The 72,089-nt window shown below is 33.9% G+C and overlaps 4 protein-coding genes across 5 annotated transcripts; 1 reads left to right on the top strand and 3 right to left on the bottom strand.

The window, feature by feature from the left end:
- Positions 1-20,928: 20,928 nt before the first annotated feature.
- On the bottom strand, positions 20,929-23,689 carry LOC114390235. The gene is made up of 4 exons (XM_028350944.1): positions 23,123-23,689; positions 21,945-22,386; positions 21,695-21,772; positions 20,929-21,254 (listed from the first exon to the last, which is right to left on the bottom strand). The coding sequence occupies exons 1-4, from the start codon at positions 23,392-23,394 to the stop codon at positions 21,198-21,200; spliced, it is 849 nt and encodes a 282-aa protein (XP_028206745.1). The 5' UTR covers positions 23,395-23,689; the 3' UTR covers positions 20,929-21,197.
- Positions 23,690-31,666: 7,977 nt separating this feature from the next.
- LOC114389798 (serine/threonine-protein phosphatase 7 long form homolog) lies at positions 31,667-33,029 on the bottom strand. Its single transcript, XM_028350528.1, has 3 exons — positions 32,419-33,029; positions 32,028-32,052; positions 31,667-31,942 (listed from the first exon to the last, which is right to left on the bottom strand). Exons 1-3 carry the CDS (start codon positions 33,027-33,029, stop codon positions 31,667-31,669), a joined length of 912 nt encoding a protein of 303 aa, XP_028206329.1.
- Positions 33,030-47,004: 13,975 nt separating this feature from the next.
- Positions 47,005-49,288, bottom strand: LOC114389797 (protein MAIN-LIKE 1-like). Its single transcript, XM_028350527.1, has 3 exons — positions 49,167-49,288; positions 47,456-47,993; positions 47,005-47,274 (listed from the first exon to the last, which is right to left on the bottom strand). Exons 1-3 carry the CDS (start codon positions 49,286-49,288, stop codon positions 47,005-47,007), a joined length of 930 nt encoding a protein of 309 aa, XP_028206328.1.
- Positions 49,289-54,761: 5,473 nt separating this feature from the next.
- On the top strand, positions 54,762-69,467 carry LOC114389082 (ycf3-interacting protein 1, chloroplastic-like). 2 transcript variants are annotated; one of them, XM_028349673.1, is made up of 7 exons: positions 54,762-55,125; positions 55,219-55,263; positions 57,194-57,307; positions 58,900-58,980; positions 68,502-68,666; positions 69,012-69,074; positions 69,240-69,467. In XM_028349673.1, the coding sequence occupies exons 1-6, from the start codon at positions 54,835-54,837 to the stop codon at positions 69,024-69,026; spliced, it is 711 nt and encodes a 236-aa protein (XP_028205474.1). In that variant the 5' UTR covers positions 54,762-54,834; the 3' UTR covers positions 69,027-69,074; positions 69,240-69,467. The 2 variants fall into 2 exon arrangements, with proteins under 2 accessions (XP_028205474.1, XP_028205473.1); XM_028349672.1 differs by lacking the exon at positions 69,012-69,074 and having other exon boundaries at positions 69,240-69,459.
- Positions 69,468-72,089: the final 2,622 nt, after the last annotated feature.

Genomic DNA, 72,089 nt, shown 5'->3' with positions numbered 1-72,089 from the left:
ACCTTGCATTATTGGGAACAACAAATTTGAGAATGCCATGCTAGATTTGGGAGCATCAGTTAGTGTCATGCCTTTGTCCATTTTCAATTCTTTATCTCTTGGAACTTTGCAATCTACAGATGTGGTGATTCATTAGGCAAATGGAAGTGTTGCTTACCCCACAGGTTTCATAGAGGATGTGTTGGTTCGGGTTGGTGAACTTATTTTTCCTGTTGATTTTTATGTTCTTAATATGGAAGAGGGATTTTCCCATGGTTCAGTTCCAATTATTTTAGGCAGACCATTTATGAAAACAACCCGAACCAAGATAAATGTTTATTCTGGCACATTGTCTATGGAATTTGGTGATATTGTTGTTCATTTTAACATTCTTGATGCCATGAAACATCCATCTTAGGATCATTCTGTTTTTCGTGCTGAGATAATTGATCAGATTGTTGATGATTATATGTTTGATTTTGATTCTCTTCATGGTAGGAAACATCCATTTTTATCTGATCTGCATACTTGTCATTCCTTATGCATTGAATCTGAATCTGAGTTTGAATTTGATCCTATATCTGATTTTTATGCTGAGAGTAAATTTGAATTTGAGTCTGGTTCTGATTTTCTGGGTGTTGTACCTCTTGATGTTGATTTTTTTGAGTCAGAATACACTACCATGTTGCAGGAAGTACATATACTTCTGACGTGCTTTATGAGGTACAGGCTGAGAAACCTTCTTCTTCTTCTCCTACCCTGGTTCCTCCCACTGTTCAGCCACCACCCACACCAGTGTTGAAGCCCTTACCATCAACTCTCAAATATGCTTACTTGGAGGACAAGGAAAAATTTCCTGTGATCATCTTTGCCTCCCTTGCTGCTGAGCAAGAGGAGAAGTTGTTGCTAGTGCTCAAGAAGCACAAGAAAGCCATTGGATGGACTGTAGCTGACATTCCTGGTATTAGCCCATCTACCTACATGCATAGGATACTTTTAGAGGATGGAGCTAAGCCAGTGAGGCAGCCACAACGGCGACTCAACCCCGTCATTCTAGATGTGGTGAGAAAGGAGGTGACCAAGCTCTTACAAGCTGGAATCATCTACCCCATTTCTGGCATCCAATAGGTGAGTCCAGTCCAAGTGGTTCCTAAGAAGACAGGCCTCACAGTAATTAAGAATGAAAGGGATGAGTTTATCCCCACAAGAGTGCAGAACAGCTGGCGAGTCTGCATTGATTATAGGAGGCTGAACCAGGTAACCAGAAAAGATCATTTTCCCCTGCCATTCATTGATCAAATGCTTGAGCACTTAGCAGGTAAGTCTCATTACTGTTTTCTTGATGGTTTTTCTGGTTATTTACAAATTCATATTGCTCCTGAGGATCAAGAAAAGACCACATTCAACTATCCCTTTGGCACTTTTGCCTATAAGAAGATGCCCTTTGGCCTATGCAACACCCCTGGTACCTTCCAGCGGTGTATGCTTAGCATTTTCAGTGACTTTTTAGAGAGTTGCATAGAGGTGTTTATGGATGATTTTACTGTTTATGGATCCTCTTTTGATGCATGTTTGGATAGTCTGGATAGAGTTCTTAATAGATGCATTGAAACTAACCTTGTTCTGAATTTTGAAAAATGTCACTTCATGGTAGAACAAGGTATAGTTTTAGGGCATATCATTTCCAGTAGGGGCATAGAGGTAGACCCTGCAAAAATAGCTGTTATTTCACAATTGCCTTACCCCTCTTGATGAAATCCTACCCCACAAGGGCATTGGCTAGAAGACTCCAAGTAGATTGGGCTAGAGATCCAAGGAAAGGCCCTAGGGTTCTCATGAGCCTTAGGGTAGATTTCGAGCCCATGGGCTAAGTATGAGCCCGCTTATCTTTGTAAATATTAGAATAGGTTTTTCCTTCGTCTAGGCCTTGTATTTTGGCCATTCTAGTAGTATAGGGTTTTAGCCTTGTATTTCGGGGCATTTTGAGTTGTCTTTGTAATAAGGACTTTTTTTGTTATTTTCATGTTTTTTGTCATGGGGGTGAGCTTAGCTATTATAGGGGGTGTGTAGCTAAGCTCTAGCTTCTCATCTCAAGGAGGTGAGCTTAGCTATTAGAGAGGTATGTGTAGCTAAGCTCTAGCTTCTTTAGGAATCTTCTTAAGGAAGCTTCTCAAGGAGGTGAGCTTAGTTATGAGAGGGGTGTGTGTAGCTAAGCTCTAGCTTCTCAAGGAAGTTTTCTCAAAGAAGCTTCTCAAGGAAGTTTTCTCAAGAAAGCTTCTCAAGGAAGCTACCTAGTCTATAAATAGAAGCATGTGTAACACTTGTTGTAACTTTGATGAATGAAAGTCTTATGAGATACACTTCAAAGTTCCACTTCTTTCCTTCTTTTATTCCTTCAATTTCGTGCTCCCCCCTTCTCTCTTTCTTTTCCTCCATTAAAGCATCCTCTTCAAGCTTCTTATCCAAGGCAATTCTTGGTGGTGAAGCTCCTTCTTCCTTGGCTTATTCCCTAGTGGATGGTGCCTCCCCTATCCTCTTCTCCTTTGCCTTCCGCTGCATCTCCATGGTGAAAAATCACCATTGAAGGACCTCATTGAAGCTCAAAGATCCAGCCTCCATAGAAGCTCCACAAGCAAGCTTCCATCAAGTGGTAATCAGAGCATAAGAGCTTCAAGTAGGTGCTCCTTAAACCTCCATTAATTTTTTTTCTTTACCTTCTCTTCCATTGTTGTTTCTTCATTTTTCTCCATGTATCTCCTCACATGTCTTGTTCTAAATGTTGTTAACATGATTCTTTAGAGTTTCCAACGATTAAACTTGCTATAGAAGTTAGATTTGATTTTCTATGGTTCAAATTTCTTGTTCTTGTTCTTGAACCATGAATTGTGTTGAGTTTAGGTTCCTTTGAGTTTTGTCTTGTTATTTTTTGTGGCTGAAACCTAAACCATAAAATTCTTACAAAAATATTAAAGTAGAAGAAAACCTCATAAATCTAGAGTGACTTGTTCACCTATTGTAGTTTTGTCATAGAAGTCATGTCTAGTCATGAAACTTGTCACATAAGATTTCTTATGTTGTGCTGAATTTTATTTTCTTGTTTCTTTGTCTAACTCATTTGTTCATGAGTGTATGAAGTTCTTTTAGCCTATTATTTGATTTGAGTCAAATCTTTCATGTTAATTAGTCCTTAACATGTTCATGCAAAATTCTTAGAGAGTCTTTGATTGTGAACCTTTTCTTGAACTTTTAGGTTTCTTTATGATTGTGTCTATTGTGAATTTGAGTTTTGGTGATTGAATTGCTGGCTGAAATGTTGATCCTAAGTGAATATTGAACTCCGAAAACTGTGGTAAACAATCCTAGTGAGTTCAACATACATAGGAAGGTTGAAAGTAAGCCCAAGGCAATCAATATACCATGCTTAAAGAAACAAATCGCTGGTGCTGGCAGCTTGGACATACAAACTTGTAAAAATTACTGAGAATTGGTTACTTCGAATTTTGAGCTAAAATTTTTACTGAATTTTATAGACATCTGGAAAAAAGTTATAAAAAAAGAAAAAAGTGATTTGGATAAAAGGAAAAAATACAAAAAAACGCACAAGTTGGCAGGAAAATCAGTATCCAGAAAAAAAAGATGAAAGGGAAGGGTGCTTGTTGTTTTGGCTCAAAATTTATCCTATAATTGGAAATTTCAATTCAAAATTAGTGTGAAGACAAGTGCCAAAGCTAGAGTTTTGTTGAGCCTTTTTTTTTCAGTTTTTTTACTCTACTCTAGAGCCATTCTAAGTTTCTCTTTGAGTCCTAGCTTGCTTCTATGTCCTTTTCATTGCTTTAATTGTTGAATAATCCTTGAAAAATTGTCTTGTTAAAACTCCATTGGTTTAGCTTTCATTTCATCTTTTTTTTGTCTTTGGTTATTGCTTGTCTCTTTGTTTCCTTGTTTGTGGGTTGCCATATAGGGAATTGGAAGGAGGATTGGTGCCATCCCTTGAAGAATTTGAGTCCAGAAGCAAGGGGCCAACCACCTTAAGAGCTATTGGACGAAGAAGCACTCCAAATTGAGTGAATCACCAAAGAGAGAACAACCACCAAAATTGAGGACCGTTTTGTAATTTTGTAATTTGCAATTTACTTACCTTCATTGCTTTCAAGTTTTTGTAACAAAAAGGCCTTTCATTGGAAGTGTGTTGGGAGCCTCCAATAGGTTACCAAACTTCTATTTGTGTGTAATAATTTTAGGCAATTTTTACTTAGGATAGTGAGTGTTTTGTTGGGAACCTTGAATGTGGTCATCCAAACACTCTTAGGATTCACCTAGTTTACATTTCTTGCTTACTTTCATAGCTTATTTCTTTTACCTTCCATTGTCAAACCGCCTAGATAGCTTGCATTTTACCAATTAGTTTTTTTACCTTATCTTTCACACCTCTTTTAGTGTTTATTTTGCTAGTTTCAACCATAGTTTCTTTTACCTTTTCTTTTCAAACCTCCAACAAGAAAGAACCACAAATTAGGAACCAACATGAGTCATCATTCATCTAGTGTTAATGGCGAGGGTACTAGTCATAAAGACCCTTTATCTAGAATCTTAGATGAGTTGAGTTCCCTCAAGTTATGGAAAGAAAAACAAGAGAGAAAAGAAAAATGAAAAAAAAGAGTGGAAGAAATAAGTCAAGATGAAAGAAAGAAAATAAGAGAGGAAGAAAGAAGAAAAATAATGAAAGAAATGAAAAGAGAAAAACATGCCTCCTATAGTAGTCATAACTCTTGCAAGAGCCTAAGTGAAGAACTTCGTGACTATTACGAAGGAAGGCATAGGTCACATCTTAGACCTCACTCCCATAGAAGAGAAAAGGAAAGAAAGCCTCAAGAGGCTAACATTAACCTCTCATACTTCCATGGGAAGGACAATGTAGAGGCTAACTTAGATTGGGAAATAAGGGTAGAGCAACAACTTAAAAAGAAGTCTACTTCAAAATCTTATGGCTCTCACTCTTATCCAAAGAAAGACCAAGGTCAAGGCATCTTAGGGGTGACACCTTCTAAGCCCAAAGATGATAAGGGGAAGGCAATAGAAAAGCAAGCCCCTAAGGCTAGTATGCAAGAGAAAACTAGCTCTATAAAGTGCTTTAAATGTCTTGGAAAAGGACACATTACTTCTCAATGCCCCACCACAAAAACCATGATTATGAGGGGCCAAGACATTTATAGTAGCCAAGATGAGGCTACTACTTCACCTTCCTCTAGTGAAAGTGAAGAAGCAAAAGGGGAAGAATCTAGTGAAGAAATCTACCCCCAAGAAGATGGACAACCATTAGTGGTTAAAAAGAAGTGTAAGGAGGTAAGTGTCTCCTCCAAGAGGTTAGCTAAGAAGGAAACTCATTTTATAATAAAGACAAACATTAAAGAAACTTTCCCTCTTAGAAAACCTCTACATTTTCTCTTTTGTAAAAAGACACTTGCTAGCATTGCAACACCTCTTGGGCTTGAGTTTATTCCTCAAGTAAAGAAGTTGTTGGATGAGGGTTTGGTTCGCAAGAGCTTAAATCCTTGTGCTTTTTTGGTGCCCAAAATAGGTATTATTAGGCACCAAGTCCCTAAAATAGGTGGTATGATGAATGTTTTGAGTGGTGCAACCCTCTTTTGTAAAATCACTCGTACACCTAACATCTTCATGGTGTGTGTACATAGGGACCCATTAGGTAGGTTTGTTCTTATTTTTAGTTTCAATACAAACTTAGGTACTCATATGGGACACCTTAGGTTTGTCATACTTTTTGGTAGGAATAATCAATATGAAAATACAGAAAAAGGTATGTTTTATTGCGTTACTTTTCTTAATTTTTCAAATAGTGATCAACGGGTTCCCATGAACCCTAAGAGAATAAAGGTCATTCCTGAGTGGCTCACTCCACCAAGTATAAGAAAAATTTGGGGCATCCATGACTTAACAAACTTTTACAAAAGGTTTGTCCCATATTTTTCTATACTTGTAGCACCACTCATTGAGTTGGTGATAAACCATGTTCCTTCATGGGAAGATGCCCAGGAAATGGGTTTTCAGACCTTACCTTACTTCAACATACCAAACACCACTAATACATGTGTGTCGCAACCTACCCTTCGGCGGGAGGGCGACGCGTGACTCGCGGGATGCGTGTTCCACGAAAGGAATACACGCGGAGTCGCCACCAACGTTTATTTGAGGAAAACGTCGGAAAAACCGGAAAAGACGCGATCTACGAACTTTTAAGTGAAAGGTTCGGGAGTTGTATTTACGCACGGGGAAGGTATTAGCACCCCACACGTCCGTCCCAAGGGACGGCAGCCTTTAATCGAATGTGCAAACGTGACTTTGATTTTTACGTTCCCTTTTATGTCCTTATATCCTTTTTATATTTTTCCTTTTTTGTGGTCGACAAGGGTGTTTCCCTTTGCTCCTACGTATTCCTCAATTTGAGATGAGAAAATCATACCTACGTAGTTCTTTCTTATCAAATGATTCTTTTTTACTTAAGTGGTGATCATTTTAAGGCGTTGGACTTTAAAAATGATCCATTTTACTTAGTGAGAAATTGAAATGACAAACTTCAAAATCCTATTTTTTATGGACGAGCTTGACTAGGCGAGTTGATTTTAGCCTTAGTTTCACTTTAGTTATTAATCAATTCGATTAAGAATGAGAAATCCCAAAGAGAAAATGTCCGATTGATTTTCCGCTTTATTTTACTAAAAGATGTTTTTTTATTATTATATTATTTTTTACCTCTTTTTTTTATTTCCAACGTGGTTACGGCACGACCGAACGGTCGAAATTCATTTTAACCAAAATTAACGGATGATACAATTCAAACGATCGGTGGAAATTTATTTTATTTTTAGATTAAGCGAGAAATGACTTAAATAAATGGCTTAAGCACGTCAAAAGGGAAGAAAAGAAAACTGAAAGTAAACGAAATTAAAGTGAAAGTACACAAAACAAGAAATGAATTGAAAGTCTCGGATTCGAAAACTTACCCGTTGAAGAACGAAGAACGAACGAAGAACGGATGAAGAACGGTGAAGAACGACGAAGAACGATGAAGAATTTCCACAGAATCGCTTACGGAAGCGTTACAGAAGCACTTCGACTCGATTTTTCTTCACGAAAACGTGTTTTTTGCCCAAAATAGCCGAAATGCATAGCCAAAGGGATCTTGAACATTTTGAAACAGCTCCCCCCTCCCCTATTTATAGAAAAAAAAGGAGGTGCTTGCCGCCCAAAGACTTAATGAAGAAGATTTCTAAGCGCACCCGAATTACTAAGTTCACCCCCCTTTTCGTATTTTACGGAAAAGTTACGAAAGCCTTACGGAACTATTTTCGAATTTGATTTTCATCTTTTTTCTCTTCCCTTTCACCAATGTTAAGTGGAATATGCTTACCCAAGGTTTTCGGAAATTTTACGGAAGTATTACGGAAGCCGCGGAAGCCCCGAAAACCATTTTTCAAAAACGTGGAGGAGCTTGCCGCCCAGTCCCAACTTCCAAAATGTTCTGGAAGGGCCTAGATTTGAATTGCTATTTGCACCCCCATTTTTACTAAGTACACCCCCTCTGCTATTTTTTTTGGTGATTCTTTTTTCGTAAAGTTACGGAAACTTACGAATTTCGTAACGATACTTGTTTTCTTTCCGTAATGTTACGGAACCTTGCGGATTACATAATCATCCCCCTTTTGACTTACGGAATGTTACGGAACCTCACTTAATTATGCAACGATGCTTCCATTTGATTTCCGGTGTGTCACGGAAACTTACGGATTGTGCATCAATATTTTTTTGGTTTTTCGGCATGTCCTGGAATTTCATAAATTGCCTAATGATGGGTGCCAAGCACCTCACAAGGACCAAAGAATGGTCGCATGTCATCAAGCAAAGGTCCCCGGACGAAATTAGGGTATGACAATGTGTTTTTGTTCTTTTTACAGGTGTTGAGGGAAGAAGCCCAGAGTATGAAGAACCTCGGGATTTGAGGTCAAATCCTTTCCAAGGTGGAGGGAATGATGCAATCCTACCCCGCAAGGGCATTGGCTAGAAGACTCCAAGTAGATTGGGCTAGAGATCCAAGGAAAGGCCCTAGGGTTCTCATGAGCCTTAGGGTAGATTTCGAGCCCATGGGCTAAGTATGAGCCCGCTTATCTTTGTAAATATTAGAATAGGTTTTTCCTTCGTCTAGGCCTTGTATTTTGGCCATTCTAGTAGTATAGGGTTTTAGCCTTGTATTTCGGGGCATTTTGAGTTGTCTTTGTAATAAGGACTTTTTTTGTTATTTTCATGTTTTTTGTCATGGGGGTGAGCTTAGCTATTATAGGGGGTGTGTAGCTAAGCTCTAGCTTCTCATCTCAAGGAGGTGAGCTTAGCTATTAGAGAGGTATGTGTAGCTAAGCTCTAGCTTCTTTAGGAATCTTCTTAAGGAAGCTTCTCAAGGAGGTGAGCTTAGTTATGAGAGGGGTGTGTGTAGCTAAGCTCTAGCTTCTCAAGGAAGTTTTCTCAAAGAAGCTTCTCAAGGAAGTTTTCTCAAGAAAGCTTCTCAAGGAAACTACCTAGTCTATAAATAGAAGCATGTGTAACACTTGTTGTAACTTTGATGAATGAAAGTCTTATGAGATACACTTCAAAGTTCCACTTCTTTCCTTCTTTTATTCCTTCAATTTCGTGCTCCCCCCTTCTCTCTTTCTTTTCCTCCATTAAAGCATCCTCTTCAAGCTTCTTATCCAAGGCAATTCTTGGTGGTGAAGCTCCTTCTTCCTTGGCTATTTCCCTAGTGGATGGTGCCTCCCCTATCCTCTTCTCCTTTGCCTTCCGCTGCATCTCCATGGTGAAAAATCACCATTGAAGGACCTCATTGAAGCTCAAAGATCCAGCCTCCATAGAAGCTCCACAAGCAAGCTTCCATCAAGTGGTAATCACATCACCTCTTGCGTGCGTGAGGTTCGTTCTTTTCTTGGTCATGCAGGGTTTTATAGGTGCTTGATCAAGGATTTTAGCAAAGTGGCCCTTCCACTATCCAATATGCTTCAAAAGGAGGTGGAGTTTGATTTTGATGACCGGTGCAAAGAGGCTTTTCATTGCCTCAAGCGTGCGGTGACTACCACCCCTATCATTTAGGCACCTGATTGGACAGCCCCATTTGAGCTGATGTGAGATACATCCAATTAAGCATTGGGGGCTGTCCTTGCTCAAAATATTGATAAGTTGCCTCGGGTGATCTACTATGCTTCCTAAACTTTGGATGCTACCCAAGCAAATTACACTACCACAAAGAAGGAGCTATTATCGATAGTTTTTGCTCTTGAGAAATTTCGTTCGTATTTGCTTGGTACTTGTGTTATTGTTTATGCTGACCATGCAACTTTGAAGTACCTATTGAAGAAGGCTGAATCAAAGCCTAGATTGATCAGGTGGATGTTTTGGCTCCAAGAGTTTGATTTGGAGATCTGTGATCAGAGCGGTGAACAGAACCTCGTGGCGGACCACCTGAGTAGGATTGAGTGTGCGTCTGAGGACTCACCCATTCAGGGTGATTTTCTGGATGACCATTTGTACATTCTGTATAATATTTATGATTTCTTCCCCACTCCTTGGTTTGCTAATATTGTGAATTATTTGGTTGCTTCTGTTTTTCCTCCCTTAGCATCTAAAGCTCAAACTGATAAAATTAAGAGTGATGCTAAGCATTATATTTGGGATGACCTCTATTTGTGGAAATTGTGCAGTGACCATGTTATTAGGAGATGCATTCCAGACCATGAGATTGACTCAGTCCTGCAATTCTATCATTTTTCCGCACCAGGTGGTCATCTTGGCATACAGAGGACAGCTCGCAAGGTGCTTGACTGCGGTTTCTATTGGCCCACCATCTTCAAAGATACGTGGAAAATCTGTAGCACTTGTGAGCCTTGTCAGAGAGCAGGTGGCTCACTTTCATGGAGCAACAAATGCCTCAACAACCCATGTTGTTCTGTGAGGTGTTTGATGTCTGGGGTATAGACTTTATGGGGCCTTTCCCTATCTCTTTTGGTTTTGTTTATATTCTCCTTGCTATTGATTATATTTCAAAATGGGTGAAAGCCAAACCCACCAGAACTAACGATGCTCAGGTTGTTGTATATTTTGTTAGATCTAATTTGTTTTGCAAGTTTGGAGTCCCTAGAGCCATCGTTACTGATCAAGGCACCCATTTTTGTAACAAAGCCATGTATGCCTTGCTCAAAAAATATGGGGTCGTGCACAAAATTTCCACACCTTACCACCCCCAAACTAATGGGCAGGCTGAGATTTCAAACAGGGAGATAAAAAGGATTTTGGAGAAGATTGTGCAACCAAACAGAAAGGATTGGAGCACCAGGCTGAATGATGCTCTTTGGGCGCATAGGACTGCCTACAAAGCATCCATAGGAATTTCTCCTTATCGGGTTGTCTTTGGCAAGGCATGTCATCTTCCTATAGAGATAGAGCATAAGGCCTACTGGGCTGTAAAGATCTGCAACTTCTCTATTGATCAGGCTAGAGAGGAAAGGAAGTTGCAAATAAGTGAGCTAGATGAAATCCGTTTAGAAGCCCATAAGAATTCCAAATTCTACAAGGAGAAGACCAAGAAGTTCCATGATAGTTTGATAGCTAAGAAGGACTTCGTGGTTGGACAGAAAGTTTTATTCTATGACTCTAGGCTCGGACTCATGAGTGGTAAGTTGAGGTCAAAGTGGATTGGTCCTTTTGTGGTGACTAATGTTTTTCCTTATGGTACAGTTGAGATCAAAAGTGAATCTACAAATAAGAGCTTCAAGGTCAATGGACACCGGCTGAAACCATTCCTCGCAAATCCCTCCTTAGTGGATGTAGTGGTGGAGGAGGCCTCCTTACTTCACCCTACTTCTCTTCCGCCATGACTTAGGGAGTTTTCTTTTTCTATCTCCTTCTTTTCTTTTATTGCACTTGTCCAAATTTATTGATTTTTTTATTGCTCTTGATCTTATGATTGTGCTACATTGAGGACAATGTGTTGTTTAAGTGTAGGGGGTGGAGATTGTTCTTTTGTGTTCTTTATTTGGGGTTTTCTAGGTTAATTTTGTTATTTTGGTTTTATTTTTTGTGTACAACATTGCATGTTTCTTTTTGAATTTTGGGTTATGTACAAGTAATGAGTAATTGTTTTTGAAATAGGAGTTTCTTGGCATTTTGTGAATTGAAATCCTTGTTTTTCTCTACATGTCAAGTTAGTTTTGAAAGGTCGAATTAAAAGTGATAGATTTACCCTTGGTGAGATTTTGAGTCATCAACATCTATTTTATTCGGTGTGTTTTGCCCCATTGATTGCTTGCACAATAGCCTTGGCTTGACTCTTGTTGATACTTCTTGCTTCACATGCATGTTGGGAGATGATTTAGGCATTTTGTTCTTATAAGCCTCTAGCCAAATGAGCCTACCTTGAATTAATTCCTTTGATAGCCCCTTTGAGCCTATGTTCCCCTTTCTTTGTTTTGAAGCTCATTACAAGCCTTAAGTGAAAAACCATGATCTCACCCTACCCTTAAGGAATTTTGGAGCTTTGGAATTGTTTTGGGAATAAGTGTGGGGGGGTATGTTTCATTGGATGATATGTTTTTGTTGGTCATGCTTGATGATGTATTTTGGCCATGCTTGATGTATATACATATATTGCCTAATTGTTGCTTTATTTTTCAAATGCTTTCAAATGCTACTGTTCATGTTCCAAAAAAATGAAAAAAAAAAACAGAAAAAGAATGAAGTTGAATAAATGAGGTCTTGGCTTGAAGACTTGGATTGGTTTGAGGACTTGGTTGATTTTGTTTTGGGTTTACTTTTTATGCTTAATTCTTAATTTTGGTTTTGGGTTTACTACTTTTACTTAGTTTCCACTTATTCCCCATTGCTCCTATATTCCTTTGGGTTTTAGCTACTTATCTCATACTTTCCTCTACCTTGTCCTTGGCCCCATTACAACCTTAAAAGACCTTTTGATCCTCATGTGTATGTGTTTGGCGAGTTTGGTTGTCAATTTAAGAGTTTTGCCAAGTCTATGTGGTGTTTGTTTTTCATGGGTGCTTTGAGAGTAAATAGTAACCTAGACACTTGTGAGATAGAGTGCATATCTTGTGAGGCTTTATCACTTTTCATTCAATTCTTGAGCCGATTGACTATCTTGCCATGTTAGAGGTGCTTGGATGATTTTCATGACTGCCTTGATTCTTTAACTCTTTATGTGTTGGATGTTACCTATTCCTTTCATTCCTTGAGATTCATTGAGAAATACTTAAATGTTTTTGTGTTTGTTTGTCTCTCTTTAATGTCTGTGGATTTGTTCCTTGCTTTGCTTTTTGATTTTTCCCAGGAGTGCAAAAGGCTAAGTGTGGAGGGATTTGATGTGTCATTATTTTCTCCTATTTCTTAAACCTTTTTGTCACTATTTTAATTACTTATTAGCCTTAATTGTCAAATTAACTATGCAGTTTTATCATTTGGGCCTACTTGACTAATTTTGTGTTTTTAATTTAATTTCAGGAGAATTATAAGCAATTGGGCTTGGATCCGGAATTAGGCTGAACTGGCTTGGACTTGAAGAGAGCAGACAATTTTATTTAATCCAATTTTATTTTATTTGGGCCAGTTTTACTTTATTTCGTTTTTGGGCTTGGACTTAAAGCAGAATTGTAAACTTTGGGGCTAAGAACATATATAACAGCACCAGGGTTTTAGTAGAAGAGACTGTTTTTGAGAGGACAGCTCTCTTTGAGGTTTTGTTATTACTATTGAAATCTAATCAATTTTTCCTCTTCACCAATTGATCTGTATTTGTTGCTATTAATCCATGCATGCTTCATGCTTGATTAATTTTCTATGCGCTTAATTTATGTTCATGCTTAATGATAAGTTTCGTTCATGCTTAATGGACATGTGAGAGGGATTAATTGGTGTATGTGTTGCTTAATCACATAATGACAGCCTTAGGTTAATTTTTGCTTAGTATATTAATTTCGGGTTGGATTAAGTGGTTGAACTGATTAGGGATAAATTCTCGTAACCTAGTATAAGAGACTTGCTTTTGAATCAAGGGGAAACAACACGTTTTAGTTTTGTTATTTCTTTAATTCAAATTACTTGTTGTTTAAATTACAAAAACAAACACCCCCCTCCAATTCATTATTGTTGCACTATTATCTGTTATGAATGTTTGGTTGATCATTGCTCGTTGGGAGACGACCTAGGATCACTTCCTAGATACTGCATTTTTAATTTTTATTTGATTCGGGTTGTGTTGTCTTGTCCTGCAAAATGTTTCTTCTTCTCTCTACATTGTTCCTCCTACAAGTGGCTTCTATCTCCGAATCCAATGGAGCTAAATCACCTGCAGAAGGGTTACCTCGCATACAAAGCACTAACAAGAGCAGCAGTTAACCAAATCAAGAGAAGAATAAATTTCAACTAATTATTCACACAAAAATTAATCAAAGAATAAAGTATAAATGTCTACAACAGAACTATACTTCCCAAATGGAAAGAAGTTTCCCGGCAACGGAGCCAAAAAATTGCTCGCACTCTCCCAATTGCGATACTAATCAGCAAGTGTACTGAGTCGCGCAAGTAGTAGAAAACAATAAGAACCAAGTATCGAATCACAGGGAACTTGTTTCATTCAGAAAGCATTCATTCAGTAGGTAAACATTTGTATAAAGCCAGTAAATATAAAAAAAGAAGTTGTGTCTACAGTTTTAATTTTAACTACAAAATTAACTATCTAAAGGTGAGACATAAATAGATGATTAAAAACGTTGGGTCTTTCTATTGAACCTACTTGATGTTATTGATTATTTTCTCTATTTAAGGTTGTTTTTCGTGTTCTATGTCGAAAACAACTACACAAACTAGGATCCCTCGAGTGAATAGGTCTAACTCTATCTAAACTTTATTCTAGATCCCTCGTCGAACTTAGCCTAAACGAGTTGCATTAAGATTACGGCATAATATAAACTAAATCCCTGCACTCTGTGTCCAGACATACAGTTCTCTAGCTTGCTCTATCCAGTTCTAAGGATTTAAAACACTTTCCAATGCTAAAAATCCTAACTTTACACACAAATGGGTGATCAAGCCACAAGCATGCAAGAATTAAGTGCAGATAGAAGCAATGAACACATAAAAACAACTTTAAATAGATAGTAAAGGGTTTTACATCAAAGTTCAGCAGAAATCCCCAACAAGAGATTTAGCCTTCCATTGCAAGTTAGCACCTTTCAGCCCAAGAACAGGTTTTTGAAGGGTAATTAAGATTTCAAAGTGGTGGGGATGTCTCCTCCACCTCTAAAAACCTAATAATCACTCCTAAACTCAGAATCTCTCAAAGGCTGAGGCTTTTCGTCCAAGCTCTTCTCTCTTGCTTTGTTTTTCGGATTTGTTACGTCTCTCCAAAAAGAACTCTCTAATTTTTTGCCAACTTCAGTATTTTAAGAGCTTTTTGATCCTGAAGGCTTGCTTAGCGCCATTTTCTCGCTAAGCGCGAGTTAGTGAATTTTCACTTAGCGAGCTGGGCGCGCTGAGCACGAGAAGAGACAAATGAATGGCAGATTCTCTTCCAGATTCTCCCAACTCGCTAAGCGAGCTGAGTGCCTCGCTTAGCGGATGTTACTCGCTAAGCACATATGCCTCGCTTAGCGAGACACCAGCTGCTTCAACCTTCTTCTTCTTCATCCTTTAGCCTGAAACTAAAATTGAACCACATTAATTCACAATATTGGGAATATCTACTTAGTGAAATTAAACTAAACATAAAAATATATACAAACCTACAAAAAGAACCATAAATTGGGAAAAGATATAAATTTCATGAAACTTTTCAATACAAAAGTTAGTCGTAAATAACAACTAACAGATAGCACTTACGATAATCAATGGCCCATAATGTATTAATGTAAATGAGTTTATTGTTCACCTGTTGAAATCCTATAGAGCTTTGACTTTTGTGCCACAAAAGATGTGCGACCAAAATAGCAATGGAAGAAAATGTTCAACAACATATTCCATCTAATATATGTTATCTATTCCATTTAAAGCTCAACTCATTTATTTGTATAAATATGGGTAATATATGGATGTAAACTTCAATATCACATCCTCTTTAAACCATTTATTTTCTTACAAGTGTCATTCATCATGGGCAATATACCGTGAGAATTTCTCGACATTGATGACTTAGACCTCTCATCATTTGTTCACCCTTCTAATCCATATTTGTCATCCTTCAGTTCAAGAGCACTTATTCTTGATCCCACATGGGTCATACAGGCTACCATGATGAATCAACAATCTGGGGAGCCACTCCCAACTCAATAATTCATAATGCATGCCCACCAAGAAAGCCAACGTGAATTTAACAGGAATCCATGGTTATGTGTTTTAGATTTCATTCGATCACAAGGTCAGCTATCGTAAAACATTTATTGTATTTGATACATTTAAACCTTTAATTAATTGTTGAATTTGTATAATTGTAGGATTGGTAAATGTTGATGCCATACCTCTCAGGACACCACTAGGGTGGATCATGTACCTTTAATAGTCATCATTGTCAAAACTTGTATCCCAACGATTTTGGCAACATGAGAGTTACGCTCAAGGTAGTCAAGCTTAATTTGGTCTATAATGATTATATTGCTATTTTTGGGATATTCATTCTTGGGATTTTTAATTTCATTTCAAAATCCTACAGGCACTATTGACGCCACTTTGCGACAGACAATCATACAAAATGAAGATTTTGGCAATATATAGTTGTTGGTTCTGTCTTAGTTCTACGAGAGAGAAGTTTCTTACTCTTGTTGTTAGTTTCTTTCCTTCTGTGTCGCATAGAGTTTATTTTTTTATTGAACTAAATTTATACTCAACAAGTGATTGTGCTTTGTACCTTTCCTCCTCACTCCAAATGTTATTTGAATATTATACTGCACAATGTTGTCAAGGTAATGTTTTTGCATTTTAGGTTACCAATAAATTTAGTATTCACAAATTTGCATTGTATGCTCATGTGATGTTAATATGTGACACGGGTGTTTTTGAAGGAGAATTGACCTCATGTTAAAAAGTATGTATTTTTTGTGTGCAACAACAATATGTTTGAGCAATAATTTTTCCATTTATGTTTGTTTTGTATGGTTCTGTTTATGTTTGTTTTGTATGGTCCTGAGTATTTTTGTTTTAGGAATTTCATGTATAATCTTCTTTTTATTGTAGAACAACAAAATTGGTACCGTTGAATTCATCAACATGAAAATAGTGGGAGTGAACGATTGTTCGTATCAACTAACTTCATTTTCATAAGCAAAACAAACATGACGCATTGTTCGTACGAAATAACCTCATATTTATAAGTAAAAAAAAATACCATCAAGAAACTATTCAACTACAAAAAAATGATTTTTTTTGTATTTTCTAACACCTTTTTCAAGTCTTTTTAAACCGAGCCAAGATGTAAAACTTATATCATTAGATTCATTTGTAAGAAAACCATCAAACTTAACTATTTTTTGAACTGTAAAACATCATAAATATTAAAAATAATGCAAAAATCACCCATGAATAATTATTCTTATAATTAGTTACATTATATATTAAAAATTATGATATTTAATTATATTATTGAAATATAATAATTAAATATATTACTAATTATTATTTATTAGTATAATTAAAATTTTACCCAAAAAAAAACGTAAGGTGTGAATTTGAGGCCCGAATTCACATTATGAATAGTAGATAGGGATAGTTATGGGGAGAGGGATAATTAGATAGATAAAAAATATTAAAAGGGTTAGTTGGGTATTTTCTCGTATTTTTTTATTAGACATTTGTATTTATGAAACATTTGTATCATTATGTACTTAATTTTTATAGCATTTGAATCTTTTTTCAATCATTTTAATAGTGTAATTATTTATCCAACACTAATAATCTCAATAAATTTATAATATGAAGTTCTTACATGCTTTTAAAAGTTAAATTCCAATAGTATATAAAATTTCCGTACTTCTGAACTTTAATTTCCAAAACTTTGAATCCAACCATGTGCATATATAGATATTGTTAGAAAAAATTTGACAAATAAAGGGGTGCAAAAAGAAAGAGCCATTCTTAAATTTGTTGGTCTTTCTTTCCCTCCTAAAGTAAACTCTCCAAATCTTGGGCTCAGTACTATCCCTTGCTAGTTGAGCTCCATCATGGCAATTATTTAATGCACGCTGTTTTTTTCTTGGTGCACCCCATTGGCAAAAATAATACACCTAGATGGACATTTTTAACCTTCATTAATTCAAGAGGTTCCCAATAGATAGCCACCTACATTGACAGTAGAGAGCCATTGTAGGCCTCCGCAACCCACCACAGTAAGTGGCAGTGACTATTTGGTTAGCTAGCAACCTTCATCGTTTATGATGTTACGGATTAAGTAATATGTAGTAGCATATATATTGTGGATTTCTCAATTAGTAATTGTATCAATAGAATTATGAATTACCTTATCTGTAAAACAAAAAAAAATGCATTACGGATGAGCAATTTGTAATGTATTTACCCCTCATATTGACCGATCCGTAATAGAAGGATTAGTGTGTTGTTGCGTTTTGTGAGAGTAATGAGAAGGTGTTTGTCTTTTGTGAGAGTAGTTAGAGGGTGAGATGAGTGAAGAAGGAGCTTGAGTTGGAGAGGATGTGGTGGAGCTTTGGTCGTGACAGCTTGCGATTGTGGGGTCGGATAGGGGTGAGTTTCGACAGCAGAGGGGAAAGGGAAGGGTTGAAAGGTGGTGGTGGTGGAGAAGGAGAAGGAGAAGGAGGAGTGTGGTGTGGTGTTGTTGTTGTTGTGGTGGAGGGGGTTGTTGAGGAAGATGGCGGGAGTGTGGTCGAGGACAGAGAGGGGTTCGTGACGACAAAGGTGGAGAGGACAAAGTCAGTGAGGCGTAGGGATCAACAGTAATCACAATGGGTTGTGATCTGGTGGTGACGCGCATACACCGCCTCCTTCATCAGACATCGCCGCTCCTCCGCACCATGTCTTTGTTTTTTAACTTTGATGTCACTGTTAGTGGAATTTGGGGGAGAAGGGTAAAAGGGGGATATCAAAAAATTTGGGGTGCACCAAATAAAATAATGATAGCGCATTAAATAATTACTTTTTATCATTGACCTCTCTTATAAAATCAATCTTTTACCGGTCAAATTTTAATTCTTTTTTTTAACTTAATTCCTTTATGATGTAAATCTTTCTTTTCTAAAACTTACAAGAATATGCACAAATCCTCTGTTGGAAGTAATCTTTTTAGGTGGACTTTTGACTTTTGATACTTATAATATATCATTGGCATCTTGCCAGACACTATTGAGGATGTCTCTTCATCAGGGACAGAATTAGAAAAAATTGTTAGAGGGACAAAAATTTATCATATCATAACTAAAGGAGCGTGAAAGTATTTATATGTAGGAGAGAAAAATTAAGCTTTAAAATATTTTTGCCCAATGATTTGTCTTATTGAATTTCATTATTTTAAATAATTATTAAGGAGCTTAAATATATAAACATGAACAACAGTAACTTCAGCAAACAATCAATTTTTTTTAATGCCATGTTCAAACAATCGACACCAATGCCATGTTGCAAATTACAAAGCCATGTGAGAAGAATTGACCAATGAACAACCAAGTATCATTGATATTTACATTAAAAAAATAGTACGTGATCGAGATGTATATTATCACTATTTAGTTGACTCTTTATTAAAAAATTTATTGTTATCAAAACCATTTTTATAATTTTATTATACACAAATATCATTGCATAATTATCAACATATGTTTTAGGCATAAGAATAATATATGATGATGAATACCTTTAAAATGTATAATTAAGTGTTATTCGCTAAATTTTCAGTTGATGTGTGGTAAAATACCTTGAAAATAAAATGTTGTCATTGGCAAAAGAAAAAGAAAAACATATTAAGCACTTAGAAGCCATTCTGTAAAAGATTTCACCTACTACACATTCTTTCTCCGTTTAAAACATATTCAATTTAATAATAACAATAATATAGATTAATAATGTCAAATATGAATTTTACATGTTTATTCAATTAAACGGCAAGTAGACATAATATTACCGTTGATTCCTGTGAGTAAGCAAGATTTCATATACTTCTAAAATTTATAACTAAGCTGAAAGCCTCAATGAAAATATACTTATATACAGCACTATCAGATTAAGGAGGAAGGGTCCCAAGCCCATTTTTAATGTAAATAAATAAAAGCTTCAATGTATACATGCAATATTATCAAAATCTCTTTGTACCAAATATATTAGTGTGTGGGTAGGGGGCGCATAACTTTTTTAGACGTAGATAATAGGAGATTTGAATATATTTGGAGCATATCAATTTTGTCAATAACTAATAACTAATTTTTAGTAGAGAATTTGACTGATTATATTTTTTAAGGTATATTTTCCATCCATTTTTAGTGGGGCTTCTTGGATTAAATTTAGTGAAAATAAAAATATAATACGGTATTAAATTAATAAAATTTCTGATGAACAATGGGAAATAAAATTGGAATGAAATTCGTTCACTCAAATGGAACCATCTTGACGGTTATTTTGAACATTTTTTCCTTTGAATTTGAATCAACTCACCCGTGAACATAATACTAAATGGTATCGTCTGTCACGTACATTATGTTGGATTTTTTGTGGAGTCGGAATGATTGTATCTGACACATTGGCTTTTAACTCATTTCCTATACGCACGAGATCTACTAAAGCACCTAGCATGTAATTACTAGCTGAGAGACATCATATTGAATTTAAACGCATGCCCTCTAATATAAGCGTCAAACTTGGAGTTATTTTAGTTGTATGTTTTAAATGATTTGGATTAATATTTGGCACAATATTGTCATATATGGTGTCTTTTAAGATACAAACTCTAACATGTTTAATTAGGTAATAGATCATCAATTTTTAAGGTTTAAATCAAGTATTACTAGAACCAATTTTATTCACTTGGATAGAATTATTATGGGCAATAAAAATTTTCTTTTCCATATTTAATGTAATTATTTACTTATGATTCGAACTTGAGAATAATTAAACTGAAACAATTACATGTCAATTACTAAAGGGGTCTAAGTGTCTAACTCATTGATTAATTAGATTGAACATAATGAGTGAATTATTATAAATTTTTCAATACTTATCTTTTGACTCTTATTGACCAAACAAAAAATTTCATGCCTCGCTTAATAGTACATATCATCAATTTAGACCATAAAAATAACAAATGAAGCAACAATGTCATTTTTTTTTTCATTTTTCAGTAGAGCAAATCTGCTACCACAATAAATAAACAGGCATTACGCAACCCGTGATAGTAGGTTAGTTTAAATAAATGAAATTGATGGTGTTCCATCTCAATTCTCAAAACTGAGGTGTACTTTTCATACATTCTCTAACCGAAGGGTCCCAGATATGAATGAGTGGTAAAAGTATTGGTTTCCATGCCATGAATAATTAGCTACAGTCTTTCATCTTTAAGCTCCAAAATAATTAAACAAAATAAATGTTTTTGTTTTTTAAACATAAACAAAAAAATGTTAACAATACACTAATACACTCTTTTTAATACACTGTTATTATTATATGGGATTCATATGAATCTATCATTAAAAAGTAAGATTTGTCAAATGATCAGAGAAGGACCAATATTATTTAGTAAATCTCGTAAGAATTCCATCCAATATTAAAATTTGTGTCTATGGGCGCATGTTACACGGTATATTATTAGCCTTTCTCTATTAGATAATTCCCTATTCCCTATATATTACAACTGGTAATGTGAGGCCAACTATAATACCAAGGTGAATAAATAAAAAGGATTATCATACCAGTGCAACCTACTTTTAAGTTTCAAGTATTCATAACAACAGCTCTTAAGACTCCTTTGAAAAAAATAATAAGTAATAAAAAAAAAAAGCTCGAGTTTTTTAACTCCCCAATTACATCAACCTAACTCTGAATATTTTTTTTATTTGTAAGAGTCGAATATAAATATTAAAAATTTAAAACATCTCATATTTTGTTCTATCAACCAAATTAAATTGCCTTTGATACCTAACTTTGAGTAAGTGCTACTCCGAATCACTGTCCAAGTTTTCCATTCCTTTCAAGCCTCTGCTGCGCTTTTGCTGCATATCCAAGACAACCCCAACAACAAGTTAGTCTCATATAATGCACTTAGCATGATATGATCAAATACTACTATTGTATATGCTTAATAAAACAAGACATATAATAATAGAATAATATACCAATTTAGCCCTTAAAATTATAAGTATTAGTTAATTTAGTTCCTAAAATTACCTGAAATTACCATACATCAATAATTTGATTCTTATTGTTGAAATTTCATGGACTCAAATAACGTAGTTTGACAACCTCAAGAATTAAAATTATCATGGTTTGATGGTTTGATAGACAAAAATTATTTTTTTTTTCAAATTTCGAGAACTAAATTGACTTCTACTTACAAATTCATGAACTAAAATGGTGAATTGCTGAAGGGACAAAATTCTATATTATTCCTAATGCCCCAACATTCCAAGCTCAAGCTGAAAGGCAAGATTACCTTCTTCACTGACTTCTTCTCCCTAACCTCATATCTGCTCTTTGTCAGTTCTGATAGCCACATCCCAGGGAAACAGCACTGTATATCAATAACAATAATAAAATCATAAGAAACTAATTTTTCATTTGTTCTGGTTTATAAATTAGACAAGCATATAGATAATAGAATTGAAAGTGTGAGGCAAAAGAAACAAATTATATTTTTTATTTTCTATTGTGTAAATTGGAAGTGTTTCTAGTTATAGTTATACCTGTAGAATTCTGTCAACATTCTTTGCTCTCTTCTTTGGTCTTTGAGGGATTTTTGTCCCCTTCATAGCGAGAAAGTCATCTTCTTTCTCCTTTCTTGAGAGAGCAATGTAGATCTTTGGCCACTGAATTACCCCAACAGTGACCTTGTTTCCATTGGCAGCAAGGGATGAGGTAGCAGGAGCAGTGGCAACACCACCTTCTTTTTCAGACTGCACCGAGGCATGACTACTATTGTTCAGTCTCTCAGAGGCTTCTTGTGTTGTTGAAAATCCACTTGGCTTTTGACACTTTGCTGATCCAGAAGAAAGCATCCTTCTGCTACTTCTTTCCATGCCACAAGAAGACAGTTTTGGTGCTGCAGCAGATCTAGACACAACTGGGTTGCTCCCCTGGCTTCTTGAAGGTGACTCACTTCCACCTAAGGAGGGGTCTTCCAAATTCCTGGCTCCAGTGAATTTTTACAGGACCAGAGAAAAGATTCAGGGTTAGATAAATGAAAGGACACAACCTAATGGCATTAACTGTTTTTTAGCATAACTAGGGATGCACTATTAGTAAAATATGAAAGATGCAGAAACTTGGCTGTCTAGTTTTAATTTGAAGCAGAAGAAATAAAATTCTTCAACAAGTTTAGATCCAATATATTATAGATTCAGAAATAAAAAAACAAATAGGTGTAACAATCTTTTAAGAAAGCTACCTTCAAAGGTTGGGAGAACAGTAGAAGCAAAGGTGTTTTGGGAATATATGTGAGTTTGTGTGCCGAGCAGAAAAGAGAGACATAAAGAAGAGAAGGAATTTTGCCATAAGTATGAATGCTATATCTAATCTCACTTTCTTTTATAACTTTGATATTCAGTGCCAGGACAAGATAAAAGGGGAAAGGAAACAAAGTAGAATCTAAGAGACATCAAGGAAATACAGAGAAAGTTGCATAGAAGCTAGGTCCTTTTTGAAATGACAAACTGAGAAATAGAAATAGTCCACTTTGGCAATTTCAACAAGAATGTGGCTAAATCAAAATGTTTTTTCCTTGACAAACCTCGAAAAAGAGTGACACTAAGATAGACAAGCACAAGCAAATTTGTGTCTTTCCAAGGCATAGTTAATTATTATACACAAAGTTATATATTGAGCCTAATTAAAAACTGTAAAATGGCAATGAGAATGTTGATACCTAGGGCTATTATGCTTTCTACCTCTGCCACTGGAGGCAGTAGAAGAAACGAGTGGCGGCGGCGGCATGGACAAGTTTGGAGGAACAGTGTGGGTGATTCTTCTGTTGTTGGTGTGAACAGAAGACGATGAATCTTCAATGGCAGCCCTGGAAAGCCTTGATCTCTTTCTGTGTCCCCACTTCAACAACGCATCACCACCACTTGGACTGGTGCTTGTGCTCATGCTGAGGCTGCTATCTGCTGTTGTTTGGGGAGAATCAAAAGGGGACATGTTGGTGTTGTTGTTATGCTTTATGATATTGGCCTAATGGCCTCTTTAGGTGATAATATGAATCTGAAGACACCTTTGCTTTCAAAACCACCACAATAGGGAGATGCAGCTGCTGCAACTGTTGCTAACCCACCTTTGCATTTGTATTATTGTTAATATTAATAGTCTTATTCTTGGTCTTGCATGTGCTAGCCGCATGATACTCCCTTTTCTTTTATTTTCAATTCCTTAAACTCACTCTTTGAGGGGAAAAAATTAGAAGAAAAAAAAATAAACATCCGTATATCAGTTATCAGTAACAGCCCCACCAATACCATTGATAAGTCAATCCCCCCCTCCATGAAAAATTGATTAAGAATAAGAGAAAAAGAAAATGTGCAGCAACAAATAATGGTACATCCACAAAATGAAGCACGGACTCTATCTATATGGCTAATTAGAGTCAAGAATGAACTAAATTTGACAGTGAAAAGAAAAGAAATGTCAATATTGGGGATTTAACAGCAGGTAGACCTCATCATTATGTTCCTTCATCCAAACAATGATTATGATTGAAAATGGAATTCTTCCGCAGAAGAATGGCTTAACATGCTGTCCTCTTTACAAAAGGGGTACAGAGCAGCGCACAGTTTGGGTTATGCCAATGTAGAGTTAATAAGGTTTTAACATATTTATATATATAGCTCTGTCAAAAAAATTATTTATAAATAGCATAAAGATTTTTCAAATTATATAATCTTTCAACTATATAAATTAAAATTACTTTATTATATTATATTAATAAATAAAATTAATATAAAATATATAAATAATATTTAGTATTTTAGCATGCACAAAATAAGTTTTTATTTTATATAATTGAAATTTATAATAAATAAATATTTTTAAATATATAAATTATATTATTATTAAACTCATAATAAAAAAATTTAACATATGAAATACGTTTAAACACGTTTTATTCTTTCAAAGAATAATTTTTTACGACCCCAAATTAAAAATTGATCTTTTTTAATCTTGTAATGAAAAAAAGCATATATAATATTCATGTATGAATTGTTATACTTTACTATTTATACTTTACTATTTATTATAATTGAATATAACTTAAATAACAGAACTATTAAGCTAAATATGAATCAAATCTCATCATAAAATGACAATGAAAGAATAAGATGTATGAATATTGATTATTGTTGTTATGATTTTTATTCATAATAGTACAGTTTGAACATGTATGAATTGTTTGTCAGCAGCCAATAAATAAATAAATTTGTTTGTCTTGTAGGACATATAATATGATCATTTTGTGCAAATTTAAAATTTTACAAGAATTTTCTTATAGTTTTAGGTTAACTTATTATTCTTTCTTATTCTTTTTACCGTTAAGAACAAAAATAGTTCATTTTGTTAGTAACATTAACTTTGTCTTACATTTATGAAAAGAATATTTTATGCATCAAGATAAAATAATCTTATATTATTATTTAATTTCAGACTATCATATTCAATAAATTTACTAGCTTTCGTAATAACTATTTCAAAAGATACATGGGTTAATCCTAACTCATTTTTTTTCATGATAAGAAATAGACTTATGTAATAAGATGAGATAAGCGACACAATAATATTATCAAGTTTGACTCTACAAATAACAAATTATAACATGATAAGATAAGATAGTTATTCTATCGTATTTTATCATATGCTGAACATCAAATAAAATAGTAACATTTACTATACTTTACATATTTTAAATCATTCTATAAATCATTGAATAATAATCTACAGACAAGTAGATTTTTCTTGGAGTTTGACAATGGATTCTTCAGAGCTTCTTTCTTGTAAGATTCTTCCTTGGATGAAGTGACAGCAACTTTATCTTATAAGTAGTAAGTTTTTCATATATTGTCAAAGATGTTTTTTCTGGAAAAGTTTTAATATATGTCTTCATTGTACGTTAATAATAAATATTAATAATAATAATACAGTATTATGTTTTATTAAATACAAATAAATTAGAAAATAAAAAATCATAATAATTTTCCTAAATTAAAATACTCTATCTTTATGTTTATGAATTTAAATACACATGCCTCCTTCACCATTTTTTCCAGTTGTTTTGGCTTGCAGCAGATGCTTTTGTTTTTGCTTTTGTGGGTTTGATAATTTATGGGATATCAATTTTTTTTTAAGTTATTTTGTTAGGTGGTTTTGGAAGATCACATATTTTTTGTTAAGTTATTTTGTTAGGTGGTTTTTGAAATTTCTGTAGTATCACACATTTTTTGTAAGTTATTTTGTTAGGTTGGAATAAAGATTTATCTTGAAGTATTTTTTATAAAAATTAAATTAGTTTGTTATATTTAATAAGCTTGTTAGTGTGTGTTTAAATGTCTAAAATAAAAGAAAAATTATGTAATAATGCTTATTTGAAGAAAATTTTATCAGTGAAAATAAAATATTTTGAATATGAATTTTGTAGTATTTTTTTAATTAGATTAGGTTGGTGTTAATGATTTATTAGTGTGTTAATAATTGATGAACGTTTCAACTTTCATTTAAAAAAAAATTTAGATCATATTTATTTGAAGAAAGTATTTTGAGTACGAAATTTATTTTAATATGAAGGTGTAGTATTTTTTAATTAGATTAGGTTCATTTTTTTGTGTGTTAAAAATTGATAAGCGTTCAAGTTGAAAGTGTTAATTGATGATGTTTTTTTGTTTCTTGTATCATATTTAATTTAATATATTTGTAGTAATTTTGTAATTACCTATTTTCATTTTGAAGTTATCATTGTTAAGATTAATTATTTTTACTACTAACTTCGTTCATGAATAATTTTATTTTGTGGTAAAAATTAATATCTTGAAATTGTTCATTTTTTTTAAGTGTGTCCCATGAAATTAATTTGAAGTCAATTAATTTTTTTTAAAAGAGAAATTGAATGTGAAGTTTCAATAAAGGGACTTTTTGTGATTACATTTTATTAGTTTGGATTTAAATTTTTATAAAATTGTTTGTGTTATTTAAGTGTGTTGATGTGAAATTTATTTAAAGTTAATAATTTTGATTACATCTTGATTAGTTTAAAATTACTACATTGAAATCGTTAATGTTTTTAAAGTGTCTTAATGTGAAATTGATTGAAGTTAAATTTTTATTTAAAATAAAGTTTTATTTTGAAGTTCCAGTAATGACTTTTTGTGATACCCATTTGATAATTTATTTGACGTGTTAAAATTTTGTTTTTGTAGGTACACAATGAATTCGGTTATAACAATGTTGTATTTCAATGGAAGTGTATATGAAGATAATGATGGTGTAATATTTGAAGGCAGTAAAAAAGCGATTCAGATTAAACGTGGAATTAGTTTCAATGCTTTGAAGAAAAAAAGTGAAGATAAGGTAAAGTTACAAAATAATGAAATTATTTCTGCTATCAACTGTAGATTTTTAGTGTCAGGAAAATATATTGCCTTGCAAATTTGTGATGACGAAGACGTTGAAACGATGCTAGAAAGTTTTAAACAACAAAACCAAATGTCAATTCTGGAATTGTACATAGAAAAGGATGTGGCTGGTGGTTCAATGTTTCATTCTGCAAATTCGCTTACATCATGTGGAAATTATTTATCTAATGATGAGACACAACCGGCAACAAATTTGAGCAATTTACATATTGACGAAGACGATGATGATGATGACGATGATTATGTTGTGTCTAACTTATACGTTGAAGAGTCTTTAGATGAAGATGACAGTCTTGACGGTATATCTGATATAGACGATGAAGCCACCAACATTCCTCAATCAATAAGAATTGTTCACCCAACAAAAGGTATAATTTGCTGTATAAAAGAATTACACAATATATTTATTATTTGATGACAATTGTATTTAATGCTAAATAAGTATTATTTGATTTTTTATTTTGAACTGTTAGGTGCACAACGAATTGAAAATTCATTTTGGAATGATGCTTTACATTATAACAATATCAACTGGAGTTATCCTGATGAGGAGGACATTTGCGGTTTGGAGATGCCGTCGACCTTTAATGTTGGCCAAGAATTATATGCTGGCATGGAATTTGATAGTAAAGATGCCGTTAAAAATGCAGTCAAACAATATGTTATGAAGGTGCATCAAAGTTTCAAAGTTGCTGAAAGCAAATCGAACAAGTATGTGGTTTGTTGCTTGAATAAAAATGCAGAGTGTCCTTGCCCTTTCTATATTAGGGCAATTTTATCTAAAAAAACAGATACGTGGAAAGTCACACAATGGGGTGGACCACACACATGTCTTAATATGACCATGACACAAGATCACGAGAAACTTGATTTAGATTTAATTGCGACTTATGTAGTAGGTACGTATTTTATGTTCATATTATGTTCATTTTTTGTTAATTGTCATTTAAATTTTGTTATGTTATTGACAGGCATGATTAGAGAAGATCCGTCAATAAAAATTTCCTTGATTCAAGAGAGGATTAATAGTGAATTTGCGTACAAGGTGTCGTACAAAAAAGCGTGGTTGGCGAAACAGAAAGCCATTGCAATTGAATATGGCGATTGGGATGAGTCATATGCGAAACTTTCGTCGTGGCTAACACACATGCAAAATCACTCTCTTGGATCATATTTTCAAGTACTACATGACGATTTTATCGTTGGGAATACGGTTAGTCGCGAACACCATCAATTTCATAGAGTTTTTTGGAATTTTGGCCAATGTAAAGAGGCTTTCAAGTACTGTAAGCCAATCATACAAGTTGACAACACACATTTGTATGGAAAATACCGTAGGACCCTCTTAATGGCCACATCACAAGATGGAAATGGTGGTGTCCTTCCTCTAGCATTCGCGATGGCTGAAGGTGAGACGTTGACAGCGTGGTCATGGTTTTTGGCACACTTGCGTGAACACATCACAGATAAAAATGGTATTTGTCTGATATCTGATTGACACGCAAGTATAAAGTCCGTTGTCGCTAACGAAACACTTGGTTGGCAACCTCCCCACGGTTATCATGTCTACTACGTGCGGCACATAGCAAGCAACTTCAATCGAAAATTCAATAATGCCAAACAAAAAGAAATGTTGAAGAAGTTGGGTAAGATTTGATATTTGATGGTGACGTTTATTTAACTTTCATATATACTTAAAATTTTTATTGATAACTAATTTTATGCAGCCTACACTCCTTGCAAGCACATTTTTGATCAAAATTTAGAAAAATTTCGTGAATTGAGTTCAGCCATAGCTACATGGATTGATCGCATTTCAAAGGAGAAATGGATGATGGCTTATGATAGAGAAGGACGTCGATATGGCCACATGACAACCAACCTCTCAGAATGTATCAATAAGGTTTTGAAGGATTGTCGCAACATTCCCATAACAGCATTGGTCAAATCAACGTATAGTAGGTGTCGAAAGTACTTTGTTGTGCGTGGCCGCCAAGCCCAGAGACAGTTAAATGAAGGGCAAGTATATTGTTCAAAGCTTGTTAAAGAACTTCGAAAAAATCAAGAACAAGCTTGTTCGCACATCATTCGTGTGTATGACATCCACTCCACAAGGTTTGAAGTTGAGGAGACCTTCAATCCTATTACGCAACGTGGCGGACACAAGTGGGCAGTTAACTTAAATGGTCATTATTGTCAATGCGGAAGGTATTCTGCGCTTCACTATCCATGTTCACATATTATTGCAGCTTGTGGTTACGTGAGCCTGAACTACTACCAATATATAGATGTTTATACAAATGAGCACATCGTAAAAGCTTACTCCGCACAATGGTGGTCTCTTGGAAATGAAGCGGCTATTCCTCCTTCTAATGACGCATGGACACTTATCCCTGACCCAACAACAATTCGTGCGAAAGGTCGGCCAAAATCAACAAGGATAAGGAATGAGATGGATTGGGTCGAACCCTCTGAGCACTGACAAAAATGCAGTAGATGTGGAGCCGAAGGGCATAACAGGCGTCGCTGTCCAATGCAATCTGAGTGTGGGAGTTGTTCAACTCGTTGATTTATGTATGTTAGTCGAGTGACTTGTATTTGCTTAAGTTCTCTTCAATGTATTGAATTTGTGGGGTTGAATAAATTTGTTAGTTAAAAACATAACTTATTTTGGTTTGTGTACATTAGCTATTTGTGGGGTTCAATGAATTCGTTAGTTAAAAACATAATCCTAATCCCTACTTGTAAACCCTAAGTCCTAAACCCTAACCCATGATCCCTAACTTATAATCCAAACCCCTAAGCCCTAACCCTACCCCCAAAGACCTCAACCCTACCCCAAAACATCCATAACCCTAATCCATAACCCTAACCCTACCCTACCCCAAAACATCCATAACCCTAATCCCTAACCATAAAACCCAACCCCAAAACATCCATAACCATAATCCCTAACCATAAAACCCAACCCTACCCCAAAACATCCATAACCCTAATCCCTAACCATAAAACCCAACCCGGCCCCAAAACATCCATAACCCTAATCCCTAACCCTAAACCCTAACCATAAAACCCTACCCTACCCCCTAACCCTAAAACACTAAGCATTAAACCCCTAAGCCCTAATCCTTAAACCTAAACCCTAACCCTAACCCCTAACCCTAAAACCATAAGCCCTAACCCTCAACCTAACCCCTAACCCTAAACCCCTAAGCCCTAACCCTCAACCTAAACCCTAACCCTAAAACCCCATACCCTAAACCCCTAAGCCCTAACCCTCAACCTAAACCCTAACCCTACGAATAAAACCCTAACCATAAAACCCAACCCTACCCCGTAAACCCTAAAACACTAAGCATTACACCCCTAAGCCCTAACCCTCAACCTAAACCCTAACCCATAACCCCCAACCCTAAGCCACATCCATAAACCCTAAAACATAACCCTAACCCATAACCTAACCTAAACCATAAACCCTAAACAATAAACCCTAACCCATAACCCCCAACCCTAAGCCACATCCATAAACCCTAAAACCTAACCATAACCCCTAACACTAAAACCCTAACCCTAACCCCTAACCCTAAAACACTAACCCTAAGCCAAATCCATAAACCCTAAGGGGGGACGTCCAATGCTGTAGTTAAGGGTATTCAAAATGATACTAAAGGACAAATATCTACAATGATGAACTATGGTCTAGTTTTGTTTGGATTTAGTTACTAAAACTACTTATTTTTCGTTTGTCAACTTTAGTTTTATTTTTAAACTTTGTTTATTATTATAGTTTCATGCGCCACATAAACTCTATACATTAGTAAGCCATAATAAATGAGATGCGATACATTAACTGTCAAAATCAAATGTCTTACAAACAACAACAAATTTACACAGAGACATCAAAATCAATCATTATGGTGTCCGTGATGTCGTGAGGATGTGTCACATGGTCGATCCCATCTTCGCGCTTGACGATCAGAATTTCTTCTGCCACGTTGTCTCCCCACTTCTGCTTGCTCAGCCTCAGCAGAAAACTCCTGACGCAAATCAACACCTAATAAGTCGCCCATATCAGGTATTGCTCCGGGTACATTCCATTGCGAAGCAAATGGGGCGTTAGGTGTTGCCATGGGGGCATCGTGCTGCTGTGAATGAGTCATAGTGGGCCATGAAAAATGAGGTTGTGTTTCCGCAACACCACCGAATGAATGTTCGCTCGCAGAAGTATTAGTGTGATGACCTTCAAAAGGATATTGATACATCTGTGAAGGATATTCGGAAAATGTCGCTGGCGTGTAATACATTCCATGACCACGCTCCATCATTTGTTGGGAATATTGTTCCGCTTTAACAGGCTCCCTTTGTCTCCCTATGCCTCGAGTTTCAACACTTGACTGAAGAATGTGAAACTCTTGTGCTGGAAATTCACGCTCTAATGCTCGACCATGTGACACTGGCTCAGTGATTCTCTCTTGCTCTTCTGATATAATCACTAACTTATCCACATAAGGCACGAGATCATCAACTGTCCATGTGTTCCTCCCTTGTGGTGACACCATATACTGTAGAGTCTCCACAACGTCACCCTGCAATTATTAGCGTCAACAAATTAATGCTCATGCTTAAGAAAATAATTAGAAGTTAAACATTGAAAAACAGATAAATACCAATGCAGTTGTGTTTGCATTGTTTGGGTCGACAAACATCTTTGCTTTACGCCTATACCACACCATGTAGTCCGAGTTATAACCCAGTAGGCCCTCCTGTCGAGGATAAACGTCGACCCTAAACTTTGCTCAATTGTTCCACTGACTAATCATTGGGGCCAACAGGTGGAACCAATTCTCATCTTGTTTGCCTTTGAGCGTTATGCCATGGAGATTCTGCGGTTGCGAAGCACACTCGGGAATAGGTTGTTGCAATCTAAATTGTCGTAAAACTCTATCGGGTTGGTGACACTCAACAACATGGAAACAAATCAGTGGCACCACCGCGAACCAGGCTACACTTCCAACCACACAAATTGGAGACAACGCTGCCATCACAGTTGGTGTGTATGGCTCCCAGACAAACTGCATACAACAACACACTTGTCAATTTTCAGTCAAACATAGCATATTAACATTTCATTTAACCAATACATTACGATGTTCTTACCTCATGTCGTTTCATCATATCCAATCTGCGACGGAAAAGTCTAAGATCATCATTGCCAATATGCTGATTTCCACGTCGCAACCACCTACAATAAAAATTAAATCATCATTGTCAACACGTTCCATCATTAAATATTTTCAATTCAAATCTAATTTTTTAAACAACAAACCTGTGTCCCAGTGATTTATTTTCTATGACGGGAGGCGTCCTCTTTGAAGCCAAAGTCATGCATCGTTCCCATGCCCACATTTGGATTAAGATGCACATACCTCCAATTGATTTAACTTTGTAATCAGTGGCGCTGCACATCTCTCTATATAAATACGCAAGCACAGAAGGTCCCTACGCATATGTGCTACACTGTTCAAAGTCACATAAAAATTGTAGGTACCTTAAGGAAACTCTGCTACTAGTTTTGTTAACAAAGAGGACACCTCCTATGAATCGAAGAATCCACGCACGGGTAAACCTTTGTAATTGCTCAACGTTACCCTCATCAATATTTATGTGAGAAAAATGGTGAGCCAACCAACTTAATTTGACGACACTGCCTTCAATTTCGCCTTCCTGTGGTCTGACTCCTAATAATTCTTCACACAAATCGGCCCAAACAAGATTTGTTGAACCAATTAATGGTGCCCCGTTAGTACGCAGACCTAATAAAACTGACACATCTTGAAGAGTAATGGTAGCCTCTCCGCATCTCAGGTGAAACGTGTGGGTTTCGGGCCTCCATCTTTCAATGAACGCAGTAATTAAGGCCGCATTTATCTTGAGGTATCCCATCTTCATGATCCAATAAAACCCACATTGTCGAAGCAAAGGAACAATTTCCTCTGGGATTTGATACGTCGGGACTGCTCGTCTGATGTGTAGTTTCCTGTCTGGTTCCCCATTCCAAACATGTTCTGAAACATGCTTAGGTTGCATCCACAACACGTCACCATCAAGTGGACCAGACCTAGTTTGTATACTTGAGGAACATGACGATGAAGATGCCATTGATCCTATAAAATAAAATAAAATACAATTAATTGACGATAAAAATTATACATACTCTCCAAATTTCAAATAAATAACAAATTATATTTTTCTAATTCCAAATATTTCAATAACAAAATATATTACACAATCAATAAAATTTAAATATATTTTACAAATAAATTAAAACAATATATATATATATATATACACAAAATTAATAACTTAAAATACTTACGAGTCAAATAATTTAGCATCAAATATTTAAACTAGATGTAATGTGCCATATAAAAAATTTAAACTAAACCTAATCTAAAATTAATAAGTTACGGAACCTATAAATATTTTTAATTTACTATATAAAATATTTTAACTAAACCTAATCTACCATATAAAAATTTAAACTATTTCTAATTTATCATATCAAACATTTGAACTAAATGTAATGTACCATATAAAAAATTTAAACTAAACCTAATCTAAAATTAATAAGTTATGGAACCTATAAATATTTTTAATTTACTCTATAAAAGATTTTAACTAAACCTAATCTACCATATAAAAATTTAAACTATTTCTAATTTATCATATCAAATATTTAAACTAAATGTAATGTACCATATAAAAAACTTAAATTAAACCTAATCTAAAATTAATAAGTTACGGAACCTATAAATATTTTTAATTTACTATATAAAAGATTTTAACTAAACCTAATCTACCATATAAAAATTTAAACTATTTCTAATTTATCATATCAAATATTTAAACTAAATGTAATGTACCATATAAATAATTTAAACTAAACCTAATTTAAAATTAATAAGTTACGGAACCTATAAATATTTTTAATTTACTATATAAAAGATTTTAACTAAACCTAATCTACTATATAAAAATTTAAACTATTTCTAATTTATCATATCAAATATTTAAACTAAATGTAATGTACCATATACAAAATTTAAATTAAACCTAATCTAAAATTAATAAATTACGGAACCTAAAATTATTTTTAATCTACTATATAAATTTTTTTAATTAAACCTAATCTATCATATAAAAATTTAAACTATTTATAATTTATCATATTAAATATTTAAACTAAATGTAATGTACCATACCAAAAATTTAAACTAAATATAATGTACCATACAAAAAGTTTAAACTAAACCTAATCTAAAATTATATTTTTCAAAACCTCAAACTATTCTTAATCTACTATATAAACAATTTTAACTAAACCTAATGTACCATATAAAAATTTAAACTATTCCTAATCTTTTAACTAAATCTAATCTACTATATAAAATACAAAACTCAAACTAATAATATTAACAAATAAACTAACTCTAATGTATCCTATAATATAAATACGAACATACTAACTAAAATTATAACATATACATATAATATAAATAATATTAATATTTCAAATTACAACTTAAAATTTATAAATACCACCTAAACATACATAACATTAACATACAAAACAAACCTAACCTAAACATACTTAACACATAACACTTAAAATTTATAACCTAAACATGCATAAAATTTATTATCAATTAAAATAAACTTACCAAGAAGTTACAAGCAGCAGAAACCAAAGAGGCAAAGGAAGTAAAGAAGAACCAAAGGAATCAAGGAAGCAAGCTTGAAGAAGGCTGAGGACAACGGGTAGCACAATGCAGTGCACGAGAACTGCATGTAAAAGGAGCAAAGCGCTCCTCGTGATGGCGCGTTCCACCTGCAAACGTAACCCGCAGGCTCCAATGGCGTTTCCTTCCTGCTTCCTGCTATTGCAGCAGACTGCTGCAGCACTGTGCACCCTGTCCTTCTGCAAAGCTAAAACGTCAATTTGACTGGCGTCTTCACTCTGCCATGCACAACGTGCCAGTGCACCTTGCGCGTCCCTCGCCACGTAAGCAGAAGGGCAACGCGTTGCTGCTACTTGCGCGTCCCTTTCCACGTGGCAGCTCCTACGCGGAAACGCCAATGGTGGTGGCGCCATGCATGGCGTTCACGTACAAAAACTGCACCTACCAGGAATAACTTTCAGAAGAACCCCATTTGGGGAATTAGTTTGTAAAAAGGCACCATTTGAAGATTTTTGCCAACCTATGTATGTATCACAATTTTTTCACTTTCTTTATTTTTTGGTTGAATAATCAATTGCTAGCATTTTTTATTCTTTATATTAGCTTCAATTCAGTTTGAAAATACACGGGTAAGTTCATGTCTATCTTTTCTTTATATTATTATTTTTCATTTATTTTGTCCATTTTCTTATTAGATATTTCTTTCTCTTTTTCATTTCTTCCTTCAATCGTATATCATATGTTCCATTATATAATATTTATTTTGGCTCACCTTTCAATGTTTGCCAAAGTTCAAATGTTGAAAGGAAAACATGAGAGAAACTTATCGGTATGTAATAAATTTAAAATTCTATGGAATTTTGAGTCTTTTCTATTTCTATTGTCATTTTCTTTGTGAAGAGTTTTGACACCTTTAACTTTGATAATTCTTTTTGTTGATATATTATGCATGTTATATTTTTATTTAATAGGTATTGACACCTATGGACATTTGGAAGAGGTATGATCTAATTTAATTTTTTATTATTTCAATTTTCTTTTTATGCTTTTTTTTATTTGCCTTTTTGAATTACGTGTTGAGTTGTATAATGAAAAAATATGTCTAACATGAATGACTATATGTGATGAAAGATAAAGGTGAGCTTTTTTATGGAGGTGTGATAAAAAAAAATACACTATACAATAAGAGTACAATGTGAAAAATTGAAATTAAATTATTTATTTTTAACAAAAAATTATTATTTTAAATATAAACTATTTTTTATTTTCTATCTTATCTTTCTTCTTATGTAATTCTTGTTGAGACACGAAGTTAAACTCATGACTCCTTATTCAAAGGCTATTGTTTTGATTAGTTAACTTTATAAATATTATTTTCTATGTATTCTTAGTCAAGAGTTATTAATTTTTTTCAAATTATAAAAAATTATAAATTAAAAAAATAATTTTAATATATAAATATTTTTAATTTTATTTTATATCATTTTGTATATTTTTATTTTGAATATTATACATATTTATATTTTAATTTTACCAATTTATAATTATATTTCATAAATTAATATATAAATTATTTCTATAAATTATTTTTAAATTGATTTTAATATACAAATTATCTTTACTCTAACTATATAAATCTATATACCTGCATTAATTAATATCTAAAATATACAAATTACATAAATTTATTTTAGTATGTAAATTATTTTTATTCTAATTATATAAATTCATAAAATTTTAATATTTAAATTTTTAGGAAACTTACATGTTAATATTTTTGTTTTAACTATTAAAAATTAATTCATGAATAAGTTTTTTCCTACAATTATATAAATCAAGAAAATTACATAAATTAATATTTATATTATTTATATAAATTATTTTTATAATTTATAAATATTATCTAAATTTATTTTTATATATAAATGATAAAAAATATTTTAATTATAAACAAGTAACAAGTTTTTAATTTTTAATTTTTTAGGTTATTTTAAATTTACGTGATTGGTATAAATTACATAACATAATTTTTTAAATAATCTATATATTTGTTTATGTAAGTTTTCTAAAAATTATAATAAAATAAAGAAAAAATTATATACAATAATTTATTAATTTATATCAAAATAAAATTTTATAATAAAAATAAATGCATGTAAAATTAAATATTAAATTGTTTTATTTTAATTTATAATTTTTTATAATTAAAAAAATTAATAATTTTTAATTAATGATATATATAAAATAGTACTTATAAAGTTAATTCAGCATTAATGGTTATACCTAAATCCCAATAATAATTAGTCAAGTTTCATTTTTGATGCACATGATAAAAACGCAATTGTTGTCTGTCAGCACACATGTCAAGCTATCATAAAAAGATATCCCACTTTATCTCAAAGTTTAAAAAAGAAAGAAAAATATTTTTTATTTATGCTTACTATATTGATATATCATTAATGTAAATTAAAAATAGTAACAAAAAATAAATGTGCATTTATGATAATTATGTATAAAAAAAACTAGACGCAAATTTTAAAATTACATTTGATTATTTATAAAATTTTTATTTTATTATAATTTAATTTTCTATTTTATTTTGTCTGAAAATTTTCTATAATTTTTTTTAGAAAAAAATACATGTATATGACAATCATTATAAATTTTTTTAGAGGTTATGTACATTGCAAATATTATGCAATATTAAACATTAATTTGAATAAATATGTGATTAAATAAAATAAGAAATGAATGTGTTTTGTTATTATTATTATTTGTTGAAATTTTCAATATACTTTTTATGGAAAAACTCAAATATTCTAATATACACGTATTGTATAGTGTGTGGAGCACGGTCCATCACTACTTTACAATGAATTTTTTACAAAAAATAAAATAAAATAGAATTTTTTAATGTATGTGAAAGACATTATCAACTTTTTGTATATACATATTGCAACCACTATCCACTTTATCAAATATTATTTCTTTTGTATAAATATATCTCATAAAAATAAAATAAAATAATTCACTACTAATATATATTGTTTAACAAAATAAATAACTTATTAATTATTCTCACACATGATTTATCTTTATTTGATAACATGTTGATTTAGTGTGCTTATAAAATTTTATCAAGTTTTTTTAGAATATTACAATGACATTAAAAGGGAGAAATTTATTTATTTGTGGATCATCATTTTGCATACATTATTTTAAAAATAATCCTTACAACTTTTATTATTTTTTCATCAAAATTGTGAGATTTTTTTCCTCACTTTATGCAATCACAAATATGCATACTCAACAGTTTATATGTTTATAAAAGTGAATGTATAGATAAATGTTACTTTAAAAAAATACTGTTATATATTTATAAAAGTGAATGTATAGATAAATGTTACTTTTAAAAAATACTGTGAATGCTTCCTTAAAATTGAGAAATAGTTAGAATTAAATAATTATATTCAAATTAAAATTTCAATTATCTAAAAATTATTATAAATGCTTTCTTAAAATTTTAAAACTATTATAAATACATATTTTAAAACTCAGAATATTTTTGTGTAAATTAGTAATTTAGAATTAAGTAATTTTAGTTAATAGAAAACTATTATAAAATTTTAAAAGATGTTATAAATGTTTAATTTAAATTGAGAATATTTGAAATTAAATAACTAAATTCATAGTTACTAATTTTCATTGTTTAAAAAATGTTAAAAAAATTCTTGAATATTTTTTTATTAAATATTGAATGTGATATATGATCAAATTTAACATAAATTAACATGAATATACTATTATACTAACTTTTAATCGTTTAAGTAATTTTATATTTGTTTTCAATTAATTCAATTAACTTGGTTTTAAATATTTCTTTTATAGAATGTTAAATTAATTTCTATATTGTGAACGTTTGATGATTTAATTTTTTTTTAATAATATAAAAATTAAATATAATATAATTTTATATATAATTTTTTAAAGACAATCACCCTCTAAATTTATGTAATACTATCTAGTTACTTAATAGAAAGGGAGAATAAATTCAAAAATGGATATTAAGCATTAAAATGAATATAAAGTTATATTCAACATTATAATTACTTAATTAGCTAGTTTATGTTCAAGGAATCTATAATCACATGTACAAGTCGAGTTTATATCCCATCACAAGTCTAACAAATACAAACATGTAGCCAACAAATAAAAAATGATATTGAGGTCCCTACAATTAGTGATGAAGCTGCTCCATTAAGGTACTTGTGCAAGCTTTTCCCATGCTTCTGAACCTTTAATGGATCAGCCACGATGTGGATTTTCTTTCTACGCATATACTAAATAACCATTTACAGGCATAGAAGCCTGAATCTTGAGAATTTGAGAATATCCTCAGAACAAGATAACACTAACAAGACCCAACGGGTAAAGGACTTCTGTTCTGTTCATGGAATTGCAAAGGTTTTGCTTCCGAAAGCTATCTTCCTACAAAGCACACTTGAGGCTAAACCCAAATGTTGTACATTAAGAAACTTTATTGGCATCATCAACATAGCAGTGAATAGCTATAGAAGGATATATTTACAGATTGTTCCTATTGCATTAATTGTTCAACTCATTGTCTTCAGCAACTATAACTCAATCAGACTAAACTAATGTCTCTTATGTTGCAACTAATGAATCACAATGTAGATAGTTTCTTTCTTTTTGGGTGTGTCTTGCTCGAAGAATCACCAGAATCTCGCCTCTTCTTGTTTTTCTTATCATCAGGGTTATCATTAGGATTAACACATGTGCTCACATTGACCTTTTCTTGCTCTTCTAGTGCATCTTTTACAAAATTAAAGCCTTTAACCTCCATAGAGTGTAGGCGCGACCACAACGTCGGAGGTTTGGGTTCACAGAGGAGGAGGAGTGCGAGCGAGAGAGGGGGAGGCTCGCCAGAAGCTTTTAAGTGCTCTTCTCTATAACAATGATGAATTTTGGTGTGGATTTTGATTTGGGTTTCTATCTGGGTTTCAAGCTATTGTCGTTGATTTTGCCTGAGTTTGATTTGGGTTTCTATCTAGGTTTCAAGCTATTGTGGTTGAGGAGTGTTACTAGGTGCACCCAACAATATTTTTAAATGGCAAAAATGCCCCTGATTGCTTTCTTCTTTATTAACGTTTATTTTTTCCCGGAAATGCATTGTACACCATTTTTGTTGGTTGTGTTTCTCTCGTTTTGTGTTTTTCGTGCGACATTGTCTCTGATTCGTGGGTTCGTTGTGAAGGGTTAGGTGCGGTGAAGGTGAAGGTACCGGTGTTGAGTGTTGCGGTGATCGTCGGCAATATACGAGGTACGCAGAAGGTGGTGCCTCTGTCGGGGACGTACTGTTCAGTTACTGATCAAGTTGATCCGAAAGTGAGTTACGGATCAACTTGATCCGGAAGTCACTTACGGATCAACTTGATCCGGAAGTCACTTACGGATCAAGTTGATCCGTAAGTCACTTACTTATCAAGTTGATGCGTAAGTCACTTACGGATCAAGTTGATTCGTAATCACTTAAAAGTCACTTACGGATCAAGTTGATCCGTAAGTGACTTATGGATCAACTTGATCCGTAAGAGTAAATTTTTTTAAAATTTTATGTTTTTTTAATTATTAATTTGTTTGTATGGTCATTTTTTTATTTGAGTTGGTTAGATGGACGAAGATGAGTGGATCTATGAAAGTATAATGTCTTAAGAAGCGGATATGGATTATCAAAATGAAGAAGCATGTGGTGCGAATGAACCACATGTTGATTGTTCCGATGCGTTCAATACTTCTCAGGTTATAATGTTCATGTTTGTGAGAGATTTAGTAAAATGAATACTGGTAGAAAACTTAAATTATGTGGATTACTTTGTAGGTGTTTGACAGTTGAGAGGATGTTTTGTAGTGGGCTCGATCCGTTGCTCATGAAAACGGATTTGTGGCGATGATTATAAGGTTGGACACAAACACAGGTAGTAGAGGAAGGACTTCGTTTGTGTTAATTGGTTGTGAAAGGAGTGACGAGTATAGGTGTAGGAAGAAAGAATTTATCAGAAGAGACACTAGGACTAGAAAATGTGGGTGTCCCTTCAAGCTTTGTTCCAAGCCAATGGTTGGAGGAGAAGGCAGGATGGTGAAGTTGATTTGTGGAGTGCATAATCATGAATTGGCCAAGTCATTAGTTGGACATCCATATGTAGGGCGATTGACTAAAGCTGAAAAAACACTTATTGTTGATATGACAAAGTCCATGGTGAAACCAAGAAACATTCTGCTAACTCTAAAGGAACACAATGCTAATAGTTGTACGACCATTAAACAGATATACAATACAAGAAGTGCATTCCGTTCTTCCATAAGAGGAAGCGATCTTGAAATGCAACATCTAATGAACTTTCTTGAACGTGATCAGTATATTCATTAGCACAGAATAAAAGATGAAGATGTGGTTCGTGATATCTTTTGGTGTCACCCTGATGCAGTGAAGTTAGTCAACGCATGTACTTTGATGTTTTTGATAGACAACACCTACAAAACATACCGGTACAGACTCTCACTGCTCGATTTTGTTGGGGTGACACCGAATGGGATGACATTCTCTGCCGGTTTTGCATATGTGGAGTGTGAACGCGTTAATAATTTGGTTTGGGCTTTACAACGCTTCCGAGACCTTTTTTTTAAAGCATGATGCCCTCCCTGGAGTTATTGTCACTGACAGAGACCAAGCATTGATGAATGCAATGACGGTTGTATTCCCTGATTGTGCAAATTTGTTGTGTAGCTTTCACATAAACAAGAATGTGAAGGCCAAATGTAAATCACTAATTGGGCAAAAAAATGCTTGGGATTATGTCATGGATTGCTGGGGATGTCTGACTGATTGTCCTTCAGAACAATAGTTTGATGAATACCTGAAGAAGTTTGAAATGGCTTGCTCACCTTGGCCAATGTTTGTTGACTATGTCAAAGAAACATGGATAATACCACACAAGGAAAAATTTGTTTTCGCCTAGACTAATAATGTGATGCACTTAGGAAACACAACAACAAACAGGTATGAAATTGTTCAACTATTTATATTAACGTTGATGAATTGATGGAATTGTATTATTGTATATGTTTATTTTTATTTGTATATTTGAAATATAGGGTTGAATCTGCTCACTCGTCTTTAAAAATATTGTTAACAAATAGCCTTGGAGACTTATGCAGTGTGTGGGATGCCATGAACAACATGATTACGTTGCAGCACACAAAGATTATAGCATCATTTGAAACAAGTACACATGTCGTTGGACATGTCTTCAAAAAAACCTTATACAGGAGGCTTCTTGGAATGGTTTCAAGGTATGTTTTAAATCAGATTGCTGCTGAAATAGAGCGTGTTGACTATGCTGGCAAAAATCCCTCAAGTTGTGGTTGTGTGGTGAGAACCACACTTGATCTTCTTTGTGCTTGTGAGCTATCCAAATATGTTGGTGGTTGCATCTCACTGGATTCAATCCATATGTTTTGGAGGAGACTAAGTTTTTCAGACCAAGGGTTATCTAAGCTCGAAGTGAGTATCAAGGCAGAAATAGAAACAATATCCAAAAGATTTGAAGAACTAGATGTTTGTGGCAAGTTTACTCTGAAGACTAAACTTTGGGAAATTGCATACCCTGATCAGAATTCAATATGTCCTCCTCCAGCAAAGGTTAACACAAAGGGGGCATCGAAGAAACCTATGAGCAAGAACCCAAGGTCAATAAAGCGCGATCCATCTTACTGGGAATATGTAGATTCCTTTGAATCTATGCAAAATAGCAATTCGTCGGTGAGGCGTACTACATCATCCTTTAAGCAACCGAATTGAAGAACGACGATGCCCATGTTGGATCAGTTTCAACCATTTATGCACAACTTCATTGATAAGATTGTTGATGTCAAAGCTGATGGTAACTGTGGATATCGGTCGGTTTCCGATTTATTAGGTATGGGTGAAGACTCTTGGTCGGTGGTCCGCTACCATCTTCTTAAAGAACTTGGGAAATTCTCAGAAGACTATACCCAACTCTTTGGTGGCACAGAGAGATTTGAGGAATTAAGGATGTTAACTTTACAATTAAGTTTGACGTGTATAATTGTTTCATTTAGGTGACTACATATAAGTGGATGGATATAACGGACATGGGACATGTCATTGCATCAAGATATAATGTAATCGTTGTATCCTTACCTAAACAACAAAGCATGACATTCTTTCCTTTTAGAAGTCAAACGCTGGCAAATTCTTCATTGCATCGTATAATTTGTATTGGTCATGTGTATGACAATCATTTTATTGAGGTACATTGTAGATATGAAGTGTTTTTTTATATTTATGCAATGAGTTTTGTAGGAATGAGTTAACACTTTTTTCGCATGTACAATAGGTTTATTTAAAAGAACATTGTCCTTTACTGCCTGTAGCATTGTTATGGTCTAGCAATTGTCATCCTCAGGTGAAGCCGTGGCCAACTCTATATATTAGCAGAATGCAGCATCACAAGAGCTTCGTGATGTTCAACAGAGACTATGTTGACATAAATGATGATTGAACATGTAATTTATAATGATTGATCGTTTTGAATTGGATTTTCACATTACATTTATGTGTCTTTGTATATTTGTTACATCCAAAACAAAATTATTACTTAATTCTAAAAAAGCATGTATGATATATCATTGTTTGAGTTGACAACACATTGTGAAAAAGTATGTATGATAAATTATTGTCTGCGTTAACATAAAGCGCGTGATAGGACCTTGCACAGCATGACTACACATGCAGATCTGATGCAAGGTAAAGCGTGTCACGTCATTGGTGTAGTTGACAACACATACAAAAAGCATGTGCATGCATATTTTTAATTTTTTAAAAATACAACATTGATATTAAAACTCATCTATATTATGACACCACCTAACACTGTAAAAAACCACAAGTTTCAGTCGTAACCCAACTCTTACAAAAAACTATGGCATTTTTGGGAGAGACAAGCAGTCAGACAATTGTGAACTCCACATTAGGCTTTATTTTTCCAAATGGATCCATTGTTCACAATGACAGTGATGTTTGTTTTCAAGCTTCCACTCCAGTTCCTATTCGAATACCTAATGGTTGTGATTTTGAAGTGTTAAAAACCAAAATACACAATACCCTTAAGCTAACAGACAATCAATTTTTGGATGAAATTTACTACCGGAAGCCTTTCACATATGCAGGTAATCAATTTTGGTTTCAATGTATGCAACTGAAAAATGATGCTAATGTTAACACAATGTTAATGTGTAATCATCAATTTTCGTTTGTTGGTCCAATTGAGTTATTATGTACCATTGCTAGAACACCAGATGGTATTTTAAACTTACTTCAAGCCACTATGACCCCTACTCATGATGCCCTGCTATATTACAATGGGAGATGGAACATGTCACGCCAAAATGAGTTTGTTGGTTACTCGTTCACAGGAAAAAATCCCAAAAAGTTTGACATTCCTTTCGGATGTACCATGGATGAACTGAAGGATTTGATCAAGCAAGTTGCGCCTCATGAGATTACCCCTTATGGTATTCACGAAACACAAACGGTAAGACGATTGTTTTTTAGACAACCAAGCCACCATGAGTACTCAGAAAAAAGTTATCAAATTCGAAATAATTGAACTCAAAACCAACAATGACGTGATGAAGGTGTTAATTGAGTATAACTACTGGAAAAAGATTGGGTCAATATAAATTTTAGTTGTTTTCAGTAAACCTGTAATGGAAATGGAAGACGAGTTGTCCTTGTCGCAAAATTAGCATGAGTTAGTCCTAGTATTTGATGCAAATTTAATTTCGTTCGACTATGTTGAAGTTAATGTACTGTTTGAATTAATGTATCGCATAATTGTTCTTTTTTTGTTTTTCTGGAAATGGAAGACAACTTGTCGGTGTTGCAAATTTATTTTAAATATAAAAAAAACAACTACAACAAACAAAAAATAACAATTAATTGTACAGAAGTGTTTGTATTTTACCCTCTCTAGTTTATAATTCAAAGAGAGTTGGATAATAGAAGGCGATCAAGGAAACAAAAAATGACAAAAGAATGTATATTCGAAGATAATTTAATTTGGGGTAACTATATATATTAATAATTAAATAAGTTGATATGTAAATTGAGTAGAAAAAAGTTGATATCAATAGAAAAAAATTTAAATTTTTTTAAAAAATAGAAATATCTTTTATTTGCATAATAAATTAACAAAAAAAACCCTTGCTCTTGATCTCTATCCCGCGCCTGGTTTTTTTCTCTGCATGTTGCTTTGTCGCACGCAGTCTTGCCTCCATTTTCAAACTTCAGCACCAGACAGGTAATTAAAAGCTTTTTACACCTTCAACCTTTATCCAAGTCTCTCCATTTTCTGTTTTCCAATCTGAAACCCTTTAATTTAACCGCAGCTTCCGCCACCTCTCAGACATGGCGAGCGAGGGTGGCAATAAGAGCTTCACGCGTCGTGACCGTCTGCTCCTCCTAATAAATTCAAAAGTAAAAAGTCAAAGGCTGCTCCTCCTGAGGTATACTATTTTTTCTCCATTGGATGGTCAACCTCGTGTTGATCATGATAGGGCTAGTGGTGAGGGAGTTCAGCCTCAAGAGTACACTATTATTAAGATGGAGTTGATTGCTCCTTTTCCTGAAAAATTTAAGGTGTTGGAGGGAAAGAAGGTGTTTCTTGTTACTGCAACTTTGACAGCTGAGACAATGTATGGTCAAACCAATGCTTGGGTGTTGCCGGATGGGAAGTATGGGGCTTTTGAAATCAATGACAGTGAGGTGCTTGTTCTTGCTCACCGAGCTACGCTTAATCTTGCCTACCAGAACTGCTCACGGATTCCGGAGAAACCATCTTGCTTGCTTGAGCTCACTGGTCGTGACTTGATTGGACTTCCATTGAAGTCTCCACTTTCCTTCAGTGAGGTCATTTATGTGCTTCCCATGTTGTCTATTTTGATGGATAAGGGTACTGGGGTTGTCACCAGTGTGCCCAGTGATTGGTTGAGACTATATTTTGGGAAATAAGTGTTTGTATTTTACCCTCTCTAGTTTATTATATTTATATCTTCCACTCCTCGATTTGTTCTTTTTTTTTTCAAGTATTTCATTTAAATAAAACATTTTATGGTTTTTTCAATAATAATAGCTACTAACTACTTTTGTTGCTCCCAATGAGTTAAGATCTTTAATTATTACTAATTATGTTTGATTTCCTTAAGCAAAATCTTGGATCTAAATATTTTGAATGAAAAAATATGATTAAATGAAGAAATCCTACTTAAGATGATTAGTAAAGTTCTCCAGTAAAGGTTAATCTTTAATGAACAAATTCACACAAATATTAATTAAGATGAAAAAAACTAATTATAAACATTAAAATTATTACTACTAGTTGAGCTTAATTTTGACTATTTCAGTTGATGAGCCTATCATTAGTTTGATTTGTTATTAATTTATTTTGTCGAGCCCTTGGATTCAGTTTATGATTCATGATTGGATCGATCATCTAGACGACATCAACCAGGTGCTTATAATTATACCTAGTATAGCGATAATTAAATTTTAAAACATATTTACAAAAACACTTTTCAAAAAATTATTTAATAAGCAATCCTAATATCATCCATTAAGCTAGATTAGGAAATCCTAACATATACATCGAATTTCAATATAAAATGTGTAAATAAACTACGACTGATTCGTGCGTCGCCTGCGTCGAGACCTAACATATACTAGCTAGTCTTGTGTGACACTCCTGGCAATCTTGAGGCATTCTTCGATCAGCTCATGTGTCGATGTGCCTGGCGTGACCATCCCTAGGTTGAGATGGCTCTCCAAGCTCTCCGCAATCGGATGGCAAGCTTCCTGTTAAATACAAAACAAACAAATTAGACAAATTATTATGCAAAAATTGCCGTAAATGACGTAAATTATTAGCAACACTTACCACTGCATGTCTCGGCTCGGCCACATCGGACCTTGCAGATGTCAATGGTGCTGCTGGCTCCGTGACCGGAAGGATATTTGTGTCTGGATCCTGAGTGGCAACTCTGGGCTGCGTAGCATGACCATCTGCCCGAGGATCTAATGGCTAGCCCGATGTCATGAATGGATGCAAAATGCGGAAGAACCAGTCCATGTAGTCGCTGGCACACTGCCCTGGCACAACGCAATTGTCACCTGCTGCATCCATATGGTCCGAATAGTGCATCCACTTTTCATGTATATCATCAAATGACACCCATGAATCGGCAGGCGGAGTAGGAATGGTATGGGTGTATCCAAACTGTCGCATGACCCTTTCTGGTCAGTAATACACAACAACTGGCCCCCAGCGCAGCAGACCGAAATAGCATGGAATCATATGGAAGTCTCGGACTGGTCGGTGCTCCCCATATGGGATCCAACGGACATCCAAAATCCAGAGTCGATCCAGGTGCTCCCTGTACGTCGGTGTACGTATGCTCTTCACAGTCTTCTTTGTAGCAATCCACCTACAAGCACGCGGTGAATCCTCGTCGTAGTCTGGATCAACAGTGGACTCCGCGACTGAGGGAAAGTGCTCGTATATCCAGTACTACAGAGGTAACATGAAAATCATAAAAATTAATAATGAAAGTCTAAAAAAATTTCAAGCTAAACATTGTTTAACCTCAACGAATCAAAAACATGTTTGTTACTTGCAACAGCGTGATGTAACCACTAAGCTGTCAGCTGGTGCTGATAGAAGCATCATTCAGGTGGTCGTACATATGCACCAACACAACTACTCCCCATGCGTACCTCCCAGCCTGACTGAGATCACGAAGGGCCTCCAAAAACACAACATGAACATTGGTTACACTTTTGTTAGCGAAAAGAGTGCAATCCAGAAGATGAAGAAGAAACACGCGAGCCGCGGGTTTCCAATGTCCTGCCTGGCATCGCCGCTCATAGATATCACGTACCCATTGCAGGCGTACGTACGGTCCACGACACTGTGTTGTCTCAACCCTGGCAGCCTTTGCAGGGACCATCAATAACTCCACCGGCATCTGTACAACATCATCCACGTGCACGGGCTGAAAGGCATGCAAGTCGCCAACCACGGGCAGATGCAGAAGGGACGCGACATCATCCAGCGTGATCATCACCTCTCCCACAGGGAGATCGAAACTAGAAGTCTCCCGCTGCCACCGCTCGACAAACAACGGCAAAAGTCCCCGATCGCTAGTGTCTATCGAACCCGCGATCAGAGGACTTAGTCCTGTCCCAGCAACTAGCCCCTCAATGGTAGGGACAGGCCTTGATGCAATCCTACCCCCCAAGGGCATTGGATAGAAGACTCCAAGAAGATTGGGCCAAAGATGCAAGAGAAGGCCCTAGGGTTCTCATGAGCCTTAGGGTAGATTTCGGGCCCATGGGCTAAGTATGAGCCCACTTATCTTTGTACATATTAGATTAAGGTTTCATTAATTTTGGGCCTTGTATTTAGAGCTCCATGATGTAGGTAGGGTACCCTAGAAATGTATGATTTTCCAACCTTTGTATTTTAGGGCACCTAGACTAGTTTTTGTATTAGGGGTAATTTTGTAATTTCACATGCATTAAGTGAATATTTGATGTGTGTGTTGAGAAATAAATTTAATTGAATTGGGAGAAACCCAATCCAATTAAATTTTAGAGGGGGAGGTGAGCATTTGCTTGCTACACCCTATTGTCACATCATATAGTCACACTTTGTGCATGTCCTTCATGATTTACATGCCTCAAGACACCTAAGCACACTTAGTGGAGAATCTTGGACTTGATCTTGAATTAGTGGGCTGAACCATATCTGAAATTCACTAATCATAATTAGTGAAATTTTGGCTCCAAAATTTGGCTCCACAAATTCAATTTCAAATTCAAGTGAAATTTGAATAGAATTCAAATTTCCCTCTAATTTTGTGTGACACTTAGGCTATAAATAGAGGCTATGTGTGTGCATTTTTCAAACTTTGATCATTTGAAAATTAAACTTCATATTTCAGAGCTCTTTTGGAGCACAAAATTTCGTGCTCTTCTCTTCCTCTCCCTTCATTCATCTCCTTCTTCCTCCAAGCTCTTATCCATGGCCTCCTATGGTGGTGAGCTTCTTCTAGACTCATCTTCTCCTTGAAGTGGTGTCTCCTCTCTCTCTTCCTTCTCCATTTCGCTGCCATTCATCTTCCAAAAAGCAAAGGAATCCATTGATGAAGAAGATCCTAGGCTTACAAGTTCCAATGAAGCTTACATCAGGCCTGTCTAAACTATGCACCTTCCTCCCGTGAGAGGATAACTTCAACTCAAGACGCTCTTGAATTGAAGTATAAAGGAACACACAATTTGTTAACATTATATTTTAAAGGAAAAAAATTTCAATCATGAAGTATAATTAACAACTAACTAAAATTCAATATTATAAATACCTCTCCCGTCCATACGCTACCTGCAACGTGATCCACATACTCGGTCAGCACGGATGGGTCCCTCGGATCACTCGAAAATCCCTCAGGCTCATCCTCAGCAGCCTGTGCGCCTGTGTCTGCAAGAGTGTATGCCCTAGTGTCATGTACATCACCTCCTGCCATCGGCTCATCCGCATATACGTCAGCCTCAACCGAAGCTCCGTCAGCCTCTATCGCAAGGACCACTGGCTCATCGTTCGTAGTAGTGATAGGTACTCATTGCTTGCGCGCGGATGTTGTAGGCCATCGACGCTGCGAAGGATCATCGAAATCATCATGATCTCCTCTGCCCACACCTCTGCTAGTATCGTGCCCTAAGGCACGACCTAATCCTCGGGTCCTAACCATGATCTGCAAATGTCTACCGCAAATTCCATCACTGATTTCATTCACTCAAATTTCATTGGTCTAACGCAAATTCCATTGACTCAAAGTCATGCAAGTTGTCAGGATTTCATTGCCTTAGGGCTGTCATTCAGTCAATTATTTATTTGAAAGGTTGTCAGGATTTCATTTATGTATGGTTGCTAGCGTTTACTTTGCATGGTTGTGCTTCTTATTTTGTTAGCATGTGCATACGAACTGTAATAGTCTCTTTTCTCTTGCAATTTAAAGCATTCCCTATTTAATGAGAGTGGCAGATTACTAAGGCCTTGTTTGGATAAACTTCTCCATAAACACATATAGGAGAAGAAAATAACAAGTTAAAATAAAATGGGCTAATTTTAGCTAAAATGCACTTCATTTTTATAAAAGATAAAATGCATAGGTTGATTTTAGCTTATGGAGAAGGTTAATTCATTTCACCTTCCTATTTTCTCCTTCTATAAGTGCTTATGGAGAAGTTTATTCAAACAAGGCCTAAGAGTTGGATTTTATCTTGTTGTCTTGTTGACTTAGAATTTGGCAGCTCTAATTTTGAAGAGAGAGTGGGTTGGACTTAAAAGCACAATATATCATTTATAGTTATATTAAACTTAACGAATCCAAGCATTGAGAAAAAATGTTTCACTCTCTAACTAGTCGTATGTAGAAAAAGTAGAATATTAAGTGGCTAAAAATTGTAAATTTTGTTTGCCATATTCCTGGTTTTTATTTTACTTAATGAACATGTATGCTCTTAGCACTCAGTAGTACCTTGACTTGCATGCAAGTCAGGATATTTTACAAGAACATAACTTTTCAATGAACTATTTGTATGAGTCAAAATATTTTTCAATAATGCCATTTCTCAATGTATTAAAGTCTTAATATAATAAACTGAATATTCATTATTTTTAGTTTTGGATCAAAAACAATTTTCCTAACTTGCTACTCAATTATGTTGCTTCACTACTTACTCTAAATGACAACAACAACTACAAAAGACATTGGTAATAATAGAAGATATAAGACTAATCTTGAACCTTTAGCTTAACTTTTAAGTGTAGGTATTGGACATAATATTAAAACATCTACATCACTAAGCGGTTAAGACTCAACAACTTTATTCTTCTCAACTACATTCTACTAATTAAATTTGAATTTTAAAATGAGGCACAATAAGCCTGTGCATTGTCCTCATTTAAATTTTAATATGCACTCCAATGATGGCTTTCAAGAGAGTTGATCCTTGATAGACAATATATTCAACTGGGAAAGCAAATCAAATTATAAAAATATATGTATTTTTCATCAGACTACGAATCAAGTTGATCTGTAAGCTTGTTACGGATCATCTTGATCCATAAGAAACTTACGGATCAACTTGATCCGTAAGCTATTGAAGAAACTTACGGATAAAAAATCTACCCTATCGGATCAACCTAACTCTGGCAACAATGGTGGAAACGACATGGTTATGGCGCTTACCTCGACAGTGGACGGTGACGAAGCTCCCTCGACGATGGACGATGGCGTTGCTCTTCAAAGAAACCTCCTCAATGCACCTCGCAACCTCTTCACGACAAGCTCCTCTTCACGACAACAATGGTGGCTGAAGAAGAAGAAGAACCTTTCTCGACAACCTCCTCTTAATGGCAACAATGGTGACAAATGGAAACGCCGGTGAGGTGAGCAAGAAGAATACAAAAATGGCTGAGGTGAGGAAGAAGAAGAAGGAAAAGGTCTGAGGAAAAAGAGAAGAAAACACTCTGAGGAAGAAGAAACCAAAACGCAGGCAGGAGAGAGAGAGTCTCGCGTTTTTTTATTTTAAAAATAAGCTAGGGGTATTACGGCCTTTTCACTTCAAGTGTTGGGTGCACCAGCAAAAATGCTAGGTGCACCTAGCAATACTCGTGGTTGAGTTTGATTTGGGTTTTAATCTGTAATTTTGGTGTTGTGTATTATTTGTCGTTGTTGTCCTTCACTTGTTTTGAATCAGAAAAGGGGTAAAATATTTTTGAGTTATATAAATAGTCATTTGTCTATGTAAAGCGCTAATTAATTTATCAAGGATGAAAATTTAAATTTTAGTCCCAGATAGTAAAAAAAAGTACGATATTAAAAGTTCTTAGATGATTCATAAGAACGAAGATGTCAAAAAAATAATTATCAACATAGTTTGTCAACAGATTGGATTAAAATGTCGGTAAGTTTCGACCAAGATGTCACTAAATTTCAATCGTACTAATTTGTCATACGAAGTTTTGTTTCATTACAAATTTTCCAATCACAAATCAAGTTTTGTTTCATTACAAATTTTTCAATCACAAAAAGGAGAAGATAAAGATTACATTATATTTTATCCTTAAATTAAACAAAAAATAGGGTCTGACAAAATAGTCCAATAGGAAATTTATTGACATTTTGGTACAATATACTTGACACTTAACAAATTTTTTTGTGATATTTTCGTCCCTATGTGCCACATGTTTTTTCATTTGTGATAACACATGAAAGTTGAACGAATGAATGAATTTGTTGCATATTTTTTTACTTTCAGGAACCAAAATTTGAATTTTAGAACAAACCTGTGAGCACATGATGAAAATGGTTATTAATCCAATATTGTTTTTGGTTGTTTTTAACATTTGGGTTTTCAAATAATAATAATTCATCTTTATTATTAACAATGAGAATTATCTCTTCTTCTTTTTTTTTTACACATTTCAGGGGATAATTTTACTTTTAAATTAATTCTTAAATTTTAAATTTTTCTTCTAACTTGCATTATTTTCCCCCTATTTTATATTATTAGTTTTTTTAATTATATCATTTTTATTAACTATATTTAACTTTTATTTTTTTATTATTTAAAAAATCTCCCCTAGTAAATATAGTGGGGAATAAAACCACCATTATTTGAAAAAATTTGTGGGAATTTGTAATCCTAATTGCATCAACTAAATTAGGTGGAAAGAATCAAATTGATGTATTTTTAAGAAAATTTGAGGAAGAAATTGAATCTTTTAAAATAATTTTTTTAAAAATTGATAATTAAACTTAATGTTTTTATTAGTTTTACTTTTTTTTGTTATTTATTCTCGTGATTTTGAAAATTTAATTATATTATTTTATAAACTTGTGTTTTTATTATTTTAATTATATAATTTTACTTCATATGTGAATTTAATATTAATAAAAATAAAAATGCAATACTTTATTAGATTGTCAAGTTAACACATTACGTGACACTTTGTTAAATTAATGGATAAATTTAAATTATATAATCAAAAGATTTTTTTATTTTTATGTACTATTAGTGTAAAAAAACATAAAATTTCAATTAATAGTATACTTTTTAAAATGATTATTATAAAGATCAAAAGTAGATTATAGTATAAAAACTATTTATATTGTTGGTATATGCATGTTAATGTTGGAGGACGTTGGAGAGACAATGAATGGTCTCCGCCAATATCTTTTTTAGTTTTGTCTTATTATGAACCTAAAAAGAATCATACAGTTTACTCTTATTTATACAAGATGTCCTTTGATAACCCCCTACACATGTTGCCTTGGCATTGGCCACGCACATGCATGCATACGATCTTTTGGATGAGTTGTTATGCACCTCTCACATGATAGAGAATTAGAGGCACGATGCATTACTTAGTATTTGTTTTAGAAACACAAGTAGGAAACTATAAACAATAAATGTTCAAATAGAATCATAACACATATGTGGATGCTTAGATGTAAATACTTAGATTTGCTTATGTGAGAATCAATCCTTATGGGGTATGGTCGATCTGACGTTACACAACCTATAAAGCATTGAGGCTATAACATAAATCCTTAAGCTGCTTGTGCAAGAGTTGACCTATATGGGGTATTCTTAGTCAGATGATTTACAAGCCAACAAACATTAAGCATGTGGCATAAATGCTTAAGCTGCTTTTGTGAGAGTTGATGACCCTTATGGTGGGTATTCTCGAATGGTCCATATATTCAATCTATTAATTTCCCTTTTGAAATTCATTGTTAGTTGATGCCATTATTATTATATTCTAAATATGGAGACATATAATGGCTAACTCAATAAAATTTAAATAATTACTTACCATACACACAATATTAATTATATTACTCTCTCAATTCTTATATTAGTATATAAATGGAAGGTGTTATGAAAATAAAAAAATATTACTTTATCTTCTCCTTTTTCTCACAAAAGAATTCAACAAGTTAGAAAGGAATATCAATTTTTCCGCAACCTTAACACAAATTGTGATAATTGGGTCTTCAAAGTTCGATAAATTTCCTATAAAACATTCATACAACACAATTGTTTGCAATTTATTTTCCATATTAATCATCTGAAATTACTTTTTCCAAACAAATATTATGTTTAATTTTTCTTAATCATAAAGTTTAATGCTAACATTTATTTTTATTCCCATGTTGAGCAAGTACACTTTTGATCACATCATCCAAGATATCCTAACGATGTCTATCTCATAAATTTTGACAAATATATGCTTTTATATAATATAGGAGAATGTTAAGATTCACTCTGAGTATGAGTATTCAATATAAAAAATTTTGATCTAAAAATTTAATTTAAAAATATTACTGTATTTTCATTTAATTAAAAAATAAAATAAAATATTTTTCCTCTCTCTTATCTTTTTTTTACGTTTCTCTCTTATAAATATATATTTTTTTTAAAATTAAATAATAAATTACAATAGTATCAATTAATTAAATTTGAAAAAAAATAGTTTATAATTTTTTAGTTTAAATTTTTTTATGCTAAATGCTAATGTACACCTAGATATTACTATTCCCCTCTAATATATATTTTTAACATCTTCAAATTATATCATGGACAAATATTAATCTACAAACAATTAGTATAATTGATATAATTTTGATAAATGTATGTTTTTTTACGTATAATTTCAACAAATGTTTTATAACTTTTTTTATAATTTAATAAAATATTTCCTTTTCAAAATTTTTTTAATATCTCAAAATTATGTTATATACAATGTATAAAAAAATTGTCTTATACAATACAATACAATTTATTTATAAATCTGCACAACTCACGACAATATCCAGTTATTATTATCCAGTAATAATAACATCCTGGGTCATATCATAAGATGATGACACATGTAATAAAAGATTAGTTGGTTGATACTGTACTTGGACTTACTTGGTGCTAGGCTAGCTGAGTGCCACAACTAGAAAAACAAAACCAAAAGGGAACCATAGGATAGAAGCCAGTTACCGCTGTAGCAATGGCATGGTCACTCACACTGCCACCGCCTTCTTCCCTTTCTTCTTCTTCTTCTCCTTCTTTTCCCACCTTCCACCACCACCACCACTCTCTCTTTTTCAATGGAGTAGTAGCGTTCACCAGGCTCCGCCATCGCCGAAACTCGAACACCCTTTCCCATGTTCCCTCTGTGGGGAAGGAAGACACTGACCTTCGTGTCTCTTCTCTTCAGGAACAGCAACTAGGCGAAGATGACGACGGCGATGATGAACCAACTCCTCAGGACATTGAATACGTTGCCCAAATCAAAAGGGTATCTCTATTTTTTTTGTTTTTCATAAAATTGATATCATCTTTTACTTGCTTTGCCTCCATTTTCCTATTGCATTTCCGTGCTCGCCTGCAGGTTTTGGAGCTTCTCAGGAAAAACCGGGACATGCTTTTCGGCGAGGTACCTTAATTATTATTATTATTATTATTATTATTATTATTTATTTTTTCCATTTTGCTTTACTATTCAACATTGTGTTTGTTGATGATGGTAATCATGGTGTTTTATGATATGAGGCTAATCGATGACCTTGTGAGATAGCATACATAAAGAGAGGTAATTGTCAAGTGTAAAAAGTTGGAGTGAAAATCAACATTTATGTTTAGTGCTTGTTATTAAGACAGGTGCCGAGGTTGTGAATTGTGTTGATTTCATTAACCTTAATTTTTCTTTTTAAACTTAATTCTAAAAGGAAATATAGAAAAAGTGAAAGGTAGTTATTTGGAATATTTGAGTAGAAGAACTAAGAGTTGAATTGTCATATGACCATTTTTGTTGGACAAAGTGGCCTCGATAACATAAGACGGAGTGAATTAAGTTTTAAAATTTCCCACTAACAAACTTTTAATTCTCTCTTTAAACGGAATATGTAGACTTAATAGAAAAGAAGTAAAAAACAATTCAATTGATACTTCTTTAAATTGTGCAAAGTAAAATTAAAATGCGATACATTAAAAGAGTTTAGGGAAGAGAGAATTGCAAACTCAGTTTTATACTGGTTCGGCCACACCTTGTGTCTACATCCAGTCCTCAAGTAACCCATTTGAGATTTCCACTAACTTGTAAATCCTTTTACAATTTCTAAACCACCCAGGAATACCCTTCCCTTGTGTTTAGAGAACTTTACAAATCAAGAGACCCACTGTCTCTTGATTAACAGACAATTGCTTTGAAGTACAGAAGAAAGTTTTTCTCTTTTAGAGATGATAATACAATTTGAAGTTCCTGGATGAATTCTTAACAGATTTGCAAGTGTTTGTCCAAAAATTGTTGAGAAAGCATTTGACAATGAAGTTCTTTTAGAATATCTCTCTCTTGCTTTTCGAAGTAAGACACATATATATAGACCCTTCGTGCCTTTTCAAAATGGTTTGAAGAGATGTGTCTTTTCAAAATGCTTTTTCTGAAATTTCTTCTTTGGTAATCGATTACAGGTTTATGATAATCGATTACACAATTATATTTTGAAGGGTTATGACTTTTCAAATTGAATTTCAAGAGTTCCGTTGCTGGTAATCGATTACACATCAATGGTAATCGATTACAACTTTCAAAATTCAAATTTCAAACCCTTTTAAGAAGCTGATTTGCAAACTTGTCTTCTGGTAATCGATTACCAGTGCCTTGATATGTTGGAGACAATGTGTTTTGAGGCAAAAGTTGATCTTGAATGAATCTTGAAGCAATGCTTGTTTGTTGAAGCAACCTTGTATTAATCTTGAAGCAATGTTTAACCTTTGAATGTTTGTTGAAGTAATCTTGAAAGCAACCTTGTTTGATTATTTTTAACATCATCAAAATCATGTATTCATACATTCACAATTTTGTCTCTTTAGAATTCATTTTTTTTTGGTAAATAGTCAAATTTGTCCTTGAAAGTGTGATACGGTAACAAATTGATCCCTTAAAGATGAAAAATACAAATTTAATACCTAAGTATACAAAAAGTGTGACAAATTAGTCTTGCCATTAAATTTGTGAGATCATTTTATCATTAAGTTATAATATTTAAGGACCAATTTGACAAAAGTTGTATTTTCAGAAGACGAATTTGACATAAGTTATAAAGTTTAGGGATCAATTTGTCATTAAATTATCCGCAGGACTAATTTGTTACACTTTTTGCACATTCAGGGACTAAATTTGAATTTTTCATCTTTTAGGGATCAATTTGTCAGGGCCTCACTTTTAAGGAAGAATTTGGCTATTTACCCTTTTTTTTTTCTTTTACTTTTTATGCCATGTTCTTGCTTGCTATGCCACTGCATCTCCCAATCATATTGTCTTTGCCTATGAAGATCCAGTGATTCTTTCTGGATCCAACTTTCAGGTCAAATTAACCATAATGATTGAAGACCCTAGAGAAGTTGAGAGAAGAAGATTACTTGGTATTGAAGATTTAGATGGCCCAACAAGAGAAGATCTAGTTGATGCCTTGGATGAAGTGAGTTTTTTCTTTTATAATCGTGATTGTCAAATTTGAGCTTTAAAGACTGAAAGCTTTAGGGTTTATTCAAAATCTTGTTTGGACTGAAGTACTGAACATCAGGTTGTTCTTTAGGGTACTGATATCTGGCTTTTGAAAACCTATTAGGATCCAACCTGTTGAGAGTTATGTATTATGCACCTGATTAACACGTGGAGTGTACTATACAGTCTATACTATAATATATTGCTAGCCTAATTATTAAGTATAAATACTATATCTATTTATTTTAGATGCTATCAGGAACCGTCATTGTTCTTCTTCTTTTCCTATACCTTTCCGCCATGCATACAAACACACAAATAAAACCTTTACAAACACATGAGAGGTCATGCTCTTATTTGATTTGGTCATTTTGGTGATTTTCTAGTTTGTGCAGTGACCTGTGCATTTTTTTTATTGGTTATTAATTATATTACTGTGGCATGTCCAGACATTTCTTTCCCAATAAGCATAGTTAGTCAGTCCAGACATTTCTCATGGGAAAGAATTTGAAAGGAGTCCCAGGTCATGGGATTCTTTATTAAAGACAATGGGCACAACTGAGTAGGTTATTCTAATGCAGACTGGGGGTGGCTGTCCTATAAATTGAAAATAAACCTTTGACTATTATGTGTTCATTGAAGAAAATTTGATTCTAGGAAAAGTAACAAACAAATTTGAATATCAAGGTCAAGTGCAGAGTTATTATAGGTGCATCTTTACTCAAAATGAGATTAGTTTTGGGACTGCCTGACTTTGACTCTGGAGTGACAATCTAGCACATTGCCTTGAACCTGGTATTTCATGAAAGAACAGAACACATAGAAGCTGATTGTCATTTTATTCAGGAATAGTTCAGCAAGGACTTGTATCCATTTGGCATGTTAGAGTTGGTGAACAGGTAGCCGATATCTTCTTGAAGGCACTTAATGTGAGTAGGCTGTAAGGTTGATTACCTTTATAACAAGTTGGACATGATTAATGTCTATGATCCAACTTGAGGGTAAGTGTTGTGAGTTAGGTGTATAATGCACGTGATTAATGTCTAGAGGGTGTTTATGCACTCTGTACTATATTGTATTGCTAACCTAATTTAGTGACCGAGGGTAGTATATTGTACTGCATAGTATTGCTAGCCTAATTTACCGTATATGAATACAGAGATTCGCACCCACTTAGGGTCCAGTTTTCCCGAATACACTTGTGTTTTGCCAACCCAACTCGGCTAAATAACTTGAAAACCTCAAAATGTTCACAATCATGTCTCCTTGAAGAAACTAGTGTTTTTGTCTGCCCTAGCTCCTCTCCACTTTCTCTAGAACAGCATCATAGATTGTATTTCTGCTATCATCAATGAAAAAGTAGCTTCCTTCTAGTTTCAGTAACTTCTGTTCATGCCTTTTGGTAACTTCTAGCTGCCATTTATATGTTTTTAAACCCAAAATGTTAAGAATGAGAGAGTAATCTCCAATTTATTGTCTGCAATGCGATCTTGTGTAATTATGTAATGTGTACCTTGGTTTTTAAGTCAATTGCTAATTTCAGAAAAAAATCTATGAATTTACTAGATCAATGAAGGAAAAATTCCCAAGGATAGAGCTTCTCTCCAGATGCTTGCTGAGGAATTGGCTTCATGGCCTAATCTAGAGGTATGGTTGAATTTGAACATTTGATAATCTCTGATTCATAGTGTATGATGCCTTGAACATGTTTGTGAGGGTTGATTCCTTTGTATTTATAGTTTATAGAGTTTGAACTTTACTTTGTCCGCTTCCTTGTATTGTTTCATGGAGTTTTTAAATTCTTCCTTGTATTGTTTCATGGAGTTTTTAAATTCTCAAAAATCTGTGAAATGGATCAAAACCGTAATTGTAAGATAGATTAAACTCTATCTCAAAGGGAAGAAGATTTTAATATACTACCTTAGGTTCTATATATTGCTTCATAATTACTGTGCTACACAATCTGGATATCAATTTTAGTAGTTACCTTATATGAGAGTCTTAGTTGTTTTAAGGAAATTTTAGTCGCTCTTTCCTTCTTGGTAATACACAAACCGTATAGATATTAAAGTTTGTATTGTAGAAAGTCATGCAAATTCAAGACACTCAGAATTCAGAAATGAGAGTTGAAAACTAATTGGAATTAATGAGGGTCTATACTTGATGGCTTGTCAGAACCCCAAACCCAACTTTTGAAACACTAGTTTTTTTTTCAGACTTCTTCCTTGTGTTGTTTTGTTCTAGCCATTAAATTGCTCAAATTTTCTGCTGCCCAAAATTCTATTGTTAACATTGTAGAATCTGATAAAAACCTGTCCAGATTCATGAAATTAATCTGAAAAAGAAAATTCAGATATGTTTAGAAAGTGTTGAAATTGCTACAAATTTCTAGAATATTCTATGTATGAAAATAGTAGAATATCCTAGAAATATAGTGTGTATGAATATGGTAGAACAATCTAGAACTATAATGTGTATGAATATGGTAGAACAATCTAGAACTATAAGTATATGAATATGATAGAACAATCTAGAACTATAATTGTATGTATAAGATAGAAGAATTTAGAACTATCATGATACTAATCTATCATGAAAACTCTAGAAAGATGTAAAGTAATGTAGAAACATTCATCACCATTGAAAGGTTGGTGACTTGAGCCTATAAATAGGCAATTGGTATGTTGTAATTGATCATCCAAGAAATCAATGACATAGCCTTCTTTCTAAAACAATTCTCTAAAACTATCAATTATCAACTATCATATAATAGACTACCAACAGTGGTATCAGAGCTACGTTCGGTCATACTTTGGGCGTAGTTATATCACCTATCTACCATTCCAAAATCCTTCCAACTACTTCAAAAATTTCCTTTGTACTATTAACTCACTCCAATAATATTTTTTCTAAGCTATGGATAACACTACTCAATCGTCAACTATTTATGTCCCTATCTTCAATGGTGAAAATTATGAATGCTGGCGTGTTAAAATGGAAACATGTTTTTCATCTCAAGATTTATGGGACATAGAAGAAGAAGACTTCACCGTTCCCGCGGATACTTCAGCTCTTAATGCATCTCAAGAAAAAAGAGTTGAAGAAAAATAAACAGAAAAATTCAAAGGCGTTGTTCACCTTACAACAAGCGGTGACTGATCCAATTTTCCCAAGAATTATGGGAGCTAAGACTACCAAAGAAGCGTGGAACACATTGCAGGAGGAGTTTCAAAGAAGTGTTAAGGTATGTGTCATTAAACTTCAATCTCTAAGAAGAGATTTTGAACTATTGAAGATGAAGGAGTCTGAGACAGTTAAAGATTATTATTCTAAAGTTAAAGAAATATAGTTAATCAAATGAGAGCTTTTGGGGAAGATATTCTTGAGAAAATTCTAATTACTATGCCCCAAAAGTTTGATCCAATCGTGACAACGATTGAGGAAACCAAAGATTTGTCTACTCTATAACGTGTGGATTCTCTTGAAGCATATGAGCAAAGACTGTATAGGCATAAAGAAGATACACTTGAAAATGCCTTCCAGTCAAAGTTTAAATTTCAGCCCCAAAACAAAGAAAATGGAGGAAAGAAAAATTATGGAGAAACTTCCAGAAGAAGAGAAGGTTCTAGGAATTTCCTTAAGAACAAAACAGATAAAAATCCTCCATGCAATATAAGCAAAAGGCAAGGCCACACAGAAAAAAATTGTTAGTTCCGTAATATGCCACAATGCAACCATTGCAAGAAGTTCGAGCACATAGAGAAAAATTGTCGCAACAAAAATAGGCATCAAGTTAATATCACAGAGGAGCATGATCAAAAACAATGTATGTTATATGTCACTCAAGACTCAATAAAAGAAAAGAGAGGAAGTTGGTACTTGGATAGTGGATGTAGCAATCACATGGCCAAGGATGAGACTATTTTCAAAAGCATTGACGAGTCTGTCAAAGTCAAAGTTTGACTGGGGAATGGAAGTGTGGTTGAATCAAAAGGAAAAGGCATTGTCATGGTGGAGACAGATAAAGGTACGCGACTCATCCATGATGTCTTACTAGTTTCTAGCCTAAAAGAAAATCTTCTAAGCATTGGCCAAATGATGGAGAGAGGCTACACACTTCACTTTGAAGGAGGTGTATGCAAAATCTTAGACAACAAAAATAAAAGGTCTGAGATAACCCAAGTAAAGATGAATAAGAGCAATAGAAGCTTCCCTCTAAATTTAAAATATGCAACAAACATTGCCATGAAGGTACAAGTTGATGATTCATGGCTATGGCATCGAAGATTTGGCCACTTCAACAAACATGCCTTGAAGTTGTTATATGAGAAGAACATGATGAGAGATCTTCCAAGCATAAAGGAGAACAATGAAGTGTGTGAAGGATGTCTCCTTGGTAAGCAACACCCATTTCCTTTCTCAACAAGCGGAGCATGGAGAGCGAAAGATCTATTGGAGCTGATACATACAGACGTCTGTGGACCAATGAGGACGCCATCACATCAGAACAACAGGTACTTCATACTCTTCATTGATGACTTCTCTAAAATGGCATGGGTATATTTTCTAAAAGAAAAATCAAAAGTCTTTGGAGTATTCAAAAAGTTCAAGGCCCTTGCTGAAAATCAAAGTGGAAAATGGATAAAAGTACTAAGAAGTGATCGCGGCAAAGAGTACACCTCTCGCGAGTTTGAAAGATTTTGTGAGGATGAAGGCATTGAACGACAACTTACAGTCGCATATTCTCCTTAACAAAATGGAGTGTCCGAGAGAAAGAATTGACAGTTATGGAAATGGCTAGATCGATGCTCAAGGAGAAGGGACTACCTAACACATTCTGGGCTGAAGCAGTCTACACTGCTATTTACATACTCAACAGATGCCCAACTAAGTCTGTAAAAGACAAGACTCCAATTGAAGCTTGGAACGGGAAGAAGCCATCAGCAAAGCACCTAAGGGTCTTTGGATCTATATGCTACATTCATATTCCAGACGTGAAGAGGCACAAGCTTGAAGACAAGATCATACGAGGTCTCTTCCTTGGGTATAGCAATATCTCTAAGGGCTACTGTGTCTACAACTTGCAAACTAAGAAACTCGTTATCAGTCGAGATGTTGAAGTTGATGAGTACGCTTCTTGGAATTGGGATGAAGAAAAAGTGGAGAAAAACGTTCTTATACCCGATCAACTACCTCAAGAAAAAGCTGAGGAAGAAGACCCAGGTGAACCACCTTCACCTCCACCACAACAACAAGATCAAGAACTATCATCACCAGAGTCTACTCCAAGACGAGTAAGATCTTTGGTGGACATATATGAAATCTGTAACTTGGCCATACTTGAACCTGAAAGCTTTGAAGAAGCGTCAAAGCAGGAAGTGTGAGTCAAGGCAATGGAAGAAGAGATACAGATGATCGAGAAAAACAACACATGGGAGTTAGTAAATCGTCCCCATGGAAAAGATATCATTGGGGTTAAGAGGGTCTATAAGACAAAGCTCAACCCTGATGGCACCATACAAAAACACAAGGCGAGGCTAGTAACTAAGGGTTACTCACAGCAATCCGGAATTGACTACGATGAGACATTTGCACCAATAGCTCATCGTGATACCATAAGAGCTTTAATAGCTCTTGCATCACAAAAAGGATGGAGTATCCATCAACTAGATGTCAAATCCGCCTTCCTTAACGACGCACTTGAAGAAGAGATCTATGTGGAATAGCCACAAGGATTCGTGTCTGAAGGCAAAGAAAGCAAAGTGTTAAGACTAAGAAAAGCACTCTACGGTTTGAAGCAAACACCAGCATGATATAGCAGAATCGATCAGTATTTCATGGATTGAGGATTCAGGAGGAGCAAGAGTGAGCCTACACTTTACATCAAGTCTCAAGCTACACGGCCTGACATAATGTATACTACAAGTCTTCTATCAAGATTCATGCAAAGCCCAAGTCAAATACACTTTGGAGCAGGAAAAAGAATTTTGAGGTATCTACAAGGAACAAAAGAGTTCGGTATATGGTATACTACCGAAACCAACTCAGAATTACTTGGCTACACCGACAGTGATTGGGCAAGTTCGGCAGATGACATGAAGAGTACCTCTAGCTATGCTTTCTCACTAGGATCGGGAATGTTCTCTTAGGCGTCGAAGAAGCAAGCTACAGTAGCACAATCAACAGTAGAAGCAGAGTACGTCTGAAGCAACGAGTCAAGCTATATGGCTTCGTAGGATACTTGAAGACATGGGAGAAAAACAAGATGAGCCTACTAAAATCAACTGCGACAACAAATCAACAATTGCAATGGCGAAGAATCCAGTTCATCACAGCAGAACAAAACACATAGCAATCAAGTATTACTTTATCAGAGAAGCTGAAGCAACTAAAGAGATCAAACTCGACTACTGCAGAACAAAAGATCAAATTGCATACATATTCACGAAGGCGTTGCCGAGACCAAGATTTGAAGAATTACGAGCTATGTTCAGAGTCACAGAAATTTGCATCAAGGAGGAGTGTTGAAATTGCTACAAATTTCTAGAATATTCTATGTATGAAAATAGTAGAATATCCTAGAACTATAGTGTGTATGAATATGGTAGAACAATCTAGAACTATAATGTGTACGAATATGGTAGAACAATCTAAAACTATAAGTGTATGAATATGGTAGAACAATCTAGAACTATAAGTGTATGTATAAGATAGAAGAATCTAAAACTATCATGAAAAATCTAGAAAGACCTAAAGTAATGTAGAAACATTCACCACCATTGAGAGGTTGGTGACTTGAGCCTATAAATAAGCAATTGGTATGTTGTAATTGATCATCCAAGAAATCAATGACATAGCCTTCTTTCTAAAACAATTCTCTAAAACTATCAACTATCAACTATCAACTATCATCTAATAAACTACCAACAGAAAGTTCTGTATCTTTATGGTTTTATTTCCTTATTTCTCTCTTGATTTGTAGTGGGTGATTTGTTTCTCTATTTATTTCCATATTTGTAGCAGAATTAGTCATCTGATTCTGCGTAAATACCCTATATATCATTCTTCAGAACTGTGAGGAATGAAATCTCTAAACCTAGAACATTGATATCAATTCTTTCACCTTGTCAGCTTCTAAACCTTGAAATCTTTAACCTCAGATCCTTTAATCTTAGAACAATGATTTACTGCTGAATTAGATCATGTGCTGTTAAGAATGAGTTTAATTTTGATCTATTGTCAGATTGAAATTTTTTCTGCAATCATCGAATTTTGTGCTGACACTGACACATCACTAAGTTTGACTGTTTCAATTTTCAAGTAGTTGTTTTCATGATCAAACTCATTTAAATATTTAATAATGTGTCAATATTTGATTTGATCTGCACACAATTGTTGCATTGACAGTGGATCAAAATCTAACCTATAAAATATATAGGAAGAATAAGATGTATTTATTATTTAGAATGGTCATTGTGACTACTGCATTCAAAAGTTTGGTCTTAAATATTTTGTCTTCCCTTAATTTGAAGGACCATGACATGATAGCCAATTGTTTAGCACAATACCTAATCCATTTGTTTCAAATTCGATCATTGAAATATTTTGCATCCCTTATGTTCTCTGAATGTAATAAATTTAATTTCTCTCTAAATCTATAGCTCCTTGTTAGAAGTAATGCATGAGCTTCCACCTAACAGCTTATGCTTTTAGGAGAGTTGGTATTTGATGTGGTGATAGAACCTCTGACATCAAGTGGATTTTAGGAATTCAATTCTTGCCGCACCATTTCTTCTAATTAATAAAAGAAAAGAGTTTTGGTTCTAGGTTGCGTGGGTCTATGTATTGTACATACTTTACGCTTAATCGACTATTTTTATTGTTAGAATATATGAAAATATCCATTATCCAATATTATCTTGATCATCTTAGATCATCTCATAGTATTAGTTTCCCTATTTCCTTATTTTATGATTTGTTTCCTATTTAGTTAGAATTATGATTAGCATAAAATTAGGGTTAGTGCTCTAGGTTTGTTTGATGAACATATCATCAGACAGTGATACATCACTTTATATCAAATTAATATCAATTTCATGGTATTTTGTCTCTATTTTTTGTATTTTCTCCCTCTATAAAACTACATAATTTCAGCACATATCATAACTTTGGAAGGGGAGCATAAACTTATGCTGGTTATTAAGGGAAGTGTACTCACCAACATATAAGGTTATCCAGGGATGTAGACAAATTTGAACTTTTGCCTGCCTCCTTTATTACTAAACCAGAATATGAACCTAAATCAAATTTGTTATAAACATTGAGTTAATAATAATTTGAAGATTCATCCTTTTATGTATTACTAATCAGAGAAAACAAGTTGCTCCCTTGTCCCTTCATACATAAATTTGTTCATTTTCCTGTTGCCAAACAATATGTCAGCGCTTGGACTGACTGCTTGCTGGATCTTGACATTTATCTACTGAAAAACATTTACGGAGGGTGCATCATGGTTCCATATTGTACATATGAATTCCTTTCACTTTTTGGTAATTGCACTTAATATGATGATGTGGAGCATTAATTAGGATTATCATGTCTTTTCATTTAAATCTTGATTTATTTCAGTTTATCTGGTTTCTTGATCACTTTTTGATTTCAGATTCTTATTTTATTAATTAGAATAATTTTTAGATAAGATCCTATTATTAGGATTCTCTTTATTTTTATTTTATCAATTAGGATAATTGTTAGGGATATCTTTGTAGCCTATTAAAAGGCCAGACTTGATTGAAATTTAATCAATGAGAAACAAAAAAATATGAAATTATAAATATAAATTTCTAACTGTACGTACCTTGTGAAAAAAAAAAAATTATTGTAGAGTTAGCTATTCCATCTTTTTTAGAAATTATGTTCAAATAAGCAAATATATCGTGGTGCAGCGGTAAAGTTGTGCCTTGGTGACTTGTTGGTCATGGGTTCGAATCCGGAAACAGCCTTTTTAGCCTCTGGGCAATGGGGTACGAAGTTTTTTTTTTTAAGCAAATATATCGTGGTTGCAGAAGTCTATAACAATATTCAGAAAAAACTTGTGTTAGTTTAGGAAGGGTTGATGAGTCTGCTTCTCACTCTCACTAAAACTTGTGTTGGCTTAGGAGGGGATCTATCAAGGACGAGTATACTTCTTGCTTTCCCTATAAGTTGAAATGAGTCTTCCGTGTCTAGGCCCATGACTCGATCCTATGCAAAGGTTCATAACATATGATTCAGTTTGCAGATTCATGGATCCCAAGCAGGAAAATATAATTTTGGATGGAAAGAATTGAATTTCACTTCTGCAAAAATAGGACCCTCAAATCCTGTAATAGGAATTCTTTGATGATCCAAATTTAAGCTTCAGAATCATGAGAGTAATATGCGGTTAACAGGATTTGATTTGTGTGCTGGGAGTTAAAGCATAGCTAAGCCAATGCAACTGAAAGAGGAGGTGTTTTATAGGGTTGAGTTGTAATCCTAGAAAGCTCTTCTGCCATAAAACTTAGCTGCAAGAGGGACGTTGGTTTCTTAAGGTTTTGTTATATTTGTTTTTAGGTTCTTGGATATATAGCATACAAAATATGCCCTATGGATTACTAGTATCAAGGAAAATTAGGAAAGTAAAGTGTGTTATGAGATGTTGATTGACAAGAATGCTAAATTCAAGATCTTATGAAAGACAAGTGGAATCTTTTGGATGTCGCAGTTGCAGTTTCGTCATGATTGACAAGAACGTTAAATTGCGGACAAATGCGACTGATGTGGCTGCAATTGCATTCATGGTATTGAAGTTGAGAGAGTGAAAGAATGAGAGAATTTGATAAAGTGATTTGGATTTTGGAGAACTGAAAAATTACGTTCTGATTGAGCTTCTGGTTATGTTGAAGTATTTATAGCACAGAAGCTGGGGATCTAATCTAGTTCCATCTGTGACAGTTGTAAGTTGTACCTGTCTTACAACAATCTAACCAAAATAAAGAGAGAATACAGCTTGGCCGAAAACTAAACAATCAAGCTAAAGGAGAAATAGTATTCTCTTACACCCCTCAAGCTCAATGAGGCAGAGAAACCAAAGGAGGCTCAGAGTGTGAAGAAAAGAGATATCAGCCCATTGGTCAACCCCTTACTTTGGTTCACATGACACCCTACCACCTCAATGAGATTGTATTATTTTTACCTTGAAAGGTGCTAATACTTTCTCTCTAATGTATTCATTCTTGATTGTGTCTTGTATGATCACTCATCCACCTTGACATTCTTGTCTCTACAACACTTAGTTTATGCCTTGTTGACACTTTGCTGCTGGACATTCTGTAACTTAAGCATTGTGGGTCTTATGATTATGTAGTAAAATTTTCCTTAATATTGAGGGACACTTTTTGAATGTGAGTAATTCTTGAAACATTTCTCCATTTCTTCCACTTAGCTTGAATCCTATGACTTTGATCTCTCTCTATATCCATCAATCCTTTTTTAAAATTTGAATTTCAATGTTTACGATTTTTTTTTCCAGTCTTTTGTATCTTTTTTCTGTGACATGAATTTTTGCAGCGGTAACTGGTAATAGAACTTTTGCTTTTCATTCGTTGCAGTTCCTGTTTGGTCTTTAGGAACAAATTCCTCTTCCGAATAATATGAAAGTAGAGAATTGAATGTATTTATCTCCATATTGTTTGTAACAAGTCCATTCTTTATGAAGTTTTAATTGTATGTGTGCACTGTCCTTTGCAAAGGGTGAGATTGTTTGTGATTTTTTTAATTTTGTTCCTAGCCTATTGTTGAATATCAAATACAGGTCAATTTCCATGAAATTTGCAAAAACTATTTAGATATAGTAAACAAATGCTTTCCGGCTATCTTGCTTCTTTTCTTTTATATTATATGTTTGAAATATTTGATTTTTGTTGTGGAATTATTTAGATGGTTCTTACACTATGTAATTCCAAAGTGAAACTTCAAACTTTGTCACTGTTTTCCTGAACTAACTTTCATTTCCTCTGATATATTGCATAGTTATATTAGTACCATCAAATAGTTGGATTCGCTGATTATGATGAGACATTCCTTTGAAAATGAATATTATATCAATTACTGCCATTTCTTATTTTTTTACTCTTAAAAATGGATAGGATGCCGTGCCTAAGAAAAAGCCCAGCAAATCTCTCTATGCAAAAGCCACTGACACTGGAATTGATCCAGAATTGGCTGCAAAGAAACTGAACATTGATTGGGATTCTGCTGCTGAAATTGAAGAGACAAATGCAGATGATGAGACAGAAGTGCCTTCAGTGGTGGTCAGTTCTTAACCTGCCTTAGAGATTCGTATGTTTTGCTTGTTTGGTTTGGTTAGCCACCATGATTATTGCTATTTGAATTATGATGCCTATAATTTTAGTAAAGGAATTTAGTGCAACCATAAACTTATATGAAATCTCCATATTATTTGTAATGTGTGCCTCCACATTTTCTTTATACAGATACAAGCTATTTTTGTGTTGGAATTAAAAGATTTAAAGCACGTGGATAGTTAGTTAGATTTAAAGCACATGTATATCGATTACTATTAGCAATTAATCATTATACATGTGCTGATTAGATCCTTTTGTAATTAATACGTACTTGGTATAAATATGTATCAGTGGTTTAATGATTAGCCAGTATCAGACCCTTGAAGATTCGAACGTCTATTGTGACACACATTGGTTAGTCTATTTGCGATGAGTTTGGAACAAAAAATAAGGAGTTATTATAATTATTCTTTAAGCAAATTTTCTCTCTTTTTTGTTTTAAGATAATAATAATAATTATTGTTATTATTAATGGTTAACCCTTTGAGCTTTCAACTGAAGATGTTCTACCTCCTGCAGGGCTATGGAGCACTATACTTGGTTTCGGCTTTCCCTATTATTATAGGTATTTCAGTTGTTCTGATTTTGTTTTACAATTCCCTCCAGTAGGAAATTGCATTCCACTCAAATTCAGTGTATAATGTTACACTATATTGAAATGAGTTAGTATATCGCAATGTTCACCTAACATCATCACAAGTTTATTATTAGTCTAATTACGTTACAAAATTCATCTTTTTGAGGAAAGATGTCCATGAAAGAAAAGCCGATGGTTGTTGCAATTGATTGTTTACCGGCGGATAACACGGGACATTTATTACACTTATATAAATATTTCTTATTTTATTTAAAATATTCATAAAATTATTAAAAAAATGTTTAAATATCTGAAAATGATTTCAACTATGTTAAATTTAAATATTTTGTAATTTTGAAATGTAAAGTGATAAAATAATCAATTGATTTATAACAATATTATAAATAAAAAAATTTATAATCTTTAAAGTTTATAAAAAAACACTTGAATAATTTAAAATATAAAAATAATTAAATTGGATAAAATTATGGAAATCAAATATGATTTAAAATAAATTATTATTTAATCTCTAATAGATACTTTATATTTCATTAGTGGTTATGTAACATGAGTTATCATAGGTGTTTAGTAATAAAAATCTAAAAATGTTAAATGCAAAAAAGAAAAACACTAGTGGGGGAGAGCGGTTGGATAGTATATTTGTGAACATTAAAAGCTTTTTGAAAACTTTTCGCAAATCTTTAGATGAAAAAATCATTTGTAAATGCTTTGCCCAAAGAAAGTGTGAAGGATCAAATAGAAGCAATGACGTGAAAACACAAGTTTTTTTTTATTGGTTTACTCAACTTAAGTTACGTTTAATTCTCCTTTAACTTTAGAAGTATTTTCTAAGTCACTTTTGCCTTTATCAAGTATTATCTATGTTACACCTGACAACAACAAATAATCTCCCCCTGAAATTGAAAATTTGAGTATTATTTAACACAAAGTCACTTTTGACATTTACAAATAAAAAAATAATTAAAAAGATTACAAGAATCTATATGAAAGTTTAGTGCAATTACAATAACTGTCATGAAAAGAATAGTGTTTAAGCACAGATTGTTTCACCAAGAATGATTATACTTCTTACTTCAAATTTTCTCTCAATATCTTTATATAGGCATAAGAGATCTTGTATCTGTTGTTAGATAGAGACATTGAATTTCTTCTTGTTTTGAGCTTCATTAAAAGCATGGGAAGCTTGACATGTTTCCAATTTTGATGTGTTCGCTTCTGTAGATGAGAGAAGGGGTATGTATCCTTTCTTTTCAAAAAACTTATGATATTCTCCGGTCTTTTATTGCTTTTCTGCATTTTCCCACATCAATTTTTTCGTTGTATTGATCCTCAAAAACTTCTAATGCATTACACAGCCTATCACTTGTGTGTGGAGTGAGAAGATAAATAAACCTAACAGAAATGAACAAGATGCACATATCACATTTAATTATTTGATCATACAAAAAGGCCAAAGAATTTATAATATAAAATTTGTTTAGAAAAATTACATTACCTCAAAATGTGACTTTGCAAGTTTGAAGAGCCGTCAATATAGTGTATAGTGACAGCCATGTACCCCTCTATTGATTGCTTGAAGTCCACATGTTTGATGCAATGACCACTCTTCCATTAAGACTATCTAATAACTTCAAAGCTACTACTCTCTCTTCCTTATAGATTTTTGAAAATCTCTTTCTTCATCGTGTTTCTAGAAAGGACTTGGAAGGCCAGTTGGAGAGCTGCTACAAATCTCCTAAAAGCAAGATTATCCACAATTGATAGTGGATACTCATGCATAATAGTTGCAAGGGCAAACAATCTCCTTACAATTTATAGATCATAAATCCCTATGCTCAGCTCTTGTTTACCTTGACTAACCTTAGGCGTAAGAAAAGTTTATCCTTTTCCTTTTAGCCAAAGCTTGTAATGCATACAAGTTTATCCTTTCAGCCAAAAAAAGCCATTTAAGAAGATAAGAGCATACATAGCTTGGGATAATAATGATGCTAGCTCTTCAAGTGACTCAAGTGAGGAAGAAGAAACAAACTTGTGACTCATGGCAAACATTGATCAGGATGAGACCAAAAGCAATGTAAGTGACTCTTCTTCCAATCTAACACAAACTATGACAACCTACTTGATGCATTCAAAGAGTTAGATGAAGAAGTACAAAGGCTCACCTTTGTGAACAAGACTTTAAAAGGCCAAGTTAGATGACATATTGAGAAATTTACCACTTTACAAAATGAAGTCCATGATTTGAGAAAAAAGAAAGTGGATTTAGAAAAATTTGTTGAGGACTCCATTTCTAAATGTAAATCTAGAAATATTGCTTCTAGCTCAAATTGTGAAAATTGCAAGCATATTCAATGCTTATCTTGAAAAGACACTTGCAAAGTTCACAAGTGGAAGAGAAAACTCAAATGCCTTGTTGAGTTCTTAAAAGTGTGTCATGGGTAGGGCTAGACTTAGGTATGGTTTCGAGAGAAAAAACAAGCTTATAAGAATTTCTTTAACTTCTCTACACCCTTTTCATTTCATGTCACTATTGCATGTATAGAGGTCATAGCTCTTCATCATGTTTCATCAAAAGATATGGAGTTCCAAGCGGGAAGTACAAAGTGGATTCCCAAAGGAAACCAAAAGACTACTAACCCAAAAGGACCCAACATTAATTGGATACCTCAATCTTCTCTCTAAACTTGTTTTGTAGGTATGCCTTAAAGTCAAGATATCAACATGGTATTTGGATAGTGGGTGTTCAAGGCATATGAGACAAATCCAAATTT

Source organism: Glycine soja, chromosome 16 (assembly GCF_004193775.1).
Source record: "Glycine soja cultivar W05 chromosome 16, ASM419377v2, whole genome shotgun sequence".
Classification (NCBI taxonomy): Eukaryota; Viridiplantae; Streptophyta; class Magnoliopsida; order Fabales; family Fabaceae; genus Glycine; species Glycine soja.
This window is presented reverse-complemented; position numbering and strand designations above follow the sequence as displayed.

What these genes read in the sequence shown, in the direction of transcription:
- LOC114389082 (XM_028349672.1), top strand. Translation starts at nt 54,835, where the DNA reads ATGGCATGGTCACTCACACTGCCACCGCCTTCTTCCCTTTCTTCTTCT. An exon ending in GGGACATGCTTTTCGGCGAG is followed by an intron (nt 55,264 to 57,193) that starts GTACCTTAATTA and finishes TCCAACTTTCAG; the next exon opens with GTCAAATTAACCATAATGAT. An exon ending in TAGTTGATGCCTTGGATGAA is followed by an intron (nt 57,308 to 58,899) that starts GTGAGTTTTTTC and finishes TGAATTTACTAG; the next exon opens with ATCAATGAAGGAAAAATTCC.
- LOC114390235 (XM_028350944.1), bottom strand. Translation starts at nt 23,394, where the DNA reads ATGTCCCCTTTTGATTCTCCCCAAACAACAGCAGATAGCAGCCTCAGC. An exon ending in AGAAAGCATAATAGCCCTAG is followed by an intron (nt 22,387 to 23,122) that starts GTATCAACATTC and finishes CACTGGAGCCAG; the next exon opens with GAATTTGGAAGACCCCTCCT. An exon ending in AGAAGAAGTCAGTGAAGAAG is followed by an intron (nt 21,255 to 21,694) that starts GTAATCTTGCCT and finishes TTGGATATGCAG; the next exon opens with CAAAAGCGCAGCAGAGGCTT.
- LOC114389798 (XM_028350528.1), bottom strand. Translation starts at nt 33,029, where the DNA reads ATGGCATCTTCATCGTCATGTTCCTCAAGTATACAAACTAGGTCTGGT. An exon ending in AGTAGCAGAGTTTCCTTAAG is followed by an intron (nt 32,053 to 32,418) that starts GTACCTACAATT and finishes TTTCCGTCGCAG; the next exon opens with ATTGGATATGATGAAACGAC. An exon ending in ATATGATGAAACGACATGAG is followed by an intron (nt 31,943 to 32,027) that starts GTAAGAACATCG and finishes TGTTGTATGCAG; the next exon opens with TTTGTCTGGGAGCCATACAC.
- LOC114389797 (XM_028350527.1), bottom strand. Translation starts at nt 49,288, where the DNA reads ATGGCAGGAGGTGATGTACATGACACTAGGGCATACACTCTTGCAGAC. An exon ending in GACCCATCCGTGCTGACCGA is followed by an intron (nt 47,994 to 49,166) that starts GTATGTGGATCA and finishes CTTGGGGGGTAG; the next exon opens with GATTGCATCAAGGCCTGTCC. An exon ending in CATGGGGAGTAGTTGTGTTG is followed by an intron (nt 47,275 to 47,455) that starts GTGCATATGTAC and finishes TTACCTCTGTAG; the next exon opens with TACTGGATATACGAGCACTT.